This window comes from Pinus tabuliformis, chromosome 8 (genome assembly GCF_031772625.1).
Source record: "Pinus tabuliformis cultivar Carrire ecotype Pingquan chromosome 8, CPIR1, whole genome shotgun sequence".
Lineage (NCBI taxonomy): Eukaryota > Viridiplantae > Streptophyta > Pinopsida > Pinales > Pinaceae > Pinus > Pinus tabuliformis.
This window is the reverse complement of record NC_142294.1, coordinates 1,425,556,450-1,425,628,538: the sequence shown is the minus strand read 5'-3', so window position 1 is coordinate 1,425,628,538 and position 72,089 is coordinate 1,425,556,450. Positions and strand designations below refer to the sequence as shown.

The 72,089-nt window shown below is 34.4% G+C and overlaps 2 long non-coding RNA genes and 1 pseudogene across 8 annotated transcripts; 2 read left to right on the top strand and 1 right to left on the bottom strand.

The window, feature by feature from the left end:
- Positions 1 to 15,264: 15,264 nt before the first annotated feature.
- Positions 15,265 to 15,774, bottom strand: LOC149240971 (pathogenesis-related protein PR-1 pseudogene; annotated as a pseudogene).
- Positions 15,775 to 26,162: 10,388 nt separating this feature from the next.
- On the top strand, positions 26,163 to 26,863 carry LOC149240970 (uncharacterized). Of its 4 annotated transcripts, none has more exons than XR_016245573.1 (3): positions 26,163 to 26,301; positions 26,455 to 26,523; positions 26,599 to 26,863. It is a non-coding gene; the product is annotated as an uncharacterized LOC149240970 (long non-coding RNA). The 4 variants fall into 4 exon arrangements; XR_016245572.1 differs by having other exon boundaries at positions 26,425 to 26,523; XR_016245575.1 differs by having other exon boundaries at positions 26,163 to 26,321.
- A 6,698-nt stretch (positions 26,864 to 33,561) lies between these two features.
- LOC149240969 (uncharacterized) lies at positions 33,562 to 34,334 on the top strand. 4 transcript variants are annotated; one of them, XR_016245569.1, is made up of 4 exons: positions 33,562 to 33,646; positions 33,761 to 33,853; positions 33,987 to 34,055; positions 34,131 to 34,334. It is a non-coding gene; the product is annotated as an uncharacterized LOC149240969 (long non-coding RNA). The 4 variants fall into 4 exon arrangements; XR_016245568.1 differs by having other exon boundaries at positions 33,957 to 34,055; XR_016245571.1 differs by lacking the exon at positions 33,562 to 33,646 and having other exon boundaries at positions 33,700 to 33,833.
- Positions 34,335 to 72,089: the final 37,755 nt, after the last annotated feature.

Below are 72,089 nucleotides of genomic sequence, written 5' to 3'. Positions count from 1 at the left end.
TTTCACAACTCCCGGACAATCTTTCATCGCCATTTTTTTTTTAAATAACAAGAATTCAAATACTTAAACCACTTTTCATGATGTTAAATAAATATGAAAATTGAAAGTATATAAAACCCTTTTTCATGAAGTTTTGACGCTTATAACAAAAACATGCGTTTTTCTATGTTAATGTGAATTTTTTTTTTTTAATTGTCAATTGTGTAGGAAAGTAGTACCTCTAATATTATAAAATTTAGTGACCATTTAAATATAAATTTCCTACTATTTATTTATATATTCTGCATGTTTACATCAAATCCTTCTCATATCTACTTCTATAAAACATAAATATTCACACTTTAGTGACCATTTAAATATTAATTTCCTACTATTTATTTATATAATCTGCATGTTTACATCAAATCCTTCTCATATCTACTTCTATAAAACATAACTATTCACACTATCTATAATATTGAGATGGTGAACATCATATCATATAAGATTTTTCATTAAAAACATGTAATCTGAAAATAATAAATAATGCATGCTATTTTGATTTATTTAAAGTTGCATTTTCTTTAACATCATATCATATGATATTTTTTTATTAGAACATGTAATTCGAAAGAATGAATAATGCGTGTTGTTATGCATTACTTTAATTTCAATTTTTAATTGTAATTTTAAAAATATAAAAGTTGAAATTTTTGAAAAGTTCACAATATATTATTTTTTATGTCCGTTAAAATTAAATAATGACTTGTCGTGAGCATGAATACACTAATCTGTTATAGATGCAAAATATTTTGGAATATGATAACAAAAACTACGTTGTATACCACATTATTTACTCTTGTTATTTATTTACTATTACTATGGATTTTAATAATGATTATTAATTGTGACCAAATGAAGCAGTAAGGGAAAGCTCCGTAAAATTGGAGGGTTTTATAGAACAAAATTGAATTATTAAGATCAAAAGTCTAGAGATGGATCTCCAATATAATGTTTTTGGTTATTTCCATCATGGACTTTTTTTAGTGGTTGGAATGAGTAGAGCCGCAGGAAGGGTGCAATCCACTCCTATCCAAATGTGGTTATAGGTTCTCACTAGTTATGGTAGGGAGCATTGGATCTGAGCGTTGGATATTTATATGTTAATGATATCAATAATGAAAACTTGGTTCTAGGGGCTAAATGGAATTATCGCATGAAGGGGAGGTGTCTCTTGAAGGAAACATCAAGCCCCAAGTTTGTAATCCCTAACAATCGTCAGGAGAAATCACATAAAAATATGAAAGATCAAACCCTAATTGTTTGTAATCCCTAATAATCGTCAAGAGAAATCACATAAAAATATGAAATATCACACCCTAATTTGTAAATTCATGGGAATTGGGTGATGAGATATAGTCACCATCCTTAGACTACAAGCCTATGTCATTTAAATGCAAGAGATACCATGAATATGGGAACTAATCAGAGACAACCCTTTAGTAATAATGGAAAGCTAGGAGAAAAACAAAAGATTTAATCTGATTTTGTTTCAAGAAATTTGCACAGAAAAATAAAGGATTCAAAAAACTCAATCAGAGAAGCCAGCGTTGCCAACTAAAATGGAAAAAGCCCAGGGGATCCTTAAAAGTACAAGTTCTCATTGTAAGTATATTTGGAAGAAGAATTGTCACTACTGGAGGAACAACTGGGGCGACGCATGGAAGTAAAACACCAAGAGGAAAACCCTAGAGACAAATATAAGCTCTAGAGGAAAACATTAGAGTGGAGTGGATTGAGTGGATTAAATCCTTCATTTATAACCCCTTCTTCTCTATTTTTTCCAACGGTTCCCAATCCCACATCTTCATGACAAACCAAGGCTTTATGTAAGGAGACCCAATATCCTCCTTTCTCCTTATCCTTATAGCTGAGGGTATAGGATGGTAAAATAAACAAATATTGAAGCAAGGAACCCTCAAACATATTCACATTTATTGTTAGAATCTATCAATAACACACTAGTAATTTGTAGATTATTTTTTTCTCTTTTGGGAACCCTACCTCAAAGAAGTTAGAGTGCTCAATTATATCCTCTATGATTTCCAAGCAACATGAGGAACCATGGTAAATGGAGATAAATCTTACTTTCTCTTCTTCAACACTCATTAGCCCATACAAATGCTTCTAGAGACAACAACGGGTGACCAATCAAGGATCCATCTAGTTAGATACTTGGGAATTCCTTTGATGGAAAACTCTTTATGGATTTCTTGTTTGTAGGATGTTTTACAAAATATCTCCAAAAGGATGGATAACTGGGCCTTCCAATCCTTAAATATGGTTGGTTATGTTACTCTTCTTAAATAGGTCCTCAGGGAACTACTAATACCAACTCTTGATTCTACCTTCCTCGAGAGTGATTTATCAAGATATTACCTCAAAATTCAACAATTTCTTATGATAAGGAGCTAAGGATACTACAAAATGGGCCTCAGTGGCCTCGGAGAAGGTGTTCCTCCCAAAGTTTGTAGGAGGATTGGGTATAAGGGAGCTTGATGTCCTTAACAAGACCATGGGAGAAAATCTATGGTGGTATTGGTTACAAGGGGGACAGGAAGTATGGAAGCAACAAAGAATACAACCAATCTGGTTGCTATGCGGAGAAGCCAAGAGCCAAGGCTTTTCCCCTAAGGCTTTTTATATGGAACCTAGCACAACATAAAAAAACATATGATACAAGAGCGTATGTTTTGAAAGATTTGTGATGGGAAAACAATGTATTTCTAGGAGGAAGCTTGGTAATATTACCCTCACATAGGAGATCGAGAGGATGTAAGATATCTAAAGCACTTCACCATCAATGAAGGGGGGAAATAGGTAGTGGATTTTTGGAAAAGGGGAAACTATCGTTCCTCATGGAAAGATTGGAAAATCCAATAAAATCGGCTAGAAGATCAATAATTACACCAATGTCCCATTCTTGAACATTGTGCCCGGGATAGGAAAATAAAAGTTTCTCTAGATATAATTAAGTTGAAATGGGTTCAAAAGTAGAAAGGTATGTTTACACTCAAATAATCATATGTGATAATGATAGGATACTTAGAACTCTAGCAACAACACATTTGGCGAAGGATTGGGACTAGCAAATTATGGTCAAAAGTGGCCCATTTTTTATGGCTCATTGGAGGAAGAAATTTGTTGACATGGGATCATTAATGGAGGAAAGGTTTGACTAGACCCTTAGTGTTCTTATTAAATAGAGAGAAAGAGTAAACAATGGAACATCTTTTGAAAACTTTCCCCCTCATCAAAGAGATACGAAATCAGGTATGTTAGTTATTTGGACATCTGGATCAATTGCCCAAGAGTCTTGGGAATACTGTGGAGAATTGGTGTTGATTACTTTAAAGAACTAAATTTTCAATAGAGATTAGGATTTAGTGGTTGATTTCAAACTATGGAATTTTTGGAAAGAGCGACATTGCCATTTCTTCAAGGATAAAATGCAATAATTATATTTCATATAGAAAACCATGGAGGGAAATTTGAAAGAGGCTATTCTATTGGAGTAATGGATTTCAATGGAGTAGAAGGCTAATTCACAAGAGGAACGAATACTAAAATATCTAGAGATCTCTGAGGACATGATTGTTCCAGGTAAGTGTAAGATCCCATAGAGTCTAAGTTCATCACCAAATGTTTTTATTCTTCCGCCCCCTAGATCCATTAACTTAAACTTTGATGGGGCCTCTAAAGGAAACAATGTTATAGATAGATATAGAGGAATATTTCATGTTTTTTCTGGGAATACACTTAAGGTCTATGTTGATAATTGTGGTTTCACTAGTAATAGCAGAGTTTAATTCATTTCCTTGGAAATGGGCTTGAGGATTCTAAGGGGAGAAGGCTTTTATAATGTGTATGTGGATGGAGATTCATTGCTAGTAGTGTCAAGTGGTCAAAAACGTATTTACGATACCTTGATAGCCATAGTTTTCAAAACATGGTAAATGGAACTCTTAGTTTCTTGGATTAAAAAATTATTATCATTATTCCCATATGTCATTACATCCCATTCTTGAAGAATTGGGAATAAAGAAACTTATATGTTAGGAAATTGTGGTAGTCAAGAGAGAGATATGATTTTGAATGCTCCATGTCATATTCAAATATGATACAATTGATATAATAAGATGCATAGTATTATAGAGAGGAACCGATATTCCTTAAGGGGAGTGGAAGAACAGAGAAAATAGGTATTTAGAAGGGTTTCTACAACACCACCGACCCCCTTGATAATTAAGGTGAAGGTGGGGCATGTGTAATGCCCTACTTAATCTTATCATGCAAATTTTACTAGATTTTAAATTACCTAAAAATATTGACTTATAATTATCAAGAAATATTGGTACATACCTACATTGGTGAAACTGTAAATTTATTACTGATATAGATTTTATTATTATTCAACTCCCAACTTATCTCCTCAAATTTAAATTTTGATAGGATATGGTCTCCTTCCATTAATTCCAATTTAAATTATCGGTACCCCCAAAATGTCCCCTCAAATTTACTTGGGAGAAGATATGGTCCTCTCCAATTAATTACCAAATTATATATTCATATCTCATCCCCAAAATGTCTTCTTAAATTTACTTGGGAGAAGATATGGTCCTCTCCAATTAATTACCAAATTATATCTCCATATCTCATCCCCAAAATGTCCTCTCAAATTTACTTGGGAGAAGATATGGTCCTCTCCAATTAATTACCAAATTATATATTCATATCTCATCCCCAAAATGTCCTCTCAAATTTACTTGGGAGAGGATATGGTCCTCTCCAATTAATTACCAAATTATATATTCATATCTCATCCCCAAAATGTCCTCTTAAATTTACTTGGGAGAAGATATGGTAAGAAAAGTCAAATGTAAAGATGAGGGGGTAGTTATGACATTAATGACAGGTGGTTGAGGTGGAGAAGGGAAGAAAGCATAAAATGGGAAGGATGATGTGAGGAGGAAGAGGGGGGGGGATCCTTGGTCTTGGTTTTGGTTTTGGTTGTGGTTTTGGAGGATTTTTCTTTCAAAGGAAGGTGGAGAAAGGAGAAGGAGAGAAGGAGAGTATTTGTTTAACTTGGACACACTACATCTGGTTGGACTTGGGCTCGGAGGGCTAGGGAACCTATGGAGGTTCCCTGGGCTAGCAATTACTTCCTGGTTGGTTGGGAGGCAAATCCAGTCGAGTAGTCAAGAGGAGCATGGAGCTCAGGAGCATCTCAACTAAGCTATTGGAACATATATTATCAGTCATTTATTTTAGTTATGTAAATTATTACATGTTATACATGATGCAAATAAATTGTTGCAAGTTATACATGTTGTAGATTAAATTAATTTATGTTCATGCTTATGATGTTTTATAAACCTGAAATTTTCCTTGTTATGAAAATTAGAGAAATTTTTTTGAATGAGTGCAGTAGTAGTTAAAGGACCTATAGTTGGGTGCTCACACGTAGTATCAAAGCTAGTTTCAAAATCTGGACCCAAAATCCACTAAACCCAAATCTCCGCTAAAAGAGTTTATAACCCTAAAAGTTACTTGTAAGCATTTTTATTATAAAATTATGTGGAATTGATTTCATTTAAGAGTAAATTAATGATAATTTTTTTCATTCTACCAGCAATTTAAAACTTCTTTTATCACTACCATGTGTATCCTTAACTGCATCGCCACTTCCAACACCGCCATGCTGAGACCCATAAGCCCTAAGCTTGGGTGCACTCCATATGACCCTACTGATCCAAGAGAGCTTTGAACAAAATGTGAAAATGCAACTGCTTGTGGCAGCAAAGTTGGATTGAATTACGATGCCAAGGCAGGATTAACAGACGTAAAAATCATGTGATCCAGCCTAAGAAAGTTCTGGTTCTGACCAGCCAAAATAACATGAAACACCTAACTGAGCCCAGAAGCACCGCCTTGATTAAAAGGAAATGTGTTACCAAGAACACTGTGTGCTTCCACGGCCAATCAGAGAATCGAAACCACACCATGGGTCAGCGCAAGGTCATTGGGGCCCAAAGAGCGGGTAACAGGGGTATGCATGTTCCTCTACTTGTTACCTTCTGCTGCTCGCTTATAGTTCATGGCATGACCTTCTACAATTTTGTTCGGCTTCTCCAAAGCCTTCTTAGCCCCTCAATAGTCTTGGAAATGAAAGTGCAAAGCCCCTAGACATTACCGTCAGTTTACCAAACCCTAAGGGCCCTTCCTTGATTCCGTTGTGTTTCAAAAAAAAAACTTTTGCAATTTCTCCATCAGCATATCAGCTGGAACATTGCTCAAATAGATTTTTCGCCCAGTGGTCTCGGTGGGAGGATGCGCTGACATCAGGCCAAGAAAACCATTTCATGGCATTTGCAAGCTGGTCCTACTTATAATGCTTCGTGCCTTTATCTGTACATATAGATACTTTGACTCCAGCAGAAGCAACCATCACTGTTGCAGGTGACTGAGATAAGATAGGTGAAAAAATTATAAGCTTTTCATGACATGATCTTGTTTATGTCGTATTCAATACTCAAATGTCTAGTGGAGACTAATAATTGAAGTATTGAATAACTGGGATGGAAAACACTAGTCCAAAACAAGCTACCAGTGTAGCTACTCCCCTAAATGCACTTTCTCTGGATGCCATTGGTGAAATTGTCAAATCATGCCCATTTACGGATACAACATATTCCCCAGTTGCATTCCAGCATAACCAATGAATTGGTATATGATTCATCATACCTAGATAACAATCTACCAGTACAGCTACTCCCTAAATGCATCTTCCCAGATGCCATTGGAGAAATTGTCAAAGAATGCCCATTTATAGATGAAACATATTCCCCATTTGCATTCTAGCACAACAAATGAATTGGTATATGATTCATCATATATCTAGATAGGATATATGAAATAATGACTGGACATCAAATATGGCAGTCACATTCTCTGTTGTAGCAGCAATTAATTGCAAAATTTGAGGTTGGAATCTCATTTGTTCCATATCATTCTTAAAAAATGTTTTCAAGTCACCATGGTTAATACTCCAATAATGGATTGCACTATTATCATCATAGGGATAGAGCAGTTTACCATTTACTTGGATAGAAAGACAAAGGATTCAGTTTTGGACTGAGCCTAACATTAGTGATAGGATGAGGATGTTCCAAAAGAATTCATGCCCATTAGTTGAAAGAAACCCCTAATGAGAATCCCAATATGTGCCCTTCAGAACCGCAATTTACATTGCCTAAGATATTTCCTTTACAAGATAATACAATTCTAGAAATGTACGAGATAATACAATTCTACTTTTTCGTCTAGAGAACAGTCCTAATAGCATACAACTCAATGTCCACCAACTGATGTTATGGAGAAGCAAGTCTACTTGTCCTATCTGATCGATATAGCAAGAAATTCATAGCAACGTGAGTATGATGGGACACACTAGCCATTGACATCACATCTCATGCAATATGAGCTGATGGAATTGAAGGTGCAAAATTTTGAAAGACAAGGAATAATGCTAGTTCCAAATTGATTTATACATTTAAAGAAGATTGAAGCTTCCTTTTTCTTCCACTCTAAATCAGCTAGCATTACATTCCTCCAACAACCCATACCAAGACATCACTTGAGTGCTTAGATAGTCATTCATATGCCTCTGTAACTTCATATCTGTAGTCACCGACTTGAGCTTAGGTTGCAGCTCCGCAAAAGTATATTGATAATTTCTCTTGGCAATATCCCCCAAATGTTGTCCTTTGGTTAAGCTTTCTAAGTAATGCCTGAGTGGTCACCTCATTGTCCTTGCTTATTGTTATAAACTATGATAAAAGCTCATCCTGTTACAATTTGGAAGCTTTTTGTGTTTCCTTTAATTCTGCAGATATTATCCCCAGAATAAAAACTTTCAGGTGCAAAACACTAACTTCTAGCAATTTCTAGCAAAAAAAAACATTGTTGTCTAGTCATTGTCTTTCACAAATATTCTCTGCAAGGCATCCTGCAATTGGGTAACTACTTTCAAAATAGCAACTTCTTGTTCCCGCTCTTTATCTACAGATTATTTTCTCATTTCTTTCTCATCTTCCTTTGATTCGTCTTACATCTTTTCAACTTCACTTCAGAGAATCATTTGATTGAGATTTTCTGATCAATTAGTCATGTCTTCTCTATATCGTTTGACTCCTATAAGAAGGAATTTTTCGAGACGCTTCATCTTTGTTATAATCATAAATTGTAACCTTTGTAAAGTACCCTTAGATTAAGTAAGCACATCTATACCTTCCATAAGGGGAACATACTTTGACCAAGTAGTCTACAAGCCAAAAGTTGTATAAGTTGCAGCTTTAGAAATCATAAAAGAAAATTTATTGAACTAATTAATACCCATGAATTAGTTTGTCCTGGATTCTAAAGTCCATTTTCCAAGGAGAGAAGCAAAAATATTTGGTTTATCTTTACATTAAGAAATTTCCAATTTTCTAGGTGGAACATGCAGGTACTATTGTAACTACATTCTCTTTTTCAGATACTACATGTCCTCATCTGGTTCATTCTATTGCTCCAATAATATCTGAAATCTTATAGCTTGGTAGGCACAAATTGTCCTCCAGAATAGAGATTTTTTACGCTACTACAATTGTGCACCCATTTCTTTTCTAGTGTAGCTCTCATCCTCTCGCATAGATTCAATTTTCCAATTTCCTGTGAGATTACTACTGATTTCAGGGATGAAATAAACAAAATAATTTTACTTGGTGCCCACATGAATAACAAAATAGGAAATTAACTCTCTTCCATTTCTAGCTGATGTTTGACCCTATGATTGTTATTTCTATGTAACATTGGATTTTAGGAACTTGATAAATATATTTAGAAAAACTTTTGCAGGCAAGTATTCCACATCACTATTATTGATAATATTGATAACTTGCACTTGAATGAGGAGTTTTCTCTATATTAATAAAGTTTACTATTCAAAATTTACTTGAATGATTGCAGTTTCCATTTCATAACTTATTCTCAGTAGGTAAGACACTCATTGAGGTTCTAATACCATTTATAGAGGTTCTAATTTGGACACTTTCGCAATATCACCATGACCACGAAATATATGGTATCGAATGCTGCTAGGTGTATAGTTGCTCCTAAATTTTGTTCCTTAACTGCAAACTATTTAGGACAATATGATTTGTTTTCACCCGAAGATGCCAAACAACAATATTCTTACTAGTCAAATGCAAATGGCATGATACAACTATATATATTAGTTGTGGAAACGAGACTTGTGATCTTAGTTGTTTCAAGTTGATGGAAAGTTGGAATTCCATAGCTTTATTTCAGATATAGATGCCGATAGACTTGATTATTGATTAAGGCAGATTGATATGTACTTGAGACACAAGAATATTCAAACCTGCAAAAGATAAAAAAAATTCTAAGTTGAATATTAGTAGAGCAACACCAATAACTTTGTTCAAGGCCAATGATAGTTAGGTAATATGTCTATTAGCAACTAGTAAATTTTTCAGCAGTCATGGAGAATGTTTTCTATAGTAGAGTATGAGAGAAGTTTGAATATTAAAGGGTAATTTTTGAAGTAAAAGTTGAGCCAAGCAATATCATAATATATTGAATAGTTGCATTGATACATATATTATAAAGCTTAAAATTTGTCATGTGCCTAATTTCCCATTTATTCAATGGGGCTTGCCAATATTTTTTTTTTTTTTTACTTTGGTACCACCTTGTAGCATATCCGAGTTCAAATGCTATTTTTAATTGTGGACAGTTTATTTCTGCTTCAACTCTAATTGTTGTCGAGGGGTTTCACAAGGTTGTCAAAATGGGCATCACATTCCTTCAACTCCTGTTTTTTTTTACTCCACTTATATTTGAATGACAATCACCAATGGTTAACGTGCCTTAAATTCTTCCAGATGCTCCTGTACTATGCAATTGCTCAACCTTATGTGGGTCTGAAGAATCTATAAGCATTGTATTTTGAATATTAAACTCAACTCCATCATTAGATGACTCTTGCAGAATATTACTTTCACTGTCAAGGGCCCTATCATTTAATCTCAGTTTCTACCCGATTGAAGATGGTGCCCTAAAAGGATCATTAGGATCATCATCTTCATTATTTTCTCCATTGTCAAAGAGACCTTTTTGGAATAGTGATAGCCTTTCCTTCAAAGATTGCCTACCATTAATTGCTTTTGGAAATTGAGGTCCACAAGTGGAAAACTCATTATTGTCTTTTCAAGTTGATCTATACCTGAAAGTTGAGATCTTTCTGTAGAGACTTGAGTATCAGTTGTGATTAATTTATCTAATGAATTAGATGCAGTTCGATCCAGAGTACTACTAATGCTGCTAGACGGACTTGGTTCATTGTTATTTGCATCTGAATTAGAACCATATAATCTCTCTGGAACAGATGGTTGTGACCAGACATGAGTAGATTCCAATGGACTAGAGGAAACTAATTCATCTTCATCATCAAAGAGTCCACCTGAAAATAATGCCCCTTCAAATTTCTTGATGAAATCGCTTGAACCAAAAAGATCCTTACTGGGTTCCTGACTAGCTATGCCTTCTTCTCTCTTGCTACCAATACTCCGAGAGTTCATTTTCATAGAATTAAGCAGTAGGAATTGACAACACATGAGTAGATTCATTGAATCTAGAAGAAGTTGAAACTTCCTTATTAGCCAAAAAGGCTTGAGAAATTTCTGTTAACATTGACTTTTCTGCTCATGTAATTTGAACCAGATTGACATGGATCTTGTTGATCTTCCACAAAGGAGCTTATTTCTTCAAGACATATTAAGCTTTTTAGTTTTTCTTTTTTATTGAAACTACCACCTTTGAGATTATGAGAACCATCCATAGATTGTGATTGCAAACTAAGGTATTCATTTATTATAAAGGTAGATAGCACAACTTCACTATCAAAGAGGCCTCCTGCAACCATATATGGATGAATTTTTCTGGTAAAACTACTTGAAACAACCTAGTGTGTAGTTGCTTCCATTGATTTGCTAGTTATGCTTGCATGTATAGGAGTGATTGAGGTTCCTCATTACCTAGGATGGACTGGGAATTGGGAACTCCCAATACCTGATACTATCCAGGGTAACAACCTGTGATGCAACAACATCAATGCCAATGTTGTTGTCATAACTAGAAATGATCTTGGAACTATATCCTCTTCATATCTCTAAGTGGGTACACAAACTTCTGAAAGATGGATGCCAAAATCTGAATTTAGGGTAGTCATCTCATCACCTTCACATACACAATTTTCAATGAACTGAGTATTTGAGAGCCCTCTAAAAGAATTGAATGTATTATACAAATCTTGTTCAACAACTTCTAGGTTCTTTGAAAGTTTATGCATTTCCTCAGTGACGCTATTTGCCCTCTTTTCCAACCTTTCCATAAAATCCTCCAGCCATTTTAGCACCTGGACATCGGATTACAGAGACCATCCAGATTTAGTTGCTTCCTTGAGTGCCACGATTAGGGAGCTATTATCCATTGCGGGACTGCAGAGATTAAATGTTTTCTTTCGGGTTTAAAAAAAAGGAAAAAATCTTTAAGCCTTTAATGGATTTTGCAGTGGCTTAAACCAATCCCCATCAGAACAGGATTTGACAGGCCCTCAAGAAAACTTCTTCCATTCAAGACATATAATACTATTTAAAAGACTTGTATTTTGAATCTATAATGGTTGAGTGAATATACACTTCCCTTGAATTGGAGTATGTCATTTTTCCAAGAAAATTTTGAGTTAGTTAAATTTTGTTTACTACTTATCTTTAAGGTCTTTGTTTTTTTTCATAACCTGCACACATGTTTGAGAAATTCAAAGATGAATACTAAAATTAAGCTAGTGCAGTGTCTCCTTCTTTTCCTAGATAAGCTATTTGTGACTTAATTTTCACTACCCTTCATTTTTTTTTGTTTCAAGTTTATCTCATTTGTTGGAACAAAAGGATCTTCCTGACTTTGTAGTTTCTAGAGCTAGTCATTTGGAGATTGTTAAAGGTCAACTGGTAGGTCTTGTAATGATGTCTTTTGACACCACCTCTTGTGCATGGTGTTCATAGTTAATCCCTTCTATAATTCCCTAGTTTTTCAACATGACATTAGACTTAGTGGTTTAAGATTTAGACTACTTTTCTACAAGTCGTTTTGGAGGCTTGCATCTAGCACATATGGTGTTTGAAATGTGATTGAGGGCCTTGCATAAGCATTGATCAAACATTTTATTTACCCTTAGCACATTTATGATGAGGGATATCCATCAACTAAGAGTTTTCTTAAGTATTGGTGGTTAATTATTGCTCCTTGGCATGGTGAATTAGTTGTTGGGCATGTTTGCATGTGTTCCTAGGGTTTCACTTGGATTATTGTTTTGTGATTTTGATTGGTGAACCTTGAAGTAGTACGCCCACCCTTTGTTGTATAATTGATGTCCCTTTTGGTGGATGTCTTGATGACAGGGAAAAGTGGTTGTGGTTTGTTAGAAGAATGCCAATGGATATTTATAGTTTGGGCTAGGATGAGGCTTGTTGTGAGTAGTTATTTTCATGATAGAGGAAATCACTTGCCTTATTTGACATCTTCTCATGCATTTGGAGGAATTCAGACCTTGCTTGGGTGGTATTTTACATTGACACCCATGGTTTTGGTCACTTAGGATGTTATTTTCACATTGTATCATATAAGTTGTCTTGGTTTGGGAAGCTTCTTTATCACTATATTGGAGAGTGTCCTAGCCTCATTACACAATCTCTTAGGGTGTTTTAAAGTGGGGGACCGAGTTTTTATTTTTATTTTGTTTAGTTATTCCTAACACTACTTAGTTGAGAAAGGTATGAAGTTACCACCTCGATTTATATGACCTTTTAGAATCAAAGAGAAGATTGGACAGCATTCTACTGTCTTGTACTACCACCCTACTTGCATAAAACTCATGATATTTTTATGTATCTATCTTATAACATTATGTTTCTGATGAATCCCACAAACTCGACTGGAGGGAATTATAGGTCTCAGATGTAGGAACGATAATGATCAAACCAATATGCATATTATACCATAGGGTTCGATGGCTCAGGCATCACTCGATGGACGAAGTTAAGATACAAAGGGGACAAGTCTAACCCAAGATCTGCTATCCGAGAGGACACAGAGACTCTATGTCGCAATTACCCCTCACTTTTGACTATTTATGATGTCCATTTTGACTTAAATAGCTACCTATGCTAAGACTCTATTTGCAGTTCCATGTTACTTATTTATGAACGCTATGTAATATTGATGCATTTAGTTTAACAAGTGAAACTACTTATATAAATCATTAGATGGATTAGGTATTGGTGATTGAAATGTTTGATGTATGACCTAATGTATGACTTACTTGGTTATGATTTATCTAGTGCATGACTTATCAGATTTATTGTTGTTTCATGTATGGCTTAAGTGGATATGATTTATCTAATGAATGACATGTGAAATTATGGTTTATATAATGTAAGATTTATTTCTAGTATGAACTACAAAATTGACATGTGGATACTAAACTTAATAACATGATGTTTAAGATCATGTATCTATATCTATTTTGTTGTTATATATATGCATGTATGAGAACTAACCTGCGAATTGGAAAGAACCGTATGATAACCAAGACCTACTCTTCCACTCGAAAAAATCGAAACATCCAATGAAAAAAAGTATGATGTACATTATTCTAGAATAATAAATTAATATAATAATAGTTATCAATTCTAGAATAATAAATAATAAATTATTATTAATAATTAATATATATATATATATATTAATAAACTTTAAAACAATAACCTAACTTAATAATAAAAAAGCAAACACATTAAAAGTAATAATAATTAAAAATATACCATAATTATATAACAACCCCGTAATTATATTATAATAATAATTAAAAATACACATCTTAACATGTAATATTTGTTATTTACAATGTTATATATAGCCCTTTCTTTGCTTGTATCGATTAAAAATAACATATTCAGATGACCATGAGGTAATTGTTAATATATAAATTTATGCCATTCCAAGGAAACCTCGAACATAATCCCTCTATGAATGTTAATATATAGATTTATGTTACTGAAAGGAACAACGGTAATTTAGGGATAAAATAGAACACATTTTGCAGCATAATTTTAGTTATTTTTATTTTTCTTTTATTACGACATGAAAAATAAATTTAAGTTGATAAATTTGTATAGATTAAATAGGTGAATAATGTTTTAACTGCTCTGAATTTATTTATCCAGTTAGAAATCTACGCTTCTAAGGAAAAAACTATTATATATATATATATATATATATTATATAAATTAATTAATATGAAAATAAATTGAAAATTTAATATGTGAAATTTTAAAAATGTAGAAAAATAAAAAAATATATTATAAAGTTTTCCAATTAATGTTCACAGTTTTGGATGTATTTGTGATGATTAGCAAACCCCTCAAACACACTAGGTGAGACTACTGCAAATCGAGCAGCTACCTAGGGAAATGTGAAAGGAAGTAAAAGGAAACCCGTGCATTATTTTTGGAAGGCCAAACAAATAACCCAACGAACGACCGTTAAAAAGGATTCCATAACATTTTAAATTTGTACCTCTTTTTCCCCTTGTACGGACTCCCAGTTGTTTTCTTGCCTCGTTCTGCGGAACCACAATTCCCTGAATGTTAAAAAGGGTTTCATAACATTTTAAATTTTCACCCAGGTTTGAGATCAGATTTCACCCAAATACACCTTGCTTTACTTCGACACGCGCCACTTGGTTTTATTTTGAAGGTTGCAGATAACTGGCATTGTAATTAGTTGTAATTTTGTCATTCATTCCATTAGAGCAGGTTCAAATATGGTCATTTTATACGGATCCAGTACCATTGATAATGACTTTTGCACTGGAAAATCATGGCACCCATTCATGATGTTCTGGAAAGTATGAGACCATAAAGAAAGGAATATACTTGTGCATCGGAAGAATATGAATATGATAATGAACACAAATGCTCCTGAGAATGAAATACAAATGGTAGTGAGAAAGAATGAAATCAATATCCAGTATGTTACAAAGAATAGGGAAGAAGCTGGAAATACAAGCGTGGGAATGAATGTTAAATAGTGGGCGCCAATGTTTCAGTATGGTCTCGCTCCAACATAGTTTCCAGGAGGGTAGTAATTGCATGTGATGAACGTGTCACCGCTGTTACATTTGATGACGGCACATCCAACTTTAGTTGTTGTTCTCCAAACAATCTGAGTGTAGTGGGTGCAGTCTTGACCAGAGCTGCAACTATTATTTGCATAGTTATACCACTTCTTTTCATCCACCCATGCACCAACTGCCTCTGTAGCGTTCCAGCCTCTGCCACTCCCCCAGAATATGTTCTCTCCGAATGGACCCTCGGAATGCTGAAGGAGGCAATCACCTCTTCTTTCCCTTGCGTAAACGCGAGCATACGTTGCAAGCTTCACATCCCATTTCAGTGGAGGGACTCCCACTTGTTTTCTCGCCTCGTTCTGCGGAACCAGAAATCCTTGAATGGTTTCACTAATGTTCGCACCTGCTTCTGCAACCATTTGTAGGTTGCAGATTGCAACGCTCAAGGCAGCTACTACAACCAGAAGACACGATGGCTGCCTCATTTTTATGGCAACAATAACAAAGTAGTAGCTGATACTTGACAAATGTAGCCTCGACAGATGTACCTGTAATTGAAGAGCAAACACTTCGTTTGCTGTCTGAACAAAATACTTTAAGATCTGCCTACACTTGGCTTGTTTATATCTTGTTTATGAACACAATTTATAGAAAGCCCAGACAAAGTTTAATATGAAGGGAGAATAAGCTATAGGGCATAAAATATAGGGGATAAGCTATCGCAGACATCAGATCCTCTCATCCCCAAAATGTAAAGCATAAAAATGGACAGATAGATATCCATGGCCGGATCAGATCATTTTAAATTTTAAAATTCTAGAAGAGCTGGCGGGAGCATATTTTGCACATTGAGCATCTGGCGTAAAGCCCAGCCGATGAACATAATGGAACGCGTGCGTCGTTGTTTGACTTTGGCGGTACAGGACACCCGTCATGAAGACGCGTATTTCCCTCACATGGCTGCGATTTCCTAAGGAATCACAAACCCTATCTGATCCTTTCATGTGTTGAATCCAAAAAAAGGTTGAGATATGGTATCATTCATGAAATGTTTCACGAGGTAGAAGCAGGTCGACCTCCGCCGACAAAAATCTTAGCTCAATGGCATTGTTTAGGTGACCATTCGCGAAGTACAGGGAGGTCGATCTTCGCCAAGAAGCAACTTTAATTCGGGAATGAATCTATTGGATTAATAATAAATCCATTAGAATTGATAAGTTGCTTGGTTAGAGAAGTTGTTTTTTGGTTTTTTAATATAGTTGAAAATTTTATTATAATTCAGTTGTCAATTTAGTATTTATAGTTATTATCAGTTGTTGTATGCTGATTTACCATTGTTTATTTAAGAAAAGAGTAAGTCCTCTGAATTATCTAGTTGGTGGTCAGCTATCTAAATTATTTACTTGGTGGTTTTAAAGAAGTAAGCTTTGAGTTTAATTAGATAGTATTTAATATCCATTAGATATTTATTAATGGAATAGATGCACAATAATGCTGTCCTATAATATTATAATTCACATATAGTACTTAAAAGAATAAAAGAATAAAATTAGTGAGTATTGTGAACTGTCATAAAAATAAATAAAAATGAAAATAGATCCATATACCCTACACGCTACACAATCTCCTCGCATGATTGTACTTTCTCTTTGTCTCATGTTACGCAAGACACTCTTCCATAAAAATCAAAATAGATCCATCTCCCCTTCACCCTACACAATCTCAATCTCTTTGCATAGTTGTACTTTCTCTTTGTCTCATGCCACGCAAGACACTCTTTCATAAAAATCAAAATAGATCCATCTCCCCTACACCCTACACAATCTCCCTGCATGATTGTACTTTCTCTTCGTCTTGTGCTATGCAAGACACTCTTCCACCACTAGAAATGGGATTCAATTCCCCATTCACAACAATTTAGAGCTCCACAAAGGTCAGCCACCTAAGACAAAAGGATTATTAGCGTAAAAGTGTAAACACAAAAGCCAATTTGGCAGTATTGCGAGTTCACTTCTCACCTCAATTCAATAATACAATTGGTGAAGGGGTGCCTACGTTAGCTCAATTTTATGAGCCATGCTCGCAAGGATTCTTTCTTTCTAGCTCTCCAAGTGGTACTAGAGACAGGGAAGGGCAAGCCATGCTACATTTTTTTCCACAAAGTTGGGAAATTCCCTTTTCCATCTTGAATGACACTCTATTATGCTCGATAATAGGGTTCTCTACATAGAAACTTATATAGACCACTGAAGTAGGCTAGTGTACTCTTTAGCAGTGAATCTTCGTCACAAAATTAGATTGGTTATTTCCTTAGGAAGCTTAAAATTTCTCCCCCTACAACTTTTTCATAAGTATTATTTTCTTGGTGTTCTTGTGTGGACAATCACTCCTTGTAGCAACTCGGTCCTCTTTCAACCTCACCTAGATGCCAACTGTTTGCACTTTTGGGATGTCCTCCAACCTTTTTGGTCATAGCTCTTTGCAAGGTTCCTTTCTTTTGGTATTACCACCCATTGACATTGTCTTAGCCACTCTATAAGCCTCCATTTTTCTTCCACACACCACATCTTAGGGCCCGGTCATAGATTTGCTACACCATCCACATAATTGTGCATGTCCATCTCTATCTCTCCTAGCACATCCTTACCTACTCCTTGGCCTTCTTCAAATCCTTCTGCAATCACCATGCCATGTCAGTAAGCCTCACTCCATAGGGGCAAACTGTACTATCAAGAAAAGGCAAGTTGTGGCAATGAATCAAATCATCACAGAGTGATGAAACTAGCACTTGCTTTCGAGATCTTCCTGTACCCCATTTAGGGAGAACTCACTCATGCCAAGAGGGAAGGCAATGATCAAAGGCACCTCCTCTCTTACATTGAGGTCCTAGTAGATTTGGTTGATTGGGTCTCTAACATAGGTCTCACACATGGGCATTTCAATCATTGTATGCAAACAATGGACTTGTACTAGGACATGAAATACCTATCAGTTGAGGTTCTCCTCGATCAACACAAGGGAAAAGAGGACCTCTTCTCTATGGAGCATCTCCATCAACACATGATGGGCCTGAACTGGTAACTAGACCACATCCAGAAGTACCCAAGAATTCCTCCTGCTACTAAAAGCTCATTGTGCCACAACAAGGGGCTGATCCATGTTCCAACAACAAATTTGAACCTATCTTCCTAATCTCTTTATTCTTGTTATATCTTTGATTTCATAGTTTCTATGTACTTGTTTCTCTCTTATGACCTGAAAAGCTAGTATATTGGTAAATCTAAAGTATATTTTCAGTTCTTAGGAAACATTTTATCTTCTTTCTCCTTGAAGATACAATAATTTTAGATTTTACTAAATTTTTGCTATAAACAACCAATCTAAACTCTATATTTTTATCATATAATTTTATTTCATTTTTATTATTAAAAAAAAACCATAAACTTCATTGTAATAAAATATTCTCATATAAAATATACTTAAATAAAAAACATTTTTTCTCTTCCAATTATACAAATTTCTTTAATATTAATTAGTTTACATTTTAATTAATAAACTTTAATATTACATTCTTATTGATAACAAAGTTAAATTAATATCTTATTAATAATAAACTTTCTTTATATAGAACATTATTTAAAAAACGCCACAAGTTAAAATTATCACAAAATTCACAAAATTATATGCTTCACATGATTCATTGGAAGCAAAACTAATAACAAGATATTTATTTTTATCCTTTATTTTATAAACTTAAAATACGTTTATATTCGTTTTGAAATTAAAAAAAAAAATGATATTTAACTATATCAAATAAATAATTATATGAATATTTTTAAATTTAATATTATAATATAATTTTCTAATTTAAAAAAAACAATTAAAGAATTGATTATTTCTAAAGATTGGTGATTATTTTTATATTAAATATAACAATTTCATAAATACCATAAACAAGGTAGTTATAATATGTCTCTTAAAAATTAATGTTTAAGAGAGCATTTTAAGAACAAAAATGCATCTTAAAATTTAGAAATCTTAGCAAATTTTATTAATCTTTAATATACAAATTGTACAATGCTTTGTGATATATTTATAAAATATTCAAATTTATAGTAATTTTTTATATGTTATATATAAAATTTTGGCGAATAACTTCCAAAGGAAAAAAAATTGATATATATATATATATATATATATTCGCGAATCACTTTCAAAGAAAAAAATGTCACACATCCACATATTAAATGAGCATAAGTAAAATGTTGAACAATTTACTATATAGAAAGCATGGAATATTTATATATTTATGCTATGATTCAACAGAACTGTAAAACTTGATTACCTTTGTTATTTCTTCGATACACTATTTATTTATGACAGGGCCCTTAATCAGGCATTTCAACCATAATTTCATATATACTCCTCGTGACTAAGATTAAGTGGAATTTATTACTTGACGAGATTCTATATGTACCAACAGGCCCACTGGCCACTAGTGATACCACTTTAATTATGACATAAACTACTTGGCTTAACCAAGACTTCATAATTTAATCCTTAATTACAATTAGGTCACTGCTAGTTTTATTTACACCACTCCACATCCTTAATGTGGAATTAATGCCTGACTAATGTGACGACCTAGGTGATAAGACTGCCCCTATGGAGACTTCAATGCTGGAGAGCTCCATCATCATCCTTGGGTTTTGCTCCACATCTACAATCTCCAACTACATTGATCCGATGGTGGACACGAAACTCAGGTTTGTATACCTCAGATGTAGTTTCGATACCCATTCATTGTTTTTCCTCTCGGGGATGGGTTTCAGTTTGCTCTGCAAGGGGGTTTTCCATGCGCAAGTATTCCTCGGTCTTTCGCTTGGTGCTCGGGTTTTGGTGGAGCCCGTATTTGTTCTTCATCGACATGATAGGCCTTTCTGTTTGTCTATGGCTCCTTTGACAGACATACAAGGTCTCAGGCTTCAGCATTTCGACAGCGAAGAGGGTTTTTACATGTGACTTGTTATAGGTAACTCAAAGTGTTTGTATTTACTTTGTTGTGTCCAGTCTCTAGCTTATACCCATCTATTGATTGATATGCAAATTCTAATTCATGCTACTCCTACCGGTTGGGATGGAGGTTTTGCAAGTGTTATAGGTTTTAGTTGAAGAGATGGAGGAAGCCCTCACTCGGCCCGCCATGCGCAGTGTCGATTTCCCAACTCATTTTCAAGTATTTGAGACTAGCCTAGAGTTTTCTAAAAGTTTTTTTTTCTTACTATTGATGCATTTCGGACTCCAAGGGAAGAGTTAATTTGCGATTGATAACTTATTAGATAATTATTTTTATTTTTTATTTTTTTCCTGTGTATAAATATTATCGACCTTAAATGAGCTTTATTATCGACCTTAAATGAGCTTTATGCAGTTTGTATAATTGAAGGAATTGTAGGACCATAACCCAGTCGACTTTGTTTTCTTGGTAGATTTGGGACGACCTCGCACTGCCGTTGCGAGGAATACATTTATGGCTAGTTTATAGGTCTTGGATTCCATTTAACTATTATCTTTTATCAGTTTTCGTGATTAATATAATGTTTTCACTGGAATTTACCTTAGCATATCCTTCAGAAATTTAAAAGTAGATTTGTTTTGTACTAGCTACATATTGTGACTATGAAACCCTCTTCAACAGTGTTTGTAAAGATAACTATTTCCAACCTGGCCTGTGAGGGTAAGGGTTTTGGTAAACCATGAGTGAAGAATAAATTCTTGGCTAATTCTGCTCTAAAGTTTTTCCATCTTTCTTAGTTATTTTTCGACAAGTCTGATTCCTAAATTGCCTTCTAGTTTTTTATACACTACATTTGTTTAATTGATTATGTATACTGGTAAAAATATTTCTTTTCCTTTTTTTTTCTTAATTTTTTTTACTCTTGGGCTGAGGGTTTTGCCGTTACTTAATAAGAGGTTTTGGCATACTGTTTCTTCCATATTTATATGTAATTATTAAATCTGTGTGGATGCTCAAGAATAATCTTTTCCTAAGTGATTTGTTTTGTTGTCATGAAATAAATACATATACCTAGATTCTAGAAGATTCTTTATCACTTGTCTATTGTATTTTGTTGTACATTTTACTTAGTACAAGAATTTAATCTACCACTCATATAGAAATGTAAAAATTACTCATGGACTATTCATATAACTTTCTCGTGTTAACCGGCCCTTTCTACGATAGAAAGCAACTAATAGGCATAGCTTATATAATATTTATATCAGCTTTCTATCATGCCACGCATTTACAAATGTAAAAAGATTAATTATGGACTAATTGTATAAATTTCTCGAATTAACCATCCCCTCTCTAATAGAAAATAACAAGAATAGCTTATATAAATATTTATATCACATTTTTATCATAATGAAATTTCTAACTTATTTGGATGATATTGTTTCCCAGATTGGTCTGCGACTAGACCTGTTCGTTATGTTTTCCTCCCAACCTTGAGACTATTATACTAGTATGTCTCCCCGTGAGTTGTTCCTGGTCAAAGGAACCTTCTTCTTTTACTATGAGAATGCATGGTCTCACAGCTATCTGGTCCTAACCAGACATAGTTACAGAAAACTGGCTGACATCTCAACACTAACTCTCTTTTTTTTTTTTCTATTCTTTTCTTTCTTACTCCCTCTTTTCTCCTGATCTCAAATACCCCTATCCTCTTGATCTTTCTTGAGTAAATACTCAAGAATAGTTAGAGACAGATAATTGTTTCTCATAACTGCTTAGTAGGTAAAACAATATTTACCAATAACTGCTAAATTCACTTTTGGATAACTAAATTCAAGAAATAGTTTTATAATTTAAAAAGTAAACAGTTTGTTTGGTTTGTAGTAAAATAAATATTTACATTATCTGGGGATATCACATCTTCCTCCCCTAAGATGTAACATCGTCTCAATGTTTTCCTTTTGAAAATAGATCCGGAAATTTTTCTTTCATAACCTGCTCATCTTCCCAAGTAGCCTCCTCTGACCCATAGTGCTAGCACTGCACTTTAACGTGGGTGATAACTCATTTCCGCAGCGTTACTTCTTTCCGATCGAGTATAACCAGGGGTTAGACCAAGAGCTTGCCTTCTAGTTCAACCTATACATAGCAATAAAACACTTTAAATCATCAACCAGCTTATTTAATAAATCTAAATATATATATATATATATATACTTTACCCGAATGTATTTCCAAATGATTATCTGGTTAGCATCATAAATGTATTTCGTAAGTAGAGAAACATGAAAGACATTGTGCACACGAATATGACTGGGTAAGGCAAGTTGGTATGTCACTGCTCCGATTCTAGCTAAAATTTGGAAAGGGCCGCAGAATCGGGGTGCTAGTTTAGCACATCCGGTCCATTGTAATGTGCTTTTCTTCGCTTATACCTGAATGTAAAAATGATCCCCCACTTGGAATTCCCAGAAGATTTCTCTTCCGATCATCAAACTTCTTTTGTTGGTCCTGAGCAGCTTTCAAACTGGCACGCACCTTTTTCACCATCCCCTCCAATTCGACTAACATATCTGCTCCTAGCATCAACTTGTCCTGTGGAACACTTCAACTCAAGGGTGTTCTGCACTTACGCTCGTATAACACTTCAAAGGGACTCATTTGTAATGATGTATGGTATCCATTGTTATAGGAAAACTCTACCAAGTGTAGGTAGTCCTCCCATTTAGATGGTTGTTTCATTACATAAGTTCGTAACATGTCTTCTACTACTTGATTTACTCACTCTGTCTCCCCATCCCTTTGAGGATGATATGCAATGTTGAAGTGTAGTTGTGTGCGCAATCCTTCAAATATAAATTTCTAGAATGCTGATGTAAATTTCACATCACATTCGGAAATGATCATTTTGGGTATTCCATGTAATTTACAAATGTTTTTCATAAAGATGTTATTAATTTGTACCACTTTATAAATTGATTGTACTGGTATGAAATGAGTAGAGTTGCTCAATTTGTCAACTACCACCATGATTGAGTCATTTTTCCTTTTAGATTTAGGCAATCTAGTAATGAAGTCGATGGATATGGTTTCCCATTTCCATTCAGGAATAGGAAGTGGGCGGAGTAATCCTGCGAGGTGTTGGTGCTCCGCCTTTACTCGCTGGCATTCCAGAGATCGGGCCAAATATTTTAATACCTACTTCTTCATACCAGGCCAGAAAAATTCCTTTCTGAGGGAAGAAATCATTCCCAATTGTTTTTAACGGCTGTTCAAAATTTTTACTTGCTGTCGTAAATATTTATATACTAAATATTTCATGGTTGTTTCATGAATCTGCTCATAGAAAGTAGTTCATTATTCACCGAAGGAAATCTCATACAAACAAATTACTTTTCAACATAAGGCATCCACAACCCAATTCTCTTTTCCCTTCAAGTGTTTGATTTCAAAATCAGATTCTCTTAAGAGGTTAGCCCAATGAGCTTCCCTAGCATTCAAGGTGGGTTGTCTGAAGTAGTTTGTTAGAGTATGATGATCAGTGATTAACAGAAATCACTTACTCATAAAGTAATGTTGCCACAACTTTAAGGCATGGATAACTGTTGTCAACTCTAAATCGTAGGCCAAATACTTTTGTTCATGCTCTTTAAGTTTTCTTGATTCATAGGCTACAACCTTCCCTTCTTGCATTAATACGCTACCTACACATTCTTTGCTAGCATCCGTACAAACCACATATTCTTTATTAGGATCAACAATGCTCAAAATGGGTGCGGTGGTAAGAAGATGTTAGAGCTCATCAAAACTCCTTTGACAGTGAGAGGTCCACGTAAATGCTTTTCCTTTCTTTTGTATTAATGCTCTTTTGACAGTGAGAGGTCCACTTAATTTTTTTATTACAAAAATATATTCATAATGTCTTAATTCTTATAAAAATAATATAAATGAATTAGATTATAAAATATTTAAAACAAAATAATATTTGTTAAATATAAATTTATTATTTTATAATTAATGGTATAATAAAAAATAATTTTATATAAATCTATTCTATTTTTAAAATATAAAAATATATAATTAAGTTAAGAGGTTTATTTTACAATGATGTTTAAGGGTATTATTAACATTGAAATTTTGTTCATATCCACTAAAATAAAATAAAATAAAACTCTAAAAATAAGTAAATAAATATACAAAATATTTAAATAATATCTACTCATAAAAAAATTACTAAAAAAATTAAATCTCTCTAAACTCATATTAAATAAATTTTTAAAATAAATCAAAATTAATATATTTAAAAAATATAATATACTTATAATTTCTAAATAAACTTAACCCGTGACCTTGACCATAAAAATCTTGTGTGAAGTGAATCTAATAAAGTGAGGCAGTCATTTAATTTTCTCTGCTTATACGGTATCCTTATTTGATGTAGAGTCCGGAAATATCTAAGAATTTGATGGAAAAATAAAGATGAAAATCTTGTGTGAAAGTGAATCAAATCCACTGAGGCAGTCAGTTAATTCTGTCCACTTGTACTGTATCCTTATTTGATATAGAGCCTAGAAATATCTAAGAATTTGATGGAAAAATAAAAATAAATTATGTAGAGCGGCTTTAGTAATCTACATGCCTTTCTGGATCTACACGGAAGAAGTTCAGGAAGCGTTGACAAGATCAATTTGTAATATAAGCAATGTAGCTCTATATGGAATTTGTGATGCTTTTGTCAAATCAGAAACCACCCTCCCCTCTATCTGTTGTTACTGATATCTCTTTCAACCAAGTCAAACCTCGGTGCACGTTACCTCCATAGGAAGCCTGAGATAAGATGTGTTCGTTGCAATCACACGTGGCTAAGCTTATGTTATCCTTTCTTAATCCTTACACGGTGCGCGCCAGCTGGAATTGATCATCACCTTTGCTCTTACTACCAGACCGTATTGGCTTTTTGTCAATGTTCTTAATCAACATTATTAATCTAAATTTCTTTAATGTGATTCTAAAATTCAGCTTTTTAAGTCTAAATAGTCAAATCGAGAACTAACACCCTTTGCAATCATCCCAAAAACTATTTTTCATGAAATTATATTGTTTATATTCATGTTTAACCTTACAGTATTTTCAACAATAAATTATTATTTATATTTAAATAATATAAATTTTAAATACAAAATTGTCACACTTTCCCAGAAATTTTTTTTTTTAACGTGACGTTCAAATATGGTAAATATGAGTTAATGTAAAACATATATATTACATTAACTTTCATTAAACTATAAACTAATTGCACATCCAACAGGTTACCAATATCTAATGTACAAAGGTGGCGGCATAAATTAAAGTGGATAACATACATATGTCGCATGTATATAGTTGCACGCATCACTATATCCAAGGTTGATTGACGGGTTATACGAATATACTTATGGGCCCAGTGTTAATTACATACACCTTAGCCATTTCCGCCATCACCACGCTCTCGGCCTGCATGCACTGCTCCGAATTCAATTACATTAAATAGCAACAGCTACCATCGGATTTTTCCATATCGGAGACTTACCTGCATTCAATACATTTGTCCTGGCCTCTGCACTCGGTACCAACTGTGCAAACCTGCGTCGTCCATTTGGCAAGGTAAACGGCTGTGATGGCACTTGGCCGTGAGCTCTCGGAACTCGAGATGATACAGGGTGGCTTCTCGGTGGTGTTTGGTTTCGCGCCCATTTCCACCGGTTATCGAACGGTGAACATTGCATATGGCGGATCAACGGAGGAGATCCTGCCACGAATAGGTCAATGGTATGAAGAGTTTATAAACCCATCCCCTTTCTTTCGGGTTCTAATGTTCATTTGGTTCATCGATGAGTCTGCTGAAGCTCTGAGTTCCTGAATGAGTTTTTATGCAATCTACAGCTACTGCAAGGGTTATGGGACGCTTCAGGTATGCGCACCATTAGAGTTTGCAATGCATCGACGCTGTTTAATGGTAATACGCCATGTCTCCCGGTAATTCTAATTATTCGGCCCCTTGACTGTCACAGTTTTCCAGTTATTGCTTTCAGTTCTGGTTTTTATGAAGCACTGTTTCACATAGCATTTTCGTTCTCAGGTTTCCCTATCTAATGGATCTCTGGTTCAGGTAAGAGGCTACCCTCGCATCTTGGAGGCAAGGATACCCTCCAGCATACTGTCGGCTGACCTTAACCAGGTATGCTCATTACTGTAGGTTATTTTTCATCCTTAAGGATCAAGCCGAAGTCTGAATCCGACCACCCTTGAACAGGGTTGTCAGACTTTGACTGTTCGATTCAGATATCATATATGCTAGAGTTCTCAGGCAATGATACGGCGCCTAGGTCGACTCAGGCGGAACCGCGAAGTACAATCACTTCGCGCTTTGAAGAATTAGTTCAGAAAATATCATATCATGTTTAATTTTAGGCTTAAGCCATCCGGCTCATTTTGTCTACAGACAATTATTTATGAAGCCAACTTAACGTTGAACTCTCTTATGGATTTCTCGGTTATAATGAGGTCACCCTTTTTAAGTTGGTTTTGTTCTCATATTCTTGTTTACAGTCTTCTCGGACGTCCCAGTCCTCTGTTTCTAGTTTTATATTTTGAACTCCGAATGTTAATATACAGCTATATAATTTCATTACCATATTGCTCTAATGTCATGAGACTCGTTACATTACATTGTCATATTATTGTATAATGCCTCTGTTATATGAGACGGTTCGGTTTGAATATGATACCATGCATTCGGTTTGGTTATGATGCCTTGCGGCTCGTTTCCATTCCCATTCAACCGTGTAGCTAAAGGTTTATTTGTAGTTAGTCTGAAGAATGCATATACCATAGTTACATACTATTCTGGTCGTATATATATATTGTTTACATTTTGAATGGTCCATACGCTGTTCTGGTTATGTATGCTGTGCATGCGACCTTACAGAGTTCGATTTCATAATATATATGAGGTTCTTGTCATTCTCTGGCCGCGGCTATCCGGTCCAGGGTTTAGTATGCACATATGTTTCTCTTTATTTATATGAACAACATTGTAATACATGTATATATATATCCATTGCTATTGCGGCACTTTACCAGTCCGCCTTATGTCTCAATGTTATACCGTGAATGCATGTTAAGGGTTTTTATATCAAGAAAGCATAAATAACTTCTCTTCGAATCTTGCTGTGTCAACGCATATTTCGCTTATTTGTCTTGTAAACTAAACAGAGACCTACAGTATACTTTTCTTTGCTAATATCATTCTGATATTACAGACTCGTCTATTCAGCTTTATATTGTATGGTCATTTCTCAATAACAGTCTATATCTGTTTCTTCCTCGATACCCATGCATTTTTGGTTTCTAGTTAACAATTACTGTTTGAATCTCTCTTGTATTCAGTTAATGTTAACAGTCAGCTAATCTTTACTGTTCTCATTTCTATTTACAGAACAGTATGTTAGTTTAGCACATCACAGTATAAGAAATAATTTCAGTAAATCAATAGTCTCACAGTAGGCCATACCTGATAGTCTGCAAACCTACTTGAGTGCTTGTCAATCCTCCCGTCCGTAGGAAGTCTTCGCTGAGCTTCCACCCCCAAGCACTTGCTGGTCCTACTCGACTGCAATAGCACTGGTCTTCGCCAGCCAACGCTATCTGATCCTAACCAGACGTAGCGTGCACAGGAAAATTTCCTTTTCCACTTCTGCTATCTGATCCCAACCAGCATAGCATTCATTTTTCATTTTCTCTGCCATCTGATCCTGACATAGCATCAGTATTTGTTTCCTCTTTTTCCTATTTTTCATTTTCTCTGCCATCTGATCGTGACATAGCATCAGTATTTGTTTCCTCTTTTTCCTATGCACATTCTAATCATAAGATCTGTAGCGGCTGTTTTCGATTAATGTCAAATAAACACCGCCGCCCAGAATGCCGCTGTATGAGCTATGCACCCTCTAATATAATGGCTCTGAAGGCTTTTTTTTGCGGTTTTTGGAATCTTTCCCGTGTTAACAGCAAGCTCCTCCGCTTCTGTGGTTTCCTGAATTTGTGCTTAACGTGTCCCTCATTCTCGTTCAGTTCCACAATAGCCAAGAATCAGTTAATAACTGATTTGTAATCTTTAATTACTTTTACGCAGGGTTACAGTTATTCATGATAGGGATATTACATACTCCCCCTCTTAACAGGAACACCGTCCTCGGTGTTCATCATTCATTGGAACTTTAGACTTTACTCATGGTATTACCATCTAAGCCACACAAAATGTGATCCTTTCTCTTTGAAATCAACGATTTCATTCTAAGAAAAGACGACAAACAAAATAGTAACGATATAGTCATAAGAAATATCATCAGTTATAAGCATCAATAGTTGCAAAAATATGCAACTTCTAATCGCCACCACTTCCCTTATTCATTTATGATAACAATTCTCTGTGTTAACTTACCATTACTTACCAACTATTCTTGAAAATCATGAATACCTTCATGTAAACATTTAATAGTGGTTGGTCAACTCTTCAACCTTCCAGGGTAAGTAACCCCTGTAATATATGACTAACAATTCAATCACATTAGTCACTATATTTTGAGTCAAATGAGATACTTTTGACTAGCAATCAATTGTGCAATGTAAGATGCTTCTAAATCACAGTACTTTTACAAGTACTTAAAGAGCACTAATACTAATCATCAAATGATAAATTACTGATCCACGTGCATATTGAACGAATTCTCACTAAAGACATCCGCAAAGTATTTCGAGAAGTACCAAAAGAGCACCTAGCTCTCTAAACATCAAAACAGTCAATTACTACATTAAGCAAAAATTGTCCTAGTTCCCACTAAACCCACTAAAATGTTCACAACATTAATAATACAATAAAGGAATTAAGATTTCCAATTACTCCTTATTGAGCACTAAGCTCATTTCTTGTTAAATGTGCATAACATATTTCACACAACTATATATAGAATTTATTTTCAACATATCATATAGCTGATTCATTCATTTCTTTAGCTATGAGCATCATAATAGGCTAAAGAATTCCCAACCCATGGGAATTGGTTCCCATAACCAAATCGAGTATTTTCACATCCAGATAGTTTCTTCGATAAAGACCTTACCAGGTCTAACATAGAATCCCACTGGCCAACCAGCTCAAGAATTCTAGGGAGAGGAGGTCCGGGCAGACAAGTACCATCAACCCTTTTGGGCAGGTAATTGCCATCAACCCAACTCCGGGCAGACAAGTACCATCAACCCCTCCAGGTAGGTAATTGCCATCAACCCAACTCCGGGCAGACAAGTACCATCAATCCCTCCGGGCAGGTAATTGCCATCAACCCAACTCCGGGCAGACAAGTACCATCAACCCCTTCGGGCAGGTATTGCCATCAACCCAAGCACTTGCAGGTCTTACTCGACCGCAATTACACTGGTCTCGCCAGTAAACGCTATCTGATCCTAACCAGACATAGCGTGCACAGGAAAATTCTTTTCCTCTCATGCCATCTGATCCTAACCAGACATAGCATGAATATTTTCTCTTTTAATACTCTTCCTCCAAGTAATTTACACAATGAACCATATGAACATTATCATTAACACAACAGACATGCATGTATACCATGCATTTACACCTAACCCCAACATGGGTCCACAACATCAAGATTGATGGGAAACATATCCATCATGCACGTTGTATGCATGCAAATTTTCCAAATAACATAGTTCATGCATATCATATAACATCATTCTTTATCATTTATAATTGTATTTTATGTGATGAGTTTTCTTGTTGCCGTTAAGCTTCCACTACTTAATCCCATCAGCAACGTTAGTTATAAATATGCATCAGTTAACACGTATTCCATTTCCAAGAATGTTCATGCATACAATATTGTCATGTATAAAAGCATATGCAAATACTCAATAAATGTCAACAATCGTTGAGTTAACAATCTAAGCATTTCCAATTTTGCCAGTCTGTTGCTCCAATTTCAATCATCATTAGTGGAGTATTATCTCACGTTTACTATGGCTAGCTTGGGTCATGTATTGTTAATGTAATTAAACATAATCTCTCTAACATACAAAGATCATAACTCTATATCATAATGACTAATCTTTGTGCATACCATTGCTTATCATATAAGCCTTTCTTTAATGTATACAACCCATATTCCTTTCACTAGAATACTACCAGCATTTCATACAACAAACCACATACCTCTTTCTTAAAGGAAGTCATTTTAATTCTCATTTCTCTATCTTCCGATGTGAGGGTTTCTCTAGATTCCTTTTCAAGAAATTATTAAAGATATCTATCTTTAGACATAAAAATCAAGATACAAAAACAAAGTTTACTTATCCTTTATGTATCAAAATCAAGCAATCGACACAGCTGACACAGCTCATCCAACCAGACAATATCTCCAAGAGATTATTATTTTCAAAGAAGTTAGCATGACCACTTTCTCTAAGTACACACCGACTTACAATTTCAAAGTCACAATAGCTACTCATATGCAACATGTGTTCTCCTAACACAATTACCTTACTTCAATGCACATAGTTCTTTTCATGAAACAAGTAAGGATTTTGGTTCTTGTATGATCACTATTCTAATGTGTCTTTAAGGAAAGAACCGATACTTTTATTTTCAAGAAAATTTTCATAAAATCTTGCATCTTCATACATGAAATATGCATACTTTTTCCTCAAGAAATTAGGGATAAATATCTATGTGCCTAGAAGCACATCTTTAGTTATCTTTTATAATGCATGTAATGCATAATCATTTCACTAGAACTTAGAAACTAACTAGAATCATCATGCAATTAGCATATAAAATAACCAATTCTTTTACTGCAAGTATTATCATATTTTCTCTACCAAGAAAACATATAAACAATCAATCTTTAACTGCATGCCTTAACCCATTTTCTTTACCACGAAAATCTATAAAGAACCATTCTTTTATTGTATGCATTCAAATACTTCCTCTACTAAGAAATCATATAAAACATTCATACGTGTTCTTCAAGTAAGTGAACAAGACACTTATCTTATCCTTGGGTCAACATTCATAACTTAACAAGTTAAACTACCCTTACCGGAAGCAATTGATCTGCTTATGCAGTTAGAAGCATAATCTCCTAAGTGTCACACACGCACCAGAGTTGCCACTTGATGCTAGATGCAACAATTATCATAACTTTTCTATGTATCCATTTCAGAATAATGACTTCAAGGAGACATTACGAAAATCATTAACAACAACACACTATAGTTATCATTTTCCAACTCCTTAAGCATGGTCAAGGGAATGCACATCAAGCGCTATCTAGTCATTCCCAGACTCTTTTTCCCATCTCCGTCTGTCCCTACAACACGGTCTTCTTCCTTCTCCTTGCTTCCTTTTCCTTTGGAAGCATCTATAGTTGGGGAAGGTAGTTAGAGTTAACTGAGAACTGTATTAACACAAGTAGTCTATTAATGCATAATTATCACATGTAGTTATACCATGAATGGGTCCTAGAAATGTTACCCACTGAACATGCCTCTACAATTAACTTTACCCTGGAATGCAACATGCATAAGAAATCCATCATTCCCATGCCTCTACAATTAACTTTACCCTGGAATGCAACATGCATAAGAAATCCATCATTCTACCTCATAGTAGAGATAAATTCAACCATCATTAAATCGAGGCTCTGATGGTTTTTATCTCCCAACAAGTAATGATTAACATAAACAAATACCATGCTAATGGATTTCAATTATGCTAATGGATTTCAATTAATTAGAGGGCAATCATCTTTAAATCTATTAGGACATAAGCATATACTATTCATCATGCATTCCCATGGTGAATAAAATTAAGAACTCCTCATAAACAACTAGAACTATAGCACAGAGAGAGTAAAAATCTTCACACACACATTCCATGCATGCGACATCAATCAACTTCACTTGTTTACTAAGATTGTAGCAATCTTAGTCCAATTCAATTAACCCATATAAGTTCTATGGGTTAGTCATACAACACTAACCAATCTCAACTACCAATCATCTTCATGCATCCATGACAAGACTGAATCAAAGTTAGTTATAACAATCAAATCTCGCTGCTTGACTCATGGCATGTTTTCAATATCTAAGGGGTTCTTCTAATGTCCTTTTTACAACAATTTTTTATCCTATTCAAGGATGTTCCCCCCCAATTTATATTCATGCATTGGCTTATTAAGTTGCGTTCATTGTAATTTCAATCTAGTTCAATTTATGCATGGTCGTTATGGCCATATGTGCAAATCAAAAGTTGGTAGTTGGTTGTCACTTCCTCAATGAGTGTTCAATATTGTTCTTAAGTGTAATGAGTGTTCAAATTTTGTTTGTAAGTGCGACAAAAGTTTCCATTGTCTTTTCCTCATCAGGAATCCAATGTTATGAATCCAATGTTATGAATGTAGTTATGTAACAACTTATTACCTACTTCTCAAAGAAGTTATAAACATGAGTGACACCCTTCATGCCAAAAGTAGTGTATATGAGTATGCGACTGATTAAACTCATACCTGAGTTAATGCCTACTGATGGCGTACCTCCATATCCTTTCCGCTTACCAATTCCCAAAGGCGCCAGTGCTGCAACCTTTAGCTCTGATACCAATTTGTCACACTTTCCCAGAAATTTTTTTTTTTAACGTGACGTTCAAATATGGTAAATATGAGTTAATGTAAAACATATATATTACATTAACTTTCATTAAACTATAAACTAATTGCACATCCAACAGGTTACCAATATCTAATGTACAAAGGTGGCGGCATAAATTAAAGTGGATAACATACATATGTCGCATGTATATAGTTGCACGCATCACTATATCCAAGGTTGATTGACGGGTTATACGAATATACTTATGGGCCCAGTGTTAATTACATACACCTTAGCCATTTCCGCCATCACCACGCTCTCGGCCTGCATGCACTGCTCCGAATTCAATTACATTAAATAGCAACAGCTACCATCGGATTTTTCCATATCGGAGACTTACCTGCATTCAATACATTTGTCTTGGCCTCTGCACTCGGTACCAACTGTGCAAACCTGCGTCGTCCATTTGGCAAGGTAAACGGCTGTGATGGCACTTGGCCGTGAGTTCTCGGAACTCGAGATGATACAGGGTGGCTTCTCGGTGGTGCTTGGTTTCGCGCCCATTTCCACCGGTTATCGAACGGTGAACATTGCATATGGCGGATCAACGGAGGAGATCCTGCCAGAATAGGTCAATGGTATGAAGAGTTTATAAACCCATCCCCTTTCTTTCGGGTTCTAATGTTCATTTGGTTCATCGATGAGTCTGCTGAAGCTCTGAGTTCCTGAATGAGTTTTTATGCAACCTACAGCTACTGCAAGGGTTATGGGACGCTTCAGGTATGCGCACCATTAGAGTTTGCAATGCAACGACGCTGTTTAATGGTAATACGCCATGTCTCCCGGTAATCTTAATTATTCGGCCCCTTGACTGTCACAGTTTTCCAGTTATTGCTTTCAGTTCTGGTTTTTATGAAGCACTGTTTCACATAGCATTTTCGTTCTCAGGTTTCCCTATCTAATGGATCTCTGGTTCAGGTAAGAGGCTACCCTCGCATCTTGGAGGCAAGGATACCCTCCAGCATACTGTCGGCTGACCTTAACCAGGTATGCTCATTACTGTAGGTTATTTTTCATCCTTAAGGATCAAGCCGAAGTCTGAATCCGACCACCCTTGAACAGGGTTGTCAGACTTTGACTGTTCGATTCAGATATCATATATGCTAGAGTTCTCAGGCAATGATACGGCGCCTAGGTCGACTCAGGCGGAACCGCGAAGTACAATCACTTTGCGCTTTGAAGAATTAGTTCAGAAAATATCATATCATGTTTAATTTTAGGCTTAAGCCATCCGGCTCATTTTGTCTACAGACAAGTATTTATGAAGCAAACTTAATGTTTGACTCTGTTATGGATTTCTCTGTTATTATCTTGTATAATGAGGTCAACCCTTTTAAGTTGGTTTTGTTCTCATATTCTTGTTTACAGTCTTCTCGGATGTCCCAGTCCTCTGTTTCTAATTTTATATTTTGAACTCCGAATGTTAATATACAGCTATATAATTTCATTACCATATTGCTCTAATGTCATGAGACTCGTTACATTACATTGTCATATTATTGTATAATGCCTCTGTTATATGAGACGGTTCGGTTTGAATATGATACCATGCATTCGGTTTGGTTATGATGCCTTGCGGCTCGTTTCCATTCCCATTCAACCGTGTAGCTAAAGGTTTATTTGTAGTTAGTCTGAAGAATGCATATACCATAGTTACCTACTATTCTGGTCGTATATATATATTGTTTACATATTGAATGGTCCATACGCTGTTCTGGTTATGTATGCTGTGCATGCGACCTTACAGAGTTCGATTTCATAATATATATGAGGTTCTTGTCATTCTCTGGCCGCGGCTATCCGGTCCAGGGTTTAGTATGCACATATGTTTCTCTTTATTTATATGAACAACATTGTAATACATGTATATATATATCCATTGCTATTGCGGCACTTTACCAGTCCGCCTTATGTCTCAATGTTATACCGTGAATGCATGTTAAGGGTTTTTATATCAAGAAAGCATAAATAACTTCTCTTCGAATCTTGCTGTGTCAAACGCATATTTCGCTTATTTGTCTTGTAAACTAAACAGAGACCTACAGTATACTTTTTGCTAATATCATTCTGATATTACAGACTCGTCTATTCAGCTTTATATTGTATGGTCATTTCTCAATAACAGTCTATATCTGTTTCTTCCTCGATACCCATGCATTTTTGGTTTCTAGTTAACAATTACTGTTTGAATCTCTCTTGTATTCAGTTAATGTTAACAGTCAGCTAACCTTTACTGTTCTCCATTTCTATTTACAGAACAGTATGTTAGTTTAGCACAGTACAGTATAAGAAATAATTTCAGTAAATCAATAGTCTCACAGTAGGCCATACCTGATAGTCTGCAAACCTACTTGAGTGCTTGTCAATCCTCCCGTCCGTAGGAAGTCTTCGCTGAGCTTCCACCCCCAAGCACTTGCTGGTCCTACTCGACCGCAATAGCACTGGTCTTCGCCAGCCAACGCTATCTGATCCTAACCAAGCACTTGCTGGTCCTACTCGACCGCAATAGCACTGGTCTTCGCCAGCCAACGCTATCTGATCCTAACCAGACACCAGACGTAGCGTGCACAGGAAAATTTCCTTTTCCTTTTCCACTTCTGCTATCTGATCCCAACCAGCATAGCATTCATTTTTCATTTTCTCTGCCATCTGATCCTGACATAGCATCAGTATTTGTTTCCTCTTTTTCCTATTTTTCATTTTCTCTGCCATCTGATCCTGACATAGCATCAGTATTTGTTTCCTCTTTTTCCTATGCGCATTCTAATCATAAGATCTGTAGCGGCTGTTTTCGATTAATGTCAAATAAACACCGCCGCCCAGAATGCCGCTGTATGAGCTATGCACCCTCTAATATAATGGCTCTGAAGGCTTTTGCGGTTTTTGGAATCTTTCCCGTGTTAACGGCAAGCTCCTCCGCTTCTGTGGTTTCCTGATTTTGTGCTTATCGTTTCCCTCATTCCCGTTCAGTTCCACAACAGCCAAGAATCAGTTAATAACTGATTCGTAATCTTTAATTACTTTTACGCAGGGTTACAGTTATTCATGATAGGGATATTACAAAAATACTAATTAAAAATGCATTCACAAAAATCAGCATTAAAAAAAATCTCTCCAGAAATTAATATGAAGCACTATGTACATATCTGAATAAGCTATGTCTCATATAACCTAGTCCATTATGATCATTACTTACACTAACTTTTTATAAAAATTCCACGATATTATATCTATCTATATATATATCATTAATTATTAATTATGTGTCATTCACTTTTTATCCAGTATTATGTTTGTATTTTAATTGGATTTGTATTAATTTATTTTATGGAAAAAATTATAAATCTAAAGATGGAATATAGGTTATATTTGTTTTTTAGTATTTGGATAGTTTTTTAATCAAAGTTTTTGGTTTATACTTAATTCAGTTTTAATTTTTTGTTTTAACTTTTTTTTATTCAGAAGGATTTTGCTTCATTAAATTTTTATTTTTTCAATTTTTTTATATTTTTAATTAATTTTTATTTGATTATCTCGTTTTGGTTCGAAAGTTTGTATTAATTTTGTTTCAGTGGTTGATAGTTTGTCACTTGGGGCTTCATGTTGGTCTTTTTATAAAGAAATTTTATCTCATGTCATGAAATTTTATATGGAGTATTTTTCCACATTAGGTAGTTTATAATCTTCTTTAAATTTTTATTAGGTTTTTATCTTTTTAAGGGTGGAAAATCAAGTTTAAGGAAGAGGCTATTGTGACAGAAAAGATGTGGAAGTAACAATAATCCAACAACCCCTTCTCAATCGAAAAGGAAATTGAGGATTCTAAAGGCTAAGGAAAAAATGAGCACAAGTTTATAGAAAATGAAAAGGCCTTGGAACAAATGGGCCATTGGAATTCAAATTCATGAATTACAATCACTAGACAAACCAAGTACATATAAACTATGATTAATTATTGGCATCTCAAAACCGTAATAATAAAAACATTGGTGAAGTGATAATAAGAAATAAGAGATTTTAACCATACCAATCACATTCAAAAGCAAATGAGAAAAATAGACAACAAGATGAAAACAATGATAAGAAATCTTTCCAATCTAAAATTTCCACGTGGATTCCCCTATAAATAGCTATATTTATGGCAACTACAATTACACGTGTTTGTATTATTTTGATGATAAGTGAAGATATCAGAGGCTCTTAAGATTGCAAGATAGGTACTAGGAGTATTTAATATATATATTTTTATAAATTTTATTTTTTTTATATAAATAAAGGTAATAATATTATGTTTAAAGTCTAATTTTTATTATACAAAATTAATAATCATGGTAAGATTACTTAATATTATTTCTTTATATTATATAATATAAATTATTTATTTAATTTTAACATATTATATAAAATTAAAAAACACAAACAAAATACTAAACAAATATTATATTAGGAGAAAAGCTAAACTTCATTTATACTTAGCCTTAGTAAATTCACTCATACTTTACGTCTCTTTTCATAAGATTTATAGTTAAAATATGGATTAATCGTTATTTATTATTATATATATGGCAGTGTTTGCATTGGATTTTCTTTTATTAGGTACTAGTTTGTTGCTGACCAAATTTTTTTATAGCTTCTCCATAGTTTAACTTTATGGCTTGAATTTTGTTATCTTTTATTAATATTTAAAATTATTTATCTGTAATTTGACTGCTTCATGTCTTATTCTGTAATGAATAATAAATTAGAATGATTATGAATTCAAACAACAAATAACTAAGTAAATAAAGCAACTTCATTTTTTTCCCGATGGAGGTATACATTCCAAGATCACAAGAAGGAACAAATTGGATGGACGATTTCACACGCAGATAAGTGTTGGGATCGATGGTATGGATGATTTCTAATGGTACAAGGGGAGAGAGACCCATGTGGCATAAGCTAGGAACAATTGAGAAGGAGGCCATGATTTATCTACACGGTTGTTGGAGTTTGATGTGTGTTTTTTGGCTGTCGGATGGGAGCAAGGTGGAGAGGGGGTGGATTAGTGGTGTATGCATAGGTTCTCCTCCTGTGAATGAAATATCAAACCTATAGAATTAAGGGTGATGAGAGTGTGGTGTCGTCAACTAGTGTCTGCTCCACTAGGAGATAAATTTGGGACTCGGATGCTCACAATGTTTTTGGTGGCTCGGAAGACACTACAACCCTCGGCCCACTATATTTTTATTTAGTGTTGTTCCCTTCTGATTGGTTTTTCTCACTTGGTGATGGATGACACATCTTTGTGGTCTTGCTCCTTTGGGTTATTGTACAAATTTGATACTGCTATTGGGGTGGCGGTTTGAGTCGAGGGAGGGGCTATGTAGAAATTGAGAGCAACTTCCAGTGGGTGTTGGCAATATAGGGATCTAGCAAAGCTCATCTCATCGAGGCAAGAGGGCTTAAATATTATCGGTAGAGTTGAAACGAGGGTGCAGTGGGTGAGAGGAGACCGATGCATAGCAGGGCCTACTTGGCTTGATGACACAGTAATGCAATTACAAAGGGTTAGGCCGAGACATGGAGCTGACTACTGGGGCCTCTTGGAGGGAAGGGTAGTGAGAGGGGAAAATCGTGAGGGGGAGGGCACCCTGATGAAAGAGAAGGGGGTAGAGGAGATGACCCAATTGTTGAGTTGTGTCGAACAACCCCCAACACTACAGACTATTACAAAGCAACTGCGTGGCATCCAAACCAACATAAACATTCTCCAAGAGTAGCAATATGAAGAACTAAATTAGGTAATTGCATATACCAATGATTTCTAGTCTTTTGAAGAAGAAATTTTGGACCACCTGGCCTATGTTTGTTGCAGCCAACGCCGAGTGGATGAGTGGTTGCACGAGAGAGAGTCGAGATTAGCTCACATAGATTTTCATGTCCACCAGGGGCAAGGTCTGTCGGTGGCTCCGCGTATTTTGCAAAGTAAAAATATTCTTATGTAATTATGATGGTAGTTGGTAGTTTCTTGGTTTTGGCAATTTTCATAGGCATTAGAACCTGTATATTTTTGGTATTTTGTAGTAATCACCTTTTGTTCTCAAGGTACTTTCCTGCTCTCTTGGCCAAATAATCTGGTCGAGGTGAGGCCGGGAGAGGTAAGAAATCATTTATCATCTATAATCCATTTTTCAAAAATGAATATAAGAACTTGACCCAAAATTTTAAAAAATATATTCAACCTATCTTTTAGAAAACTTGCAAGACTAACAAACTTTAAAATATATCTAGAAATACTTTATACAAAATGTAAAAACTTCTAGACAACTTTCCCAACAAAAATATTATGGACATTATTATTCTCCCTTGGTAGAATTAGATTGTCCACTACTAAAATAAAAAATTATAATTAACAAAATATCTTAAACATAAATTAACAAAATCTTAAATGTTAACACTAACTCAAATTAAATATTACCAATTTAATTTAACTATATTTAAACTAAATCACAAACACTAACTACCATATAACACTTATTTTAACATTATTATTTGAACTCTACCCTGTAACACTTATTTTAACATTATTATTTCAACATTATCACCATGTCTATGTGTTATGTCCTGTATTTATGCGAAAGTGAAGGTACGATATGTATTTCAAACATAAGTGGCACTCCAAGAAATTATGATAATTAAACCCCTTCTTTAACGTTATGTGGAAAATGAAATAGGAGGCTAGAGGCGCATGAGAACTCATTCGTACGTGGGATTTCAAAAAAGTAAAAAAATTATATATATATATATATATATATATATATCTCGGTCTGTGTGTGTTAGGAAGAAAGGACGATTGGCACTTGCAACCGAGATGTGAATGGCTACAAAGGGATTCACGTGGATTATTTTAATAATGCCAAACAATTAAGTCAAGGACCACCCATAAGAAAATATTTAATAAAACTTTAAATTAGCTCTCTCTGTAGAAAATCATAGGAGAAAATCAAAATACAACAACGGCAATTCCTTTGGTTCAAAAAGATGATAATGCTCTCAGAATAGATGGAAGAATTCAGAAGGCGAGTGAATAGATCAACTCGACTAATACTGCAATAAAAGGCCTAGAAATAAATATAGCAAAGATTGTAGAAATAAAAGAACAATTTGACACTGTTCAAGTTTCTCTCGATGAAGTAAATAGAAGCCTGAATGAGGTATGATACTCCTCATCAATAGTCAGGTCATATGCCAAAGAATCTTTGAATAAGATAGAAGAAGTAGAGGAAAAGATTGTAGATCACATGGGTACTACTAAAAGCTTAATCATTGGTTTAACTAAAAAGGTTGAAAAATTAAGTCTGTCTAAAGTTGATAAACCAGTTCCTACTTCATTCCTTCATAAAATAAATATCAAGATTCAAGATCCTATCAAACCAATCAATAGGTTTCCGGCATTATTTCCAAAAGAAGTAGCCCCATCTTCAGAGGCTACAGAGAAAATCACAATTGCTTCCTTATTTAAGGAAGAAGAAGAAGAACAGAAAGAATCTGAATCCCAGATTCTCCCTATTCATGAACCACTTGAAAGTAGGTTCAATAAATATCCTACACCTGATATAGAAGGAAAAAGCAAGCTTCCATAATCTCATACCTTTTTCCCTGAGTCACATCGAGAATGGAATATTGATAATCTGAGTGTTGGTCAGATTAGACAATTTCTTGATATGATTTTTACTGAATATAAACTCATGTGCCTTAGAGGTAAAAGTGAACTAGAAGCATGCAAAACCATTATTCAAAGTTTTACAAGAACACTACTCAGGTGGTGGGAAATATAATCATCTCCAACATTATTTGCAAAAATGGAAGTTGAAGTCCTCAAGGATGAAGCCGGAGATGTGATTCATAATTCAGATGGCACAACAATGAACAACATGATCGGAGCTCTAACTTCTATGATATTAGAGCATTGGTGTGGTTGTGAAGCAGAAATTGCAGACAAACATGAGGTCATCCTCATGAATCTTAAGTGCCACAAAATGTCACAACATGAAGACCTTCACAAGGACTGGATGCAAAATATTTATGAAGTAAAAGATTCAAAAAGTATTTTATGGAAACAGGTATATCTTGCTGCCCTTCCATCTAGATGTGTTGATTGCATCAGAGTGCAAGAAATCTTCAAGTGTTTTTTACTTTGGGTGAGATTTATTCTCATATAACCAAGACACTAGTCAATTTATGCACAAGTTCTAAAGTGAACAGATCATTGGAAAATCTTTCCAAGCTTCAAGACAGAAAGTCCATTTGGAGCAAATATGGACTCACAATTGCTGATCCTTTGGTCCGGAAAAGAAAAGCTAAGAAAAGGGCCAAAAAGGAACATAAACAGACTACTAAATTCTACAGACATCAAAGAAAACCCTCTCACGGGACTAGAGGTTATTTTGCAGCAAGGAAAGGGTATTACAGGTACGTCCCTCAGACACATTATTGCAAACCCTTTGATATTCATCTACATACATCTAAGCAAGAAAACTGGAACAAGCTTACTTGCTGGTTATGTGGTAAAACTGGACATACTTCCACCAAATGTCCAGAAGGTGAGGAATCAAAGAAGAACAGAGGAAAAAAGTCCCAGGCCCTATTCCAAAGGGGTAAAACTGTCAAAACAGAAGGACAAATCCAGTGTATGAAGTGTGGTTCCCGCACTCACAGATTAGAACGTTGCCCTAATGTGGTGATTAAAGACCAAATTCAGCAGCAACAGCTTGAAGAGTCATCTCTTGACTCCTATAGCTCTTCTGAAGAAGAATTGCAAGCCTACATGTAGCCTTGCTCATGTTCAGAATTAGAAAACTATGATTGCCACACTGATTCTGAAAATTGCGCCTGTCATATGTATACTGATTCTGATTCAGAATCTTATAGTGATTCCAGTATTGAAGAGTACTATCCTCCTCCACCTAAAGAAAAAGTATTTATGGATACTATAGAACAAGAAGAAATCAACATTATTTCTCAAATCCGTGTAATGGAAGAAGGAAAGATGAAGAACCGGCTCACAGAAGCATTCATGGAACAACTCTATTCCAGCTCTTCCAAAAATTTAGCTAAGAAGCCACTTTTTGTTGATGCATCATTTGAATGAAACACCAGATCTTTTCAGCGACATCAAGAGCCAGCTACTGGTAAAGTTCGTTCACTCACTTTGGGAGAGGTAAGTAGAGAAATTCATAATATCAAATCAAAAATCTCTGCTTTAAAATCTCAGATAGCTGAAATACAAAAGGGAAAGCATGCTATAGAAGAAACTTCTCATCCATGGGATACAAAAGAGTATTCCAAGAATACTAATGTTGAAATCATTGAAGGAAGAAAAGATCCTATTTTTGGATTTCAAGAAATGAGAATTCTTGCCATTGCATATCAGCAACATCATGTTAAAGTACATATCTGCATACAGGGAGAAATGTTTGCATTAACAACACTCCTTGACTCTGGTGCTGATGTGAATATATTGAACAAGAAATTCATTCCAGCTAAATACTGGATTTCTGCAAAAAGGAAAGTTGTTGGTCTGGGTAATAAGACACTTAACTATGAGGTTCCAAAAGCTTCCATCTACTTTGATAATCATTGCATAAATCTATCATTTGTAGTAGTAGAAATACCAGTCTATTGCATTCTGGGAAATATCTTCCTAGCAGCAGTTGAGCCTCATGGATCAACCAGATTAAAAGGAAATCAAGCTGGTTATTTCATTTCTGTTCCTACATCAAAAGGAACAACAAGAAGGATTGAGATGCCTTATATCTCAAATCCTAGAGTTTCTACTATGATCCAGACTGTCCAAGATTTGGACAAAGCCGAAGCAAAATTGACAGATCTAAAAGATCTGAAATCTACATTGAAGGTAGAAGAACAGTTGAAGGTTCCTCAAGTCAAAAGAAAGATTGAGGAAATAAAGAAGCAGATAGAAGAAGAATGTTGCTCAGAAGAGCTGAATGCCTTCTGGCATAGAAAACAACACACAGTCCAATTACCTTACAAAGAAGGATATACAGGCAAGCCCTGTAAAAGTCAAGCTATTCCTATGAACAAGGAATATAGGGACTTGTGTGAGAAAGAGATCAAACAACTATTGGATCGAAAACTCATCAGAGAATCTGACAGTCCATGGAACTGTTATGGATTCTATGTCAATAAAAGAGCAGAGAAAATTAGAGGAATTCCATGTTTAGTAATACATTTTAAACCTCTAAATTATGTTCTTGCAAATGACACTTATCCTATCCCTCACAAAGGAGATTTAATGGGAAGGATAGAAAGAGAAAAAATATTCTCCAAATTTGATCCGAAAGCTGGAATTTGGCAAGTAGCCATCTCTGAAGAAGATAAATTCAAAACTACTTTTAGTATTCCTACAGGCCACTATGAGTGGAATGGCATGCCTTTTGGGCTAAACAATGCTTGGTCTAAATTTCAAAAGGTAATGGACAAAATCTTTAAGCCTTATTCTGACTGGCTTATAGTTTATATTGACGATATTCTAATTTTCTCTAAGAATATCCAAGACCATTTCAAGCATATTCATGCATTTGTAGAGTTGGTGAAAAGAAATAGTTTAGTCCCGAGCAAAAAGAAAATAGAAGTTTTTCAAACTTCTATCAGATTTCTTGGCCATAATATCTTTAATGGCCATATCACTCTGTAAAAACATGCACTTGAGTTTGCTGATAAGTTCCCAGATGTCATCATTGACAAAACTCAACTCCAAAGGTTTTTGGATTGTTTAAATTATGTCAGTAACTTCTATTAGGATTGTGCAACTGACAGAAGCATACTCAATCAGCGACTTAGAAAGGATCCACCCCAGTGGTTAGATGTAAATACCAAAGTTGTCCAGAACATGAAGGTGAAGCTAAAAACTCTTCCAATTTTATATGTATCTGATGACAATTCATTCAAAATTGTAGAGACAGATGCCAACAACATAGGATGGGGAGGTATCCTGAAACAAAGAAAGGATGGCCCTAAACAAATTGTCTAGTTTGCATCAGGCACCTGGAATCCTACTCAACAAAAATACTCCACAATTGAGAAAGAGGTAAACGCTGCGTGGAATTGTATCAATAAATTTGATATCCATTTGGCAAATAAAAGGTTTCTTCTTAGAACAGATGCCTTGGCTTTAAACAAAGTTTTAAATAAAGATATCAACAAACCAGGAGAGGCTAAATTTGCTAGATGGCAAGCTCTCTTTGCCAATTTTGACTTTGAGGTTAAGCATATCAAAGGCACAAAAAATTGTTTACCAGACTTTCTCAGCAAAGAATTTATCCAACATCAAGAAAATCTCATGGTTATTGTTACAGAATGTGACCAAATTTAGAAACAAGAAGTTTTGAGAACAATACCAAATAACTAAGACTGGGAATAATACAAAAACAATTGGAAGCCAACTTGGCAGTTAAGAAATACCAAAGTATTAGATGCAAATTTGCAAGCTCATACAGATATTTTGCATCTTGTACCAGAAAGGAAAGTGTACCCAAAAGGAAGTAGATGGATACACGACATGATCTATACAAAAGCCAAAACAGATGCCCTATATGCATAAGATGCCCTCAAAAGATATTTTCATGATATCACATGTATCTGGTCACATGGAGGAATCCGCCGTGGGATCTATGAAAAATATTTCTGTATAAATTGTACTAGAAATCTTGCATGGCCCATGCCTATACAAACTGCAGCTTTATGGCTAGGAGGAGATCCCAAATTAATCTCTCCTAATACAGTATACAACTTTGCAGCCTACAAACAGTTATGGTGGGATCTATTGAATGTAGATGACAAAGAAGAAACCCATTATACTAAATTAAAATTTAGTACAACTGGGATAATGCAAAAAACTAGCAATGTGAGTACAACATTGGAGATTTCTTCCATCTGCCATATAAAATTTTCAATGAAATGATGGCAGAAGAATGGTCACCTTTCCATAATGAAAACAAGACTTTAAAAGAATACGTGTCCAAACATTATGAATGGCTTGTATTAACTAAATTAAAACATCGAATCATTTTAGGGAAACCCATGATTGTCAGGCGAATTTTTACCAAAGCATGGGATGAACTACTTTATAAAAAGCATAGATTCCCTGAAATTACTGTCTTCTGATGGTTCTCATGGGATTATCCAATAAAAGCATCCAACAGTGTAATCATGAGGTCCAGTCACAAGGACTCAGTTGTGGCCAACTTTTCTCGTGGGCTTTGCTATACAAAAGCATCCACCATGTATTTTATGCAATTAGCATATTTTCCATAGGATTTACTTTTCCGGACTTGGAATCTTTGTGCAGATATCACCTCGGTGTTACCCGAAAGAAATGATTCTATCCCTTTTTAAGATGCCCAATAGTAATCTTTGTCCCCTCTCTTTTCCTATAAAAAGAGGGCAAGGCTTATGAATGAGGCATTCGGAGTTGGAGCGATAGAGTTTTAGAGTCTTAGAGTCTTAGATATTTGAGAAGCCTACATATCAGTGTGTTCGGCATTGGTAAGAACCTAAAGTGGCCAGATTTATCAGAAGTCTTAGTGAGTTTGTTTAAGAGTCTGTAAATTCTTAGACAGAGCCTATCTGTTGCCAGGAAGTTTGTTTAGGAGATTGTAAATTCTTAGACAGAGCCTATCTGTTGCCAATAAGCCTTCAGTAATGCTTAATTCTCAGTGAGAAGCAAAAGTCCGATAAATGCAACAATAGTCTATCTTTGAAAAGAATACTCTCTGTAATCTGAATCCTTTTCTGATATATAATATGAGAAAACATTTTCGTATTTGAATACCTGTGTGTTATTTTCAAAAGTCCGTTGTGTAGTAGTTGTTTCATTATCTTCACTCGAAGTTCACTGAAAGTTCATCAGAGGTTCACCAAAGGTTTGAAGGGACGCTAGACCGTCGAAAGGCAAGGACGCCGTGTGTAAGGTTGAAGAGCATGAAAAAACCAAGTAGGTTCGCGCTGAGTTCACGTTGGGTTCACCAGAGGTCGATAAGTGAAGGCAAGCATAGAGATACAACAAGGCCAAGACAACATAGCGCGCGCTACTATAGCAGCACTGTAGCAAGCTTCGTTGAAGCCTCTGTTTGAAATTGGCATCAGAGCGAGTAATGTCTCGTTCAAGAGGGTGGTATTCAAAAATCATCACTCATTATAAGAAAATGGATCCATTCAGGAAATCTGTATCTTTCCGTGAATTAGAAGAGAAAGAGTCTTCTGCCATAGAGAATCCGCTCAGATATATGTTTGCATCAAGTTCTAGTTGTGTTTTAAATTAGGTTGAACTAGAATAGGAAGAATCAGAACCTTCTGCCCAATGGCAACACCATAGTATTGCTCCATTAGAAGTCTATTCTGATTTTTCTATTAGATCAATCTATTTCCCTTCTAAATCCTCTAACTCATCAAAGATTGAATACCTTTGTTCTAACCAAAATTAAAGATCTCACTCATAATAAGTATACCAATTTATTAATAGGAGGAATTGTCGCCCCTCCGTCAAACGGTATTACGATTACAATAAGATATAAGTCTCTTTAGGTTTTACCCGTCTTTTAGAAGGACAGATTCATATCATATCTATATGAATTCATGGTATTTTGATTGCAATTTGGCGTAAACAAAATTCATTAAATTTAAAATTTTAGTTAACTGTTGCAGTCGTTGATACGCAAAGGATAAATAGTATTTCATCTAATTCAATATAACCTATAAAAGCTAACTAGAAAATTATGCTCTATTCCATTCTTGTTATCAGTCTATCGTATACCATTTAGTTAGTCTCGCATAAACGCACCATTCAATAGTGCAGAGAAGACCAGATGAGAAATTGAAGCCGATATAGAATTTTAAAATCCAAATTTGTAATTTGTCGTTGTAACAATTTTTATATGAATAGCTTTATAGGTAGTTGGATCCATACCGAAAACATTAGTGAACACCTCCAATGCAGAGAAAGAAATTTTCAAGAGACATTGGTTTTCAAGTGAGAGGACTTAAAAATTGTAAAAGCATTGAAACATTTTTTTTCAGAGAAAACGTTTTATAGCAAAAAAATTTAGTAGAGTGTGCCAATTTTGATAACGATTTAGTGATATGTTGAATTTACTTATTCCAATTTTGATCATGATTCAATGGAATGTTGGACTTACTTTTTCATGTGTATAGTTGTTCGCACAATCCTTAACGGCAACTAAAATGATTAATGTACTTCACAAGAATGCAGGAAGAATAAAATACTCTTAATTCTTTGTATTATATAGCTGTTCACACAATCCTTTACCTCAACTAAAATGATTAATGTACTTCATAATAATACAAGAAAAATAAAGTTCACCTAATTTATTGTACGTCACAATAATATAAGAAGAATAAAGTTCACTTAATTCTTTGCAGCTGAGATTTACCTATAATAGGTTTCAATATATTAACAGATCATTTTTTTTTAATTTATAAAGGAGAAACTGGTGTGTCAAAACATAAATACTTTAATCTTCGATTCAACTTCAATGGAAGAAACAGAGTATACACTATCTAATATAATATTTAACTAAATTGAACATCCACTTCAACATTAACGAACGACTTATCATAAATAGGTGGGTTACTTTGGAAAATGTCTAAATTTGTGAGATTTTATTAGCAAAATAAACACCGTGCACAATATCTCCACCATCAGATTTTGTTGTCTTTATAAAAATAAAGAAGCAATTGTGTTTACTGGTTGTAATAGCTACATTAACAGCAATAATTTGTAACCTCCAAATCGTTGCTGCAGCCATGATCTTTGGCGAAACGATTCAAGGATTTCTGGTTCCACAGAACGAGGCAAGGAAACAAGTGGGAGTCCCTCCACTGAAATGGGATGCGAATATTACAAGATATGCGCGTACTTACGCAAAGGAAAGACGAGAGGATTGAAGTCGTGATCTCGTTGTCAACATTCGGAACTTCTGTTCTGAGAGAACATACTCAAGGGTGACCATAGCAGTAGGAACCCAAGGCAGGCAGTTGGCGCACGGGTTGATAACAAGTTGTATAACTATGCAAATAATATCTGCAAAATTGGGAAGGACTGAAGCCACTACACTCAGACTGTGTGCAGAACAACTACTGATGCTTGATGCTCCGTCATCAAATGTTACAGCGATGACAATTTCTTGTTTTACAATTACTGTCCTGCTGTAACAATGTTGGAGAGAGACCATACCGAACTTTGCCATCCACCATTCACCATTCATTTTTAGTCTGGGCTTATAATCCCCCTCCTACTCTTGAGCGTTCCAATACCTGCGGCTCCTGCTTAATATGTCGTCTCCAAAATGACTCTCCCAGTGCTGGAGGAGGCAATTGCCTCTTCTTTCCCTTCAGTAAGTACACGCATAAGTTGTACGCTTCACATCCCATTCTGGTGGAGGAACTCCCATTCGCTTTCTTGCTTAGTTGTGGGCAACCAGAAATCCTTGAATCGCTTCAGCAAAGGTCATGACCAAAGCAACCATTTGCAGGATGCAGATTGCAACGGTCAAGGCAGCTACCATATTCAGTGGATACAATCGCCCGCTTATTTTAACAGCAAAACCATATTATAAGCAGCACAGCAGCAGCTAGTACTGAAAGGATATAGCCACGATGTGTTAATTACAACTGCAGAGCATATCCCTGGTTCTCTCGCTGGAGAGAACTGCTAAAATCTGTCGACGGTTAGGATGATTATATACTGTTAACGTAGAGAATTCACAGCTAACCAAGACAGGATTATGATAAGAGGCAAGTCCTCCATCAGTGACAGCGTGCGTGGCAAACTATACATCGAAAACTTGAACTCTAATTTACGATATATATATATGGCAGTGGCCAGAAAATTCAATGGCAACGGCCACCGCAAATGTAAGCGCTAAGTAAGAAAGACTCTGGCATTAAATTATGCTTCCAAATCGTAAAATCTAATCTTGAGATATAGTTTACAAATATATGTAGAAAAGGTGTATATGCATGACTAATATATCATATAAGTGGCGGCCCGAAAAATCAGCGTCGCATATCTAGACAAGGCCATGAGGAATACGTTGTTATCCGAATGGAAGAGACTCGTCGGCCTTTGAACTTGGTTGGTGACAACACATTGAGTTCAGATGGGCGTCGACTGCAATGAATCTATCCAACCATTATCCTCTACGAATATAGCATCACCTATATCATCTTTATTATCTCTTCTTTCAAATTGATATACAGATTTATATTTCTCAATACCACCAAGATTGCGTAGAAGAAGTGGATCGAAATCTCGCCGTTATATTTAGGATTAATATTTAGTTTTATGCAGAGTCTGTAGAACTATTGTATCATATAGATAGCGTTGCTTAGTTGAAGTTGATCGTGCTTTTGGGTATTATGATCATTATCCATGGAGATAAAGGTTTTTTTTGCAGGTGCAAATTCGTTTTAGAATGTAAAATTTGAGATAAATAAAGTTCAAATATTTTATTTATTTTGAAGTGGAAATTTTATTAAAATATAAAATTCTTAAAGAATTGAATATTCTTTTTTAAGGTTAAGTGTTTAACGATTAATATTTATATGTCAGTTTAATTAAAAATTAATAAAAAATTAAAGATTAACATATAAATCTTGATTCAATTAATAATAAAAGGGCAAATATAATAAAAATAATAAAATCTAATTTATTATATTGTAATTTTGTTTGAGAGGGCAGGTTGATCTTACCAATCATTTTAGAGTTTTGATTGGACAAAACTAATAAATTGACATGTGAAGTGGATAAATAAATTATTTGCTCAAGCATAAATAATTGCATAAGAAAACGCAATTTTCACTCTTACATAAATGCCTAAGAAAACATAAATAATGATGGGAAGTAAATCATGTAAATATATTTTTACATCTTATTCTTATCCATTTTTTATGAAAAGACTTTAAATTATGGTGGAAAATAATTGATGGTAGATATGTTATTTAAGTATAAATTGTTTTCTAAGTATTTTATTTTTGTATGGTTTCCTACAAAGCTTAATAATAAAAAATGTAAAAAAAAGTAATTCACTCCCCCATGAGGAGTTGGCTAAAGTGCCAGAGTCATGAGTAAGTTAACTAAGTGTTGAGTCATGAGTGTTGGAGTGTTAAGTCAAGTGGAGTTAAGTGACAAACGAATTTTACTGTGTGATTGCATCTCAAGATATTTTAGGCAAATTGCTAGTTGGAAAAAGTTAAATACCCTTCACTCGCTTCATAGTAAGAATCAAGTTTTGTGTGATCAATAGAAGAGTCAAATCGTGTGTTTTAGATAAATTTGTATTTTAGCTTCTATAAATTTCTAACAAATTGATATCAGAGCTAAAAAATTATCATAAAATCCATAGTTCGTACACAACCAAAAAACAACCAACAAAAACAAAAAGCCAATTTTTTTTTTTTTTTAATTTTGTTACAAAATTTATAGCGCTGCATTTTATTAGTACATAAAACCGTGCAGTTTGCGCATGTTTATTTCACGCAGTGTGAGCCGTGTGCATTATAGTTGACAGAAACTCGTTAAACACGAAGCACCAAAGCCAGAAGGCCTTCGTGGCACATGCGTATTTGCTCATAACGTTTTTTAAAAGGGATTCGTACAAGCATATTTTTTTTATTTGATTGGACCGAAGGTCATCTTTTAAAGTACGAAGGGTTAATATGTGAAAAGTTTAGTTTCCATAATTTATATATGTTTAGTTGAGTTTATATACGTTCAGTGGAAAATCTTTATTAAAAAAAAAGGGTTTATATATATATATATATAAAAGGTTTGGAAATTTTATAAATTGAATTTTTTTAAATGGTTTTTTTATAACAATAAAAATTTAGGGTTTCATTGAAATGGTTTTTTAAAGAGCTTTGTAAAGCTTATAAAAAAATGAAAATGGAGGGTTTTTTTTATGAGAGCTTTTGAGGAAAGATGACTTTCTTAAATTTTGAGCTTTAGTTTCCACCGCAGGGGAGGATTATGATGTGTGGGTCATTAAGATGGCGACTATTTTGCAGACTCATGATGTTTGAGATTAAGCCCAGCTTGGGTTTTCAGAACCTAAGGATGAAGCAATAGAACAAGCTTTAAATAGAGAGAGAACAATGGAAAAAAGACAAGAAAAAGAATGCACAAGCATTCTAGCACATCCAGTAGGGAGTGGATTGAGCAATGTTCTAGAAGATTATGATCACGTCTTCAGCAAAGGAAGCATGTGATACTTTGGCGACAAACTATAAAGGTATGGCCAAAGTCAATATTATTAACTTGCAGAATACTAGGAGAGATTTTGAAAGTCTGCAGATAAAGGAGACAAAGGACAAAAATAAAGATCAAACAGTGGTTGAGAAGGTCCTCAGATCTTTGTCTACCAAATTCGATGTTGATGTAGTAACCTTTGAAGAAGCCAAGTATTTGGCATCATTCACAGTGGATGATTTGATGGGATCACTTCTATCACACGAGGCAAGGATAGACAGAAATAAGGATTCCACTTTAGAGACCGCCTTCAAAAGTCAAGTTTCTATATCAAGAGGCAGAGGTCGAGGCAGAAGTAGATCGAGAGGGAGAGGACAAGGCAGAATATATGGTGGTCAGAGAGATGGTCGACAAGAGCATGAACATGAAAGTGGAAGCAAGTACAAAAGCTTCAACAATAATCAAATATTTGACAAATAAAAGGTGAGATGTTATTATTGCAATAAATTTGGCCACTATACTCGTTATTGCAGGAAGGAGATAGCTAATCAAGGGAACTAGAGAGCTAATATCACTACAGAGAGTACTAACTCCATGTTCCTAGCTTGCCATACCATGCATGAATGTTCTGCTAGTGTGTGGTTGTTAGAGAGTGGTTGTAGTAAACACAGGACATGAAACAAGTATTTGGTTGCAAATTTCGATCAATCTATGAAAACAGAGGTAAATTTGGGGACTGACAAGACTATGGAAGTAGATGGAAAAGGAATTGTCAACATTCTAACCAAGTAGGGGTGAGCCGAAGAAAATATCATAGGTATATTATGTTCCTGGTCTTAAACATAATTTGATAAGTGTTGGTCAATTGACACAGAAAGGATACAGAGCTATCTTTCAAGGGCAAGAATGTGTTATCTCTGACAAGCCCCCAAGCAACCAGTTGATAATGAAGGTGCAGATGACGAGGAACAGAGTCTTAACTCTAATTAGGAATTACAGTGATCAGGTCAGTTATTTTATAGTTGCATGTTATGATGATTATTGGTTATGGCACTTTCAATTTGGACACTTGCACTTTTTTGGTTTAATATTGTTGCAATAGAAACAGATTGTCAGAGGATTACCTCCCATCAAAGAACCTGCTATTACTTGTGAGTGTTGCATCTTGGAAAAGAAGCATCGTGAAATTTTTCCAAAGGGAGTTGCATACCGACTAAAGGAACCTCTTGAGCTAGTGCATACAGACTTGTGTGGACCTATGAGGACACAATCGATTGGTGGAAGTTGTTACTTCCTCACTTTCATTGATGATTATAGTAGAAAGAATTGAGTTTACTTCTTGAAGAAGAAGTCTGAAACTTTTGAAAAATTCAAGGAACTTAAAGCCTTAGCAGAAAACCAAAGTGATCAGCAGATCAAGGTATTCAGGTCAGATCATGGTGAAGAATATGACTTAAAGGCATTACATGATTATTGCAAACAACATGGAATTAGAAGACGGTTTACAATGAGGTACACACAGTAGCAGAATGGTGTAGCAGAGAGAAAGAACAAGACAGTTATGAACATGGTAAGAAGCATGTTGAAAGGAAGAAACTTATCTAATGAGTATTGGGCAGAAGCAGTTCCATTTTCTATTTATGTGATCAACAAATCTCCTACAAAGAGTGGGATGAATAGATTACTAGAACAAGCATGGTCAAGTATGTCTTGCAACATATCTCATCTCAGAGTATTTGGATGTGTAGCTTATGCGCATGTGCCTAAAGAGCGAAGAGGCAAATTTGATGATAAAAGTGAAAAATGTATATTTACTGGCTATAGTTAGAAATCCAAAGCTTACAAATTATATAACCCTATCACCAAGAAGACAATAATTAGCAGATATGTTGTGTTTAAATAACAAGAGTCATGGAATGAAACTGTAGAAAAAATAGTTGATGCACAAGTGCTACTGATGGAAGAAGATGATATAGCAAAAAAGGAGCAATAAGAATCACTAGTGAAGACACCAAACAAAGGCACACCAACAAGGACTTCAAGATTTTCTGAGTAGCATGGATCTTCAAGTAGATCAACAGATCGAGATTCTCCCAGCAATCCATCAAGTGATGAATCAAGCAATGGTAGGAGAAAGATGAGAAGTCTGAAAGGTATTTATGATGATTTGGATGTTAGTTCAAATTTTTCATTGTTATCATTCCAACCTTCTTCATTTGAAGAAGCAATCGTAGATGAAAATTGGGTGCAAACCATGGATGAAGAAATTGAAACTATTGAAAAGAATGATACATGGGATTTGATTGATTTGCCAAAGGATGAAAACCTCGTTGGTGTAAAGTGGGTGTACAAGAAAAAGTTGAATGAGAAAGGTGAAATTGATAGATCTAAAGCAAGTCTTGTAGCAGAAGGATTCTCACAGCAACTAGGAATAGATTTTGGAGAAAAATTTGCTTCGGTAGCCAGATTGGATATTGTAAGAGCAGGTTTAGCTAGATCAGCTCAAAAGAAGTGGAAAGTATATTAAATGGACGTCAAATCAACCTTCTTGAATAGTATTCTAGAAGAAGAAATTTATGCATAGCAGCCTCTAGGTTATGAAGTTGAAGGTAACGAAGATAAAGTTTACAGGTTGAAGAAGGAAATCTATGGACTGAAGCAAGCGCCTAGAGCTTGGTATAGTAGAATCGACAACTATATGATTAAGAATGGATTTTGTAGAAATAACATTGAAACTATCTTGTACACAAAGGTAAATGAGCATGGACAAATTTTGATTGTTTGCTTATATGTTGATGTCATGATATTTACAGGTGATTTTGAGTTAGATGAATTTAAAGTAGCCATGATGAAATAATTTGAGATGACAGATATTGGTCTCATGAAAGATTTTCTTGGCATAGAAGTTGAGCAATCTAAACGAGGAATTTTTATTCTTCAAAATAAATATGCCAAAGATTTGTTGAAAAGAATAAGGATGGAAAATTGAAAACTTGTCCCTATACTAGTTGCAACAAGTACAAACTTAAGCAAGGATGATAAAGGATCAGATGTCGATCCAACTCTATTCAGAAGATTGGTTGGCAACCTCATGTATCTCACAACTACAAGACCGATATCATGAAAGGACTGAGTTTGATTTCCAGATTTATGGAGACTCCAAAAGACACACTTTGGAGTGCATGCAAAATAATTCTAAGATGCATCGTAGGAACTAGAGTTGTGGCATAATGTATGAAAGCACAGGAAATAAGGATTTGATTAGGTACATAGACAGTGATTTTGCAGTCAGTTTGGGTGATAGAAAGAGAACTTTTGGTTTTGTGTTTCATATTAGTTCAAGTGTGATATCATGGGCATCTAATAATCAATTCATTGTGACACTTTCGTGAGCAGAAGCAAAATATGTAGCAGCAACATCAACAGCATGTCAAGAAGTCTTGTTAAGATTAGTATTTGATGGACTCAAGAAGAAACAACAAGGATCAACAAGAATATATTGTGACAACACCTCAACGATTGCACTATCCAAGAATAGTGTGTTTCATCAAAAGAGAAAGCATATTGATACTAGATATCACTTTATTAAAGAACTTGTGAGCAATGGAGAAGTTCGCTTGAAGCCTTGTCAATCCAACGATCAATAGGTTGATATATTTACTAAGTCATTAAGAAAAGATGTGTTTGAGTTTCATAGAAGAAACTTGGGTGTTGTAGCCTAGATGAGACATATACCAGTAAGCATGTTTGATTTGTTATGAGTCATGTCTTAGTTTAGCGATCATAATTAAGGGGGAGTGTTAAAATAAGATAATTACACCCGCATGAGGAGTTGGCTAAACTAAGGGATTCAATTAACTGAGTGTTGAGTGATGAGTGTTGGAGTGTTGAATTAAGTGGAGTTAAGTGATAGATGAATTTTCGTGTGTGATTGCATGTCAAGATATTTTAGGGAAGTCGCTAGTTGGAAAAGGTTAAATACCCTTCACCAGGTTCATTGTAAGAATCAAGTCTTGTGTGATTAATAGAAGAAATGCAGCTCATGTGTTTTGGGTGAATTTGTGTTTTAGCTTCTCTCCCTTTCCACAAAAATCACTATACAAATATCTAAAGATCATGCATGAATATTGAAACTATATCCATAAATTATGGCATAAACTATGTAGGACAATTATCCATAAAGCATTATATTGTGCAATGGTTCCAATAAGGCCATAACCTAAAGGTATTATAATTATAGGATTGAGGAGAGAGTGGGGGAGAGATGGATCCAGCCGAAATTAGGTATGTTTATATAAAAATCAGTCTAGATCCATCTTAACCCTGGATCTATCAAGCGTTGAGAGGGATCAAATCTCTTTTCACTTTAAAAGAGGATAATCTAGAATCTAATTCCAACCATCCAAGTGTCCTAGTTTAGTTTCGGTTAGTATAGTTTAGTTCAGTCTTACTGTAGTCATTTATTCTTCATGTGTCCAATATAATCCTATTTAACTCATTTCTAATATTGCGAAGTGATATCTGCTCCACGTTTTTTTTCATTCCTTGTCATGGTTTGTTTTTTTCATTCTTTCTCATGGTTTTAGAGTTTTAGGTCAGATAAGACTCTAGAAAGAGCAGTAGAGACCAAAAAATTTGAAGAACCCTCCTTGGAGGAAGCAACAGAGAAACATTTAGTTCTGAATAAGAAAGCAGAGATTTTATTAAAAAAAAATAATTGAGTGCCCAATGCACCCATGCTCACAGAGCGAGTGCATTGACCTAGACTTATGAAACTAAAAAAATAGGTGACAGGAAGTGCATTGGACATCTTTAATCAAATTTACAACGGAGGTAAGAAAATCAAAGCTCAAGGACCACGAGTTAAGAAAATCAAGTTTCAAGCATGAGGCATGGAGTTAATAAACGATATACAACCGTAACTAGTCGTATTACGCCACTTCACTTACGCTAATTTCCCTACTTTCCCTCTAGAAAGGCCTTGTAATGGTGAATGAAGTGTTACCCCTCATGTTATTAATAAAAATGATCACAACATAGAAAGAGCCCACATAATCTGAATCTGATTGGGAGCACGAGTCGCAAAATCCAAAGCGCCACGTCGTCGTTGAAAAGGTTCTCCAAAGTTTTTTTTATGTTCGATTTATTTTTTACTAACAAAAACAAGCATGAAGAACAATGTTATTTACAAATTCTTATAAGATAGAATTTTCAAAGAAAAGGCCTGTATAATTTAAAAAGGAGAATTTTGTTGATTTCTTTTTCAAGAGGATAAAATTTCTCAAAAAAAAGGAGGTGAGAAGAATCATTTCATGGTGTTAGAAAAAGTGGCTTACATGAGTTGGGGTTTATTTGATTTTCAAAAGGGCTTAGTTAAAAAAGGGACCACTGGAGATTAATAGGGTCTATTAAAAAACCAAGAGTATTATTAAGATTAGTTGTGAGTATTATAATATTTTTGAAGAGGGGTGTGTGAAATATTTTGTGAAAAAGTCATATTTTAGAGAATTTTTAGAACCATCTGTTTTGTAGAAGTCAAGCATAAAAGCAATCACTGTAAAGGAACAACTATAAGCATCCACTATGTTTGTAATTCAATTTGCTTATTGAGCCACAGTGAGCCAATGCTCAATAAATGGGAAAAGTCAAGGGGCCAAGAAAGTTGAAGCAAAAATGACATGTATGAAGTTTTTTTGAAAGAATTGGAAGTGAAGAGGCAAAAGGATGTCTTCTCATTAAAATTCATAAAATAATCTATATATGACAACATTGTTCCCCTCATTTCAGATGTCAAGATAGACAAGGAAGTCTGGGATACCCTTGAGAGGTGTTTTCTTGCAAGGGGAGCACTGAAAAGTTTGTTGAATCCAACTATGCTCAACCACAAGTGGATGATGTTTTTGAAGAATTTGGAGAAGAAAAGGAAAATGAACACACAGATTCTTGTGAATCCCACAATCCACAGCTACAAGTGGATGAAGATTTGGTAAATCCAACAACTAATCTTACTGGTGACAACTTGGGGATTCCAACAACAAAGCTTGTTGATGACAATTTGGTGAATCCAAAAACAAAGCTTGTTGATGACAATGAAGCTTCCATTGGAGAATTCAGTATTATGGTGAAGTGAACAATTCAATTTTCTAAAGATAAGTTTGATGAAGAATTATTGGATAAAAATGAATGGTTGTTGATGATGCAACAAAAACATCATATCAACATGATGATATTCGGTGAGAGAAGCCCACTTGAGTCTAAAAACCAAGTGGAAGACAACATGTTTGTAATAGCATGGGTTAGTAAAGAAGTGGAAGAGATAGAGATAGATTTAGAGGCAAAGAAGGAAACCCACAAAGGGAAAACAAATATAGAGGCAGATGTAGAGAAGGACGCATGACATGAGAAAGCTCTCATTGCAGAGAAGAAGTTAGATAACCAATGTGTTTCTGTAGATGTTTTCAAACTTATCATTGATTTTCAATGTACAGGTAAATAGGACAGTTATGAAGAAGAATTAAATTTCCATGAGGCATGCCCTATAATGCCATGTCCAGATGAGGTCTACATAGAAGCTGCCAAAAAGAATGTTGAAGACAACATGCATGATGAACACATCAATGAAATTTTAAGGTATTGGAGTTTTGTAGAGATAAAATTTTATTCTCATGTTATGTTGTAGTAGATTGACGATGAAAAACACACAACAAAATATGACATGTGGCAACAGTCCACATACAAGCCGATTTTTGAATAAGTCCAGGACATGCTTAGACAACCTGGAAAAATGGAAGACATGCATCAAAAAATGAAGAAACTAAGTTTTGAAGGATACAAAAAGAAGAAAAAGTTGAAACAATTTAGAGGCTACAAAATTCGGAAGAATAAAAGAAGAAAAGTAAATGCAGTTACAACCAATTTTTTTTTAAAATTGTAAGTCTAGCTAAGACATAGACCAGCGTACATCTTAATGTGGTTGTAATTAAGGGGGATTGTTGGAGAATATAATTCCAACGACATTCTAAGTTTAAAAACCGTCCATCCAAGTGTCCTAGTTTAGTTTCAGTTAGTCCAGTTTAGTTTAGTCTCATTGTAGGCATTTATTGTTCATGTCTCTAATGCAGTCTTATTTAATTCATGCGTAATATTGAGAAGTGCATATCTATGCTCCACATTTTTCTTAATTCTTTGTCAAAATAGTTTTGTATCTCAATATATTTTATCCCTCTCGGCACTTGATAGATCTGGATTTAAGATGAATGTATGCTGGCTTAAATCGAGTGTTGAAATATTAAAAGTATAAGGTTTTAACATGTTACTCACATAGGTTTTTTTCTCTTCAAATTACTTTACATCTTGATATGAAATTATATTACCTCAAATGGACAACTTAGTAAACATGCATAGCATATTCATTTTTTTTATATATATAATTGACATTTATATTTATTTTAAGAGGGAATGTGTCAACTCCATGTTGAGCACATACAAAATTACACATCACCCTCTTACTAGTTGTAGAATGACCCTCTCCACTTAATAATTAGGATTAATATTTAGTTTTATGTATAGTAATAATTTATGTTATGTGTAAAAATATTATTTTATTTTAATAATTTTATTGTCAATTTAGAAAATGAGGAATATATAACTAGCATAAACATATTTACTAATGTGGTGGAAGGTGGAAAATGAGGTTGATCTACATATATCAACCACATTAGTAAATGTGGTTGTGTGGGATAAATTCAATGGTCATGGTTAATCATGGTTGAAGAGGGTAGATGAGTTTTATCATAATGTTAATGTTAAAAATGCTTATGTTAATATTAATATTAACATTAACATGTTAATATTAATGTTAAATTAAAATATTAATGTTAATTTTAATTTTAACATTTCTTTAAGCTAATACAATATTTACATATGATTACATTGTTCACCCAGAACTGGAACTCGGAACCTCACGGGACCAAATATGATTACATATATTTATTATATATCTAAGATAATGTTAATATTGAACAATAAGTAATAACTTTTTTGTTCACGATTATCAAATATTTACATTAATAATAATAATAACAACAACAATAATAATAATGTTAATATTATTAATAATATTGTTGAATTCTTTCTTATATTTGTATCTCGGTAATTATTTCCTTATAATCAATAATTATATACTTGAATTATCAACCTTAATTTCTATCTTACGATTGAGTAAACATTATTAGATTATATATATATATATATATATATATATATATATATATATATATGATATATTTCATTCATTTATTTGTATTAATGTTTTTTTTATATATATATATATATGATAGCGGTTTCATTCATTTTATTTGTAATTAATGTTTTTTTGAAAAGTGTAATCATCACAATCATAAAGAAATTATATATATAAATGTTTGTCTCGTGGCTTGAATTGTGAACTTGAGAGGTTCGTTGTGTTCAATTATCTGTCAGGGAAAAATAATAATTCATTCATTGATTTTAGTTTGTAGAACCTCCTACTTCAATGATAACTCTCTGAATGAAAGAAATAACATAACCTTCTTGCCTTCTTTGACTATTTGCTAATATCTCTAAATTTCACTAGTATCTTCGAACCAAAAGTAACACAACCTCCTTTCCTTCTTTGATTTGTATTGTAATGAATTCTAGAATATTCTTATTTCACATGAATCATTTGTAAGGCACCTAACTAGCCACAAATGAGTTCTGCATTGCATGCCAACTCATGTTATGTTATGGTAAGCCCTATAGATTTCTCTTTCTTCCAGAAATTGTACTTAATAAGGACTTTGGAAACACAATATTAGTCATCGAGGTTAAATATAGCGTCTAGAGAAGCATAGAAGTGAGGTAGATATAAATATATATAATACAAATGGACGGTGTGCCTTCCCATAATATTTACGCATTTGTGAAGTGATCCACCGTTATTTCATCACAATTACAACTTCCATCAATTGTGAAATTCATAGAGGCTCTTATTGGAGACACAAAGCCCAGATAGAAGATATTTGACACCAATTTTGCATAGTGCCATATAGTGGATAAGGGAGTTGGAGATAAAAACAGTATACAAGAATATATCCCAATCCCTGCTGTCCATTTCTCAAATACTTTAGCTCATGTATATATGTACAATTTAGTATATTAGAGATAAGGTTTGCTTCTATGCATAATACCATTGTTATATGATGGTTAAGCTCAGGAGTGTGAGGTTTACATTATTTTATTTATTTCATAAATTCACCCAATTGATCATTCGCTAGTATTATGGTTTGTACTTGATTCTACATACCAGATTAGGTCAAGGGTGCAGGTAAATTTTCCCTTAGTATTACGTTGAGGTTAATGCCACAAATGTAGAGTTTCAATCAATTCTCCTTGTGATATATCCATTGATTAATATATTTACCTTAATTTTCTATCAATTATCCATCAACGTTAGGGTTTGTTCTAGACAATGTGGATTACTTTAAGGTTTATCAAACACATAGTATAAATAGGCCACATTTTTACTCAAAAAACAATCAAATTTTTTATAAGATTTTGTGGAAATCCAATAGAAACTTTTGAATATTCGGTTTATAGTTGTCAAGTATTAGGATTTTTGGTGTCCCAGGGGTTTTTTTATGGTGATAAATCCACTTCTGCCATCCAAAAAATGGTTTAAACATGCTGAGAATAAGATTTTGTAAATATTTTTCACCAAATTACAGCAAGAAATTCATCGTCCAATTGAAATTGTGGCCTTTGTACACAACACCTTTATCTAAACTATAAGGGGGAATTCTCCCTTTGCATTCATTTTTATTTCTTACAAGTTTGAATATGCAAGCATGTTCGTGTGTTGACTTCAATAGGGTTTGTCATAGGGCCAAATCTCAATGGGTTGTTTGGGAGACAATCTAGCACCAATGCGGGTTATTCATACTTTGTTGCCAATAAGAATGAGGGTCTGACTTGGGGAGAGGACACTTTATATGAGTAGCTTCTCAATCCTAAAATGATATGCTTGATATACTTTTTTTTTGTTATCAATAAGCCAATAGATTTATCTTAACTATCTATTCAAATAATTTTATAATAGAATATATAATGTTGTTTTTAATGATTAGTGTTTATTATTGAATATTTGACTAGTGAAATAATCTTTCAAGTGTAGTTAGCATGCTTTGTATCTATGTTGACTTTCATCTTGTAGCTATTGCATGTGTTGTTTGTCTTGCATGCTTGTATATCATTCCATTGCACATGGACTGTGGTGTAATCGAATGATCATTCTTGCCAAAATGATGAATTGAAGTATTTGTTGTTTACTTGATATTCTTTCTTGTCTAGTAAATGAGTTGTTAGAGAGTAAACACTAAGGAAGAAAATAGTAACTTCATTTTTATAGTATTGTTGCTTAAATAATATTTTTTAATGAAGCCAACCAAGACGTTATAGTTTTAAAGTAAGATACAGATTAGCCTTAGTCTATTCTGAGAGCATAAATATTAGGTATCAATATGACATTGTTGTTGCACATAACTCATGCTTCCATATAAGTAATCGATCAACTGTTGAATTTGAAAAAATTGGTAGCAGCCCTCTTATATAACTTTCAACATCTTCGAAATGAACTTGAAGAAATTTGTATATGTAATTGTTATGTTTTCATGTTTAGTGTAGTTAGTCCATCCTTTTCTCATGTTGCCTGTTCACCAATACATGGTTACTCTGGTGTAATGGTTGCATCAAGCTTGGGGGGATGGTTATGATTCCCATGGTAACTATTTTTCTACTCTCAAAAGCATAATCATTTGGATGACCTGGATACAGGTCATGATCTAGGATTTTCTCATGCTTATATATTGTGGAAGATGAACTTGTTTATTAATAGGAAACTTGTAAAAAATAAACAAATTAAATTGAATTACATGGTTGATTGAGGCCCCAATTTACTATTTTCATGTAGTGTTTATTAACCTATCATTGCTTTTAACTCTTATATCTTCACTGCTAATGGATGAAAAAGAAGTTGTAGTTTCTTAATATATTAATATAAACAAAGAAGATATATTCATCAAATTTACTCCTTTAATATTGTTTCTTAAATGAAATGGTTATTTTGTATTGAGTCGAACACAATAACCATATCTGGTTTGTAGGTGTTAAAAATTATAAAATATTATGCTTTCCATGTTATTGTTAACAGTTCAGTTGGTCTACTTAAACACAATAGTATCCATGGCCTTTTCCCCACAATTATTCTACTATACTACCTTATAAATTCCCCTATAGGTCAAATATATTGACAATACATCGAAAAAAGATTGAAAATGAAGATTATAGCTTTTTTAGGACCCTAGCAAGTCATTTCATGTCAAGGAAAGAGCCTGGAGATGTTGCGTTGCCTTTATTATTATTATTATTAAAGAAATAGGTTCTTTTTTTAAATTATAGTAAATGTTATAAAATTTTAGTTATTTGGACATCTGGATCAGTCGCCGAATAGTCTAGGCAATACTCTGGATAATTATCATTGATTACTTTATAAAAACCTAGTTTTCGATAGAGATTGGGCCTTATTGGCTAGTTTTGTACTCTAAAATGTTTGGAAGGAGTGGAATTGATGCATATTCAAGGATCAAAGGTCCTCACTAAATTTCATATGTAAACTCATCAAGCGGAATTTTAAGGGGACTGTCCTATCAAAGTCATAGATTTTATAGGACTGAAAGTTTAATTGACAAGATGAGTGAATGTTAATAGATTTGGAGATATCTTAGGAAATGATTATTCTAGGTAAGCCTAGAAGCCCATGGAGTCTAGTTCCATCAACAAATTGTTTCTCTTCCACCCCCTATATTCATTAGATTAAAACTTGATGGGGCCTGTAAAGGAAACCCTGGTTTGGCAGGGTATGGAGGAATATTTCGAGATTGCTCTAGGAATATATTTAGCATCTATATTGGTAATTGTGGTTTCACTAGTAATAATGTAGTTGAATTCATTTCCCTTTGGAGGCCTCTATAAGGTGTGCCAACTGTGCCAAAAATTGTCAAAGTTTGCACAAAAACCCAAAAATTCCAAAAAATATCTAGAAACTTTGTCAGAATTGATACATGAGCTACTGATGAAGTATGTCAAGCATGGAAAGAGGCCTCAGCAAGGATATCAATTTTTCCTTCTCCTCTTGCATATTTAGGGTTTCAGGCTTTGACTTCACTTTCTTGAGTTTTGACCTTGCTATTTGGCTTCTTTGGAAATAATAATTTTCGATTCTCCTATGTATGTCATTGTCTCTTTTGCCCTTGTCTAGGAGATTCTCAAGATGGTTTTTAACTCTCTCAAGCCAATGCTCCCTGTTTTCATTGATCATTATGACAAATTGCTCATTTAGGGTAAGCTCCTTGGCTAGTTCATCTTCTTTCTATTTCTCTAGTTCTAATGCTCTCTTTAGGCCTTTGGTTCTTGGCCTTTTTCTTGACACTTGTTCTTCCAGCTCATCAGGATCACCATATTTTCCATATGCTTCATAAAGTAAGGAATTAGCTTTGGTCTCTTCTCTTTTGGCTTTGAGAAGGTCCACCTCCATGATCAGATTTTTTTTTTCAATTGTTGGTTCTCCTGATCAAGAAATGAAATGACATATTTAGCTCTATCTAATTGAGTTTGAAATTGTTTGATTTGTGCTTCTTTCTCTTTTATGATAAAGCTTTTGTTTTCATGATCATCTTGCTGATCCAAGTCAACAAGGTCAAATTATGTTTCTATCTCATGGATGTCTTCATCCTCTTACCTGATTTCCTCATGAACAATTGTCTTTATGATCTTTTTCTTGCCCTTCTGTACCTTCTTTGCTGATGAAGAAGGCATATCCCCTCCCACAATTTTTGTGTAAAACACCTTCCTATGACCTCTCTGATAAGTATATGACAATGTGCCGAAATCTACCCTCTTAGGCTTGATGACCTCAGCTCTGCTAGGTGACCCTATATGATCATACGCTGGTGATGAAGATGGTGAAATAGGCCGAGATGATGGAGGGATAGATGTAGTGGGTTGGGATGAGATGAAGAAGGAATATCTTCAGCATGTGGAGCTTGTGGAGTAGTGAAAATATCATTGGCAATGAAAGTGTCCCATGAGATGTTCAACTGATTAAGGTGATGGAGGACAATGATCTTGATCAGAGAGTGATGAAAGAGGCGGTTCATTTGTTGATCATACTTTTTTCCCTGCACTGTTTATGTCATTTTTCAATGCTCCCGAAAAAATAATAAGGAATATTGAGCATTTTGACTCTTGTGAAGTGCATGAGCAATCTGATATGGTATGTGTAGAGTCTGGAAAATTTGCCTTCACAAGTGAAGTACTTCATGATGATTTTCATCATGGGAGCATAGTTATCAAGAAGGTGACTAAAAGGGAAGAATCTATTTCTCTCATTTCTGTATCGAGGCTTCAAGTATGGTTGATAATACTGATCATCTAGGGTTTTAGCTTTAAACCACTTTTCACCCACATTAGTTATTCCAATAACAGAAGTAATGATGGATGAGGATATGGTGAAGGTTACACCAACAAGGGTCACTTGATTGTCCTTAAGATTTGAAATGAAAAATCTAGTCAAAACAGGGTGGCTTTGAACTCTTTGTACCATTTCACAAAAATCAAAGCATCCCATATGCTTGAAACAAGTGACTATCATAGGTGAGGCCATTAGTTCTCTGGTGTTGGTAGGTTCAAACCTCAATATTCTTCCTCCTTTGTGTGGTATTCTTTCTTCTGTGTCTTCCTCTTCTAAAAAATCTCTATTTTCTTCCTCCATGATGTGTTTTTGTTCTTTTTGCTTGAAACTCTAGGGATTAGGAAATAGGAGTGGGAATGGGGTAGCAAAAATTTATGGAGTGGAGGAAAGGATTAGGGAACTTAGGGAAGTGATAGGGGAGTGAAATATGTATGGGATTCAGGATTTGATATTTTATTATAGGTATGTAGTATGGTTGCCTAGGAATTTGTTGCCTAGGACTTAGGGTTTAAGGAAGAATACACTTGGGATAGGGATTTAGAAATACAGGGGCAGGGATAGGGTGTAGTACTGTGATGTGGGAAGGATAGTAGAGTCTTAGGAACAGTTTTGGAGGTGTGGCAATGAAACTAGGGTTTACAAGTTTTGATAACTCCATGTTTCACACAAGAAACTTAAAACCATGAATTGATGACTTGTGAAATGTAAGGAGGGTATGGTAAAGCCTTAATTACTTGCTAGGAGGTTAATAAGCCCTGTGCTGAAGGTTTGGAGCTCTTGCATGAAATTTGAGAGCTTACAGATGAAGTTCGACAAGTGTGTAGCGCCTTTGATGCGTGCACAACGCCGACTTAAAATCGACTTTTGAGTGCCTTCTCGAAGTCCAAATTTAGCCCATGATTGCTAGTTGGAAAAATATCTCTCTTGGCTACACAATTAACCTATCAAGCACTAAAAATTATTAATTATAGCCCCTCAACAATCAATTCTCCGAAGACTGGTAAAAAAGTGCAGAATGAGGGTTCAAAAATGAAGTGTGATCTTGATGGAAACTTTTGGAGATCTTCCTAAACTAAAAATTGAGCTGATGACAGCTCATTGATAAGCTCTTACTGTCTAGTTATCATTTGACTTGTCAAGCAAGTCATTTGGACACTCCAGCTAGGAGAAAAATCGATTTTCCCAAGGTCACTCTAGAAGTGCAGAAAACCTCTTGTAGCACCCGTATGTTTTACATTTCTAAAAAACCATAACACCTGTGTAAAAACAGAAGGACGTTTTTCATTCTTGGCCTATTATGGACAAAACTTCTCTCACTTTCGTCAATTTCATCTTTGTTTGGTCAGAAACGTAGTTTGAAGAAAAACTAGCCCTATGTGTGGCAAATGATTTGTCCCTTGGAATGACTTCTTGAAAAATGATGGAGACATGATGTCTATGAGCTGAAATGACCCCATATTTTTTTATATCACCTCCCTTATGCTTCCTCTTCTGAGATGTGTCTAAATCCATAGCCAACCCTAGCTCAGTGGGAGAGGAAATTAGGGTTTAGTTCTTGTGCAAAATGATGATTTAGGCACCCTTGGGAAGACAAGTCCCTTTGGCATTCACTTAAATTTTTGAAACTTTACCCTTTCACTTGATTGTTCCCTTTGACAAATTTATCTTTTCGTGTTCTTTGAGAACTCTTTGAATTTGACTTTGCTTTAATGAAGTTGGCATATAGATATTGAGTTGGCAACTTAGGAATAATACTTATTACATATAGTGAACATAAGATTACATGATGAAATGATCATTTCTCTTTACAAATCATCTTCACATGGTGAAGAGATGTTATTTGATCACCATTTACTTGTTGGTCTTATGCAATGGAATGGAGTTTTATTGGAACCTTGGAAACCCTAATGACCTAATGAAACCTTGAAAAACCCTAAAAGACATAATGAGACCTTGAAGGACTGAATTTCAACAGGACATGATTGATGTGATGGTATGACGTCATTAACTTTATGGACAATGGATAATCAGCAAAGTTGAAATGAGCCACCAAGGGGTAAATTTCTATAAGGAGTAAAGGAAACCCTAATTCAACCTTTAGTGACCAAATTTTTGCATGATGACCTAGTGGAATGACAAAAATTTCAGAATGGGACCCTAATATGATATGAAAAGAGGATTTTTGATCATTGATGGCAGTATGAAAATACTGACACTAACATAATGAACATATGTCTGGGTTTTGGTACCCAACACTGGAGGATTGCGATGACTTGATTGAGTATGGAAATGTTTTTGCAATTTTCCCCCATATGTATTCTGTTGATGAGATTCCACCATTGGATATGGATATGGATTCTTAGGATATTAGTATTCTTAGGAGTTCCTATAAATATTTTCATTTTATATATTCTCTATGGTTGTGGTAAATATTTCCATTTTGGCTTTATACATACTTTGGTTCTTTATGGTAATACTTTAAAATGATTCTTGTATTGATATTTACGATGTAAAATATTTCATATTGTTTCCCCTAAAGTTTTCTTAATTACATGTAAATGTGTCTTGATGCTATGCATTTTTCTTTGTTTGTATAATTATAATTGCTATGAGTTATGTTATACATATTATTTGTTTTGGTTTTTGTCATTTATTCTCAAGAAATGCTATATATTTATGTACATTTTAATATTTGCATTTCTATTTTGATAGTATATAGTTCCAAATTTTTAGATACACTTCCAAGTCATATAATTCTTAGAGTATTCTGTCCCAATAGTATGGGTTTTGGTTTGATTCTAATATGATACATGAAAATTTAGACTTTTTTGTTTAATCCATTCGGGAGAATTCATTTTTGTTTTTAGCCATTTCGAAAAATTAATTTTTGTTTTTAGCCATTTGCAAAAATCCTTATACATTTTGATAGGTTTATATGGTTGGAAAAAATAACATATACACTTTTTATGTTTTTTTACAATCTCAAGAAAAATCTCATCCCTTTTTCATTCTTTTGTGTTTGTTTATCTTAGATATTTGCTATGTTCCATGTTTATGATTCCATAATGAATATTTTATTATTCATTGTAGACATTTCATTTGAAGGCACAAGCAAGCATACAAGAAAATGAAATTTGTGACCATCATCAAGTGACAGGTCTAATGAAAGTCGTCGTTTATGGTATCAACAAAATAAGGATGCCATAAATGAGCATAGGAGAGCTACATATCATAGAAGAACAAATGAAGCCACTCTTGAAAATGATTTTATAATTCCTCGTAAGTATCATAGTATGGATGATATAATGGAAAGAACATTTCTTGTTGATAGTTCATTATCAGAATATGCTCCTAATCAGCGTAATTTTGTTGTTCAATGATCTCCTGAAAATGCTCATAACATTGGGGAAATATATTGCAATCGGGAAGAACATCATATCGATAGCATGGATGCAAATTTCCACGCTAACCCTTCTGTGTGTCCAGTTGCATGTTTTGACCAAGGCCAAAGGTTGCAAAACATCCATGGTGAAGGTGGTGATGACATTGTGTGTGATGATTTGGATGATAGTTTAATTGGCCATTTGTTTGATAATTTGGATCTAGTTTCTCAAAACATCGGATCTTCCAATCCCACTTCTCAAAGTAATGTGGTCCCACCAAGAGAATCAATCATCCCTAATAATATTTTGTGTGGAACAATGGAGGTAACACAATGATATTTTAATTTTTTCTGCAATAGTGGTTGTTTTATTACATTCCTCTATTTACAAAGTTTTGTTTACTAAACTTATAAGTTATTTTCTTCTCTTGGAATAGGATACAACTCGTTTTAATAGAGGTCTAGAAATTAATTCGCAAAGTGTTCCATCTACTAATCTGAGAAGTGAAGATGAAGCATGTCATAACCTTCCAATGCATTCACCTCGGCAATCAAATTGACAAACTAATGTAAATTTTCAATGTTTTTGATTTGATTTTAATTTTTAAAATTTCTACTTGGTTGAACATTGAATTTTATGGCATCTTTTATTTTCTTCGAATAAGACACAACTCATTTCAATAGAGGCATACAAATTAACTTCGTAGATGTTCCATCTAATGATGTTAGAAGTGAAGAGGAACCATCTCATAGCATTCATCCACATCACCAAACAAATGTAAATGATGAGTGCATTTGATATTTTTGTCATTTTTTATTTACAGTTAGTTGCATATTGTATTTTATAACCTTTTATGGAGAAAACATGATTTCATCCCATTAGGTTGGAGAATTGGAATCCAAAACATCAAATTATAAAACTAATGTAGATGTTCAATGTATTTGATTTGTTTTCCTTTTTTAATATTTATTTGTTGGACATTTAGTTTTATAATGTATTTTATTTTTTTGAAACAAAAAACAACTCATTTGAATAGAGGCATAGAAACTAACTCCCAAAATGTTCCATCCACTGATGTTATAAGCGAAGAGAAACCATCTCATAACCCTCATCCACATCAAGAAACAAATGTAAATTTTGAATGCATTTGATTCTTTTTTATTTTTTTCATTTATAATTAGTTGGAAATTAATTTTTAAAATATTTTATGACAAAGAGACCTTTACATCCTCTCAGGTTCAAGAAATGCAGACCATAAAATTGGAAAGACCCTGTCATAGATTCATTCCACATGCTTCAAATTTGGGAAGGGAATCTCATGTTCCTGAAGATGAAGTACATTTTAGAAGAAATTTTACTCTTCCAAATGGTTCTCAAGATGGTTTGGCTGATATAGATCATATTCATTTTGATGAAAACATGATTGTAGTTCATAAAATATTTCAAGCAAAGATAGATAGCTTTACAGTTGTCCAAATGTGCCACATTGTCCAAGAATCATATCCCGAAATCCATGTTTTGAGACATTCTGAAGGACATGTTTGCAGATGATGTAAGAGTGAAAGAGGAGCCCATTGTTTTTGTTGATATAATAACATGGATCCTCATGAGCAACCTCATAGTTTAAGAGTTCTTACTCAACTTGAAGAAATGCTAATACAACATGGTGAATCCTATTTTGCAAGTGACACATGCTTGATGTGTTCAATATAATTATAACGGTCATAAAATTAGCTTTCCTCAAAATATTTCTACAATTGTACAAAGTCTTCCCCGACATGTTTAAGATATTGACTTTCTAGTTGTAAGGAGACATTACTCTCATCTAAATATTATGAATTTTATGTCAAAATATATCGAGTTATGGTTTCATTGCTTTTAAAAATCCAACATGATCAATATTATCGAGATGCTGTAATTGGCTATGATTCAGTGAATGCTCTGCTCGAAATATCAACGGATGTCTCCTACAGGCTTAAATTTGTTGATTGTGATATTGAAGAATCTGAGATCAATGCAACTAATAATGAAGGGTTGTCTGCTAAGAATTTTCCCTCTCATCCTTCTTCTTTTGTTGCTCGCCTACCAAATGAACGAAGAGAAGCAAAAGAAATTAGAGAATTTCTTAATAATGTTGATTCTTCACATGTTCAAGACATGGATTGGACAAGTATTGGAACCTCTCCAGTGAATGAATATAATATAGATGGGTTATTAGATATGGCGTTCCCAGCATTGTTCCCCACTGGTCATGCTAATTGGTTGTGACCATGTATTTGTAGTGTTGAACTTCATGAGTATGCATTGCATCTTCTTAGGTACTATGATCAGAGATTTGGAATCCATCCTCGCTTTCGATATTTCCTATTGAACATGATAATGTGGCATCAGAGCCAAGTAACTACTGTAGTTTTTGTAAAGAAACATTTACATGATAACTCACCTACAACAATTGAAGAGTTCCGTCACCAACTGTCTGATTTACCATATAATAAGTTGGTTGAGCATCTTATGCGATTTGGTTCTTCTTTGAGAGGTACAAGGGCATACTGGACTAAGTGTCGAGCTGAATTGACTGACATGATTACTTAGTTGGGATGTCAATCTTTATTTTTTACTTTGAGTGAAGCTGACAAAAAGTGGCCAGAGTTACATAACCTCATGCCCATACATTCACATTCTTGTTCTTTAAATGAGCATCATATGAAAATTGGTAATGTTATCCAGAACCCTCATATTTTTGCCACATTCTGCACCATAGATTCAAGAAGGGTTTACCCCGATCATTGGCCCTAAATTACTCTTGGTTGGTATAAATTCAAGCCATGGGCATATTTATTTTCTAATAGAGTAGTCCTGCACCTTTTTACATCTTAACAGTGAGATTCTAGAAATAGCTTTTAGTTTTCTTCCCTCTATTTGTCATTGATATTGATTGGTTCACTCAAATGGGCTTGGTATTTGATAATGTATTTGATACCTTTGTCAAGAAGAAATTTGTGAAGTCAAGAAGGTGGTCTACATAGGAAGTAGTCATGGAAATCAATGTAAAAAATTTCTTTATTTTTCAATGGAGTTTCAATACTCTGCTACTTGTGGTACTTTTTCTTCATAGTATTCTTTGATAGTTTCTTTAAAAAACTCATGCTGGTTATTCATTCTCCATGATGATTTTATACATTAAGGATGCATTAGTTATAGGATATCACATTAGATGGTTGTTCGACGTATTTTTTAAATTTGACAATGATGGATTTAATAAATCTTTCATAAATTTCTTTGAAGAGTTGACATATATATTTAGTTAAAGATTAAATTCCTCCTAGCATAGTTCCTTAGGAAATTATTGATTTTCCCCAAAAACAATTCTTGGATCTCTTCTAAGCTCTGCATTTATGTTTACATCTTACCTGACTTGAATCCAGGAATTGTCAGTGATGAAATCAATGTTGTAATCTAGTGAAATATATACATTTTTATGAGTGAATCCATACATCAAGTAAATATTAAGTAAAGAAAAACATATAATGCATAAAATAGACTAAAGAAATAAATAAAAATAATAGCAGACCAACCAAAACACTTATTTGTATTAATCCACAACTTTCATTACATGCACTATTATCACATCTCATATATAGTCCACAACTTTCATTACATGCACTATTATCACATGTCATATATAAAATAACCTCTCAATGATTACAACTAACTAGCAACGTTAACTACATAGTGAGTTGAAATGGCATGGAAACCAACTTGACTTGTCAGTGAACCAAACTCATATTTTTCGACAAAGAGCATAGTTAATTGTCTAACTTGTGGGT